General features: G+C 49.1%; 2 protein-coding genes across 2 annotated transcripts in view; one reads left to right on the top strand and one right to left on the bottom strand.

Annotated features, from left to right (window-relative positions):
- Positions 1–17,003, top strand: part of CA6 (carbonic anhydrase 6) — a 28,705-nt gene extending 11,702 nt beyond the window's left edge. The window contains 6 exon segments of the mRNA XM_055104228.1: positions 1,416–1,508; positions 5,104–5,173; positions 10,178–10,335; positions 13,391–13,505; positions 16,908–16,917; positions 16,919–17,003. Of these exon segments, the coding sequence (XP_054960203.1) occupies positions 1,416–1,508; positions 5,104–5,173; positions 10,178–10,335; positions 13,391–13,505; positions 16,908–16,917; positions 16,919–17,003 (531 nt within the window).
- A 28,300-nt stretch (positions 17,004–45,303) lies between these two features.
- SLC2A7 (solute carrier family 2 member 7) lies at positions 45,304–70,293 on the bottom strand. Its single transcript, XM_003822122.6, has 12 exons — positions 68,669–70,293; positions 67,351–67,449; positions 65,270–65,430; positions 61,571–61,695; positions 60,575–60,727; positions 57,456–57,581; positions 57,020–57,207; positions 55,864–55,974; positions 52,490–52,591; positions 49,647–49,722; positions 47,089–47,216; positions 45,304–45,852 (listed from the first exon to the last, which is right to left on the bottom strand). Exons 1-12 carry the CDS (start codon positions 68,717–68,719, stop codon positions 45,631–45,633), a joined length of 1,542 nt encoding a protein of 513 aa, XP_003822170.4. The 5' UTR covers positions 68,720–70,293; the 3' UTR covers positions 45,304–45,630.
- Positions 70,294–70,751: the final 458 nt, after the last annotated feature.

The following is a 70,751-nucleotide window of genomic DNA, read 5'->3' as shown; positions in this document are numbered from 1 at the left end:
GCCACCATGCCCTACTAAGTTTTGTATTTTTAGTAGAGACGGGGTTTCACCATTTTGGCCAGGCTGGTCTCGAACTCTTGACTTCAGGTGATCCACCCGCCTTGGCCTCCCAAAGTGCTGGGATTATAGGCGTGAGCCACAGTGCCCGGCCGTCACTTTTCTTATTAAAATAGCCAAGGCCGGGTGCACTGGCTCACACCTGTAATTCCACCACTTTGGGAGGCCAAGGCAGGGGAATTGCTTGAGCCCAGGAGTTGTAGATCAGCCTGGGCAATGTAGCGAGATCTTGTGTCTGCAAAAAAAAAAAAAAAAAAATTAGCCAGGAGTGGTGGTACACGCCTATAGTTCCAGCTTCTGAGGAGGCTGAGGTGGGAGGATCACTTGAGGCCAGGAGGCTGAGGCTGCAGTAAGTCCTGATCATGCCGCTGCACTCCGGTCTGAGTAACAAAACAAACAAACAAAAACAGCCAAAAGACTGTGCAATGGTAGCAGTTAAGTCATCCTGAAGTTGAGTTTATTTTTTATTCACTCAGCAACTATTGACAGATCACCACTTTGTGACAGGGGTTCAGGCAAGGTCCTGCCCTCACAGGACTCAGGTTGGCAGGAATTCACAGCCCACAGGGTGTGGCAAGCCCTCCTTTGTTTCAGCTGGATTTCTATGTGTTAGATTTTCTTTTTTTTGTTTCTTGAGACAGAGTTTTGCTCTTTTGCCCAGGCTGGAGTGAAGTGGCATGATCTTGGCTCACTGCAACCTCCGTTCCCTGGGTTCGAATGATTCTCCTGCCTCAGCCACCCGAGAAGCTGGGATTACAGGCACCTGCCACCATGGCCGGCTAATTTTTGTACTTTTAGTAGAGACGGGGTTTCGCCATGTTGGCCAGGCTGGTCTCAAACTCCTGACCTCAAGTGATCCACCCGCCTCGGCCTCCCAAAGTGCTGGGATTACAGGCATGAGCCACTGTGCCTGGACTGTGTTAGATTTTCTGAGTTCCCTCTTTTGCCAGAATCCATCCATAGGATGACTACGCATTAACAGTGGTTGCCTGGGACAAGGGGCGCAAGCTCACTCTCCCTGCAAAGCCCCCAGACACTCCAGGAGAACCCAGCGTCCTCATGTGATCCCTTCAGACTCTGCCAGCTTGTCTGCCTGGAGGGAGGTGTGGTCGGGAAATGGCCTCGAACTGCCATCTTCCAGAATCCCACTCTTGCTCTTTGCATTCTTGGGGAAGTTTCTGCTCTTGATAGATAGGAATTGCAGCCCAGATGGAGAGAGATGGAGGTCCAAGTTGCTTGTGTGGAACAGTCTGAGGCCTCAGACGGAGCACCTTTCTTCCTCTTCCTCCTTCCCTGGAAATCTTAAGCATTTGAATTTCTATGAACTGCCCTTGACCCACTCTACCTTGCTCTTACAGATTCACGTTGTTCACTACAATTCTAAATACAAGAGCTATGATATAGCCCAAGATGCGCCGGATGGTTTGGCTGTACTGGCAGCCTTCGTTGAGGTAAGCAGAAACTACCCATGTGTGTCTGTATTTGAAGTTATAGGTTGATGTCCAAACAAGGTGTGAAGTCTAGTTAAACAGTCTTCTTTATTATCACTCTTCATCTTTTCCTGAGCTCACAGTTCTTGGAAACATTGACTCGATGGAAGATCACTGTGCTCCTTCTGTGCTGTCAATCTCCGGACCTTGGTTAACGTGGACAAGCTGACTTAAAAGAGCTGGAATCCCAGAGGGGTTGCGTAGACACAAATTGTTCGAAGGGCAAGGGGAAACCTGCAACTCAATCAGACAAGGGCAACACCTCTGCATTTCCTTTTTTTTTTTTTTTTTTTTTGAGACGAAGTTTCACTCTTGTCACCCAGGTTGGAGTGCAGTGGCACAATCTCGGCTCACTGCAATCTCCACCTCCCAGGTTCAAATGATTCTCCTGCCTCAGCCTCCCAAGTAGCTGGGATTACAGGCGCCTGCCACCACGTCTGGCTAATTTTTGTATTTTTAGTAGAGACGGGTTTCACTATGTTGACCAGGCTGGTTGTGAACTCCTGACCTCAGGTGATCCCCCCACCTTGGCCTCCCAAAGTGCTGGGATTACAGGCATGAGCCACCGGGCCCAATCAACACCTCTGCATTTCTAAGAAAGTCTAGATGGCGGGGCCGGGCGTGGTGGCTCACATCTGTAATCCTAGCACTTTGGGAGGCCAAGGTGGATGGATCGCTTGAGGTCAGGAGTTCAAGACCAGGCTGACCAACATGGCAAGACCCCATCTCTACTACAAATACAAAAATTAGCTGGGCATGGTGGCGGGCACCTGTAATTCCAGCTACTTGGGAGGCTGAGGCAGGAGAATCACTTGAATCCGGGAGGCGGAGGTTGCAGTGAGCCGAGATCGGTCTACTGCACTCCAGCGTGGGCAATAAAGCTAGATTCCATCTCAAAAAAAAAAAAAAAAAAGTTGGGCGTGATGGCTCATGCCTGTAATCCCAGCACTTTGGGAGGCTGAGGCAGATGGATCACCTGAGGTCAGGAATTCAAGACCAGCCTGACCAACATGGGGAAACCCCATCTCTACTAAAAATACAAAAGTAGCCAGGCGTGGTGACGCACGCCTGTAATCCCAGCTACTTAGGAGGCTGAGGCAGGAGAACTACTCAAACCCAAGAGGCAGAGGCTGCAGTGAGCCAAGATAATGCCACTACACCCCAGCCTGGATGACAGAGCAAGACTCTGTCTCAAAAAAAAAAAAAAAAAAAAAAAAAAGTCGGGCATGCAAAGAAATAGGAAAATGTAATCCATATTTAGGAGGAAAAAATAACTCAAAACAATCTATAGAAACTGACCTGAGTGGACCCAGAGTGATTAAGCAGACAGGACTTTAAAACAACTATCAATGCTGTGGCTGGGAGAAAAATAAAAAAAAAAACCTATCATAAATGTTTGAAGAATGAAAGGAAACTATGTTCAAAGAATTGAAGGAAAATATGATGACAATGACTCAAAAAAGGGATCTCAATGGAGAAATAGAAACTTTAAAGATGCACCAAATGGAAAGTCTAGAGTTGAAAAGTACAATAAACAAAATGGAAAAAGAATCACTAGATGGGCCCAAAGCAGATCTGAGGCAGCAGAAGAAAAAAAGAATCAGTGCATTTGAAGATAGAGCAATGAAATTATCCAATCTGAAATACAGAGAAAAAAGACAGAAGAAAAATGAACAGCCTTGCAGACTCATGGGGACAAAATCAAGTATAGCAACACACACACACACACACACACACACACACACACACACATATAATGGGAGTCCCAGAAGGAGAGGAGAGAGAGAAAGTGGAAGAAAAACACGAAACAAAACAAAACAAAACAATGGCCCAAAAGCCTCAAACCTGAGGAAAAACATAAATTTATCAATCCAAGAAACTAAAAAAACCCCAAGTCTGATAAATAAACCCCAAGTCTAGATACATCAAAAATCAAACTGCTGAAAGCAGCAAGAGAAAAGGGATTTATTATATGTAGGGGAATGACAGTACAATTAATGGCTGACTTTTCAAGTCATCAGAACACAGTGGAATGACTGTCAATCAAGAATTCTATATCCAACAAACCACCCTTCAAAAATGAAGGTGAAACAAAGACATTCCCAGATATACGAAAACCAGTATAATTGCTAGCCGGTCTATCTTACTAGTCATATATAAGGATGCTTTTCTGGCTGAAAGAAAATGATACTGGACGGTAACTCCGATACACAGAAAGAAGTGAAGAGTACTGGAAATGGAGAATAGAAAAGACTACATACATATATTTTTTGTGTTTTCTTCTTTTAATTTCTTTTTAAAAACCATCAAGATTATTTAAAGCAATGACTATACCACTGGCTTATAATATATGTAGATGTGATGCATATGACAAAAATAGAAGAAAGGATGAGGATGAAATAGAGCTCTTTTGAAGCAAAGTTGCTATATTTTACTGAAATTAAGTTAATATTAACCTGACATAGATTGTGATTGAGTTGTATATGGTAATCATTTGAGCAACCACTAAGAAAATAACTAAAAATGATTAAATGGTAAATGAGAAGTATTTGCTTAACACAAAAGAAGTCAGTAAAGGTGGACCAATGCAACAAAAAAGGCACGAGACATCTAGAAAACAAATAGCAAATGCAGTCATAAAGCCAAGAAAGCCAAATTTATGCACAGTGAAAGAGATCAACACCACTTGACTGAAAAGAGCCATTGAAAATAGACCTTTTTCACCCAAAGCAACTTTTCTGACTGTTAAAGTCAATACTCATTCAGAAAGAGTGACCTGGTGTTGGGGGAATTGTAGTCGTTCTGCCTTGGACATCTGGCTCTCTGTCGGAAGTCCTGAGGCTGAAGAAGGGAACTTGTGAGATCAAGCCCTCCTCATCACAAAGAATCTGACTGTGGCTGACACTGCCCAAAACAAGTGCACAGACCAGGTGCGGTGGCTCACGCCTGTAATCCCAGCACTTTGGGAGGCCGAGGTGGGCCGATCACCTGAGGTCAGGAGTTCGAGACCCGCCTGGCCAACATGGTGAAACCCCGTCTCTACTAAAAATACAAAAAAATTAGCCAGGCGTGGTGGTGGGCACCTGTAATCCCAGCTACTCGGGAGGCTGAGGCAGGAGAATTGCTTGAACCCTGGAGGCAGAGGTTGCAGTGAGCCGAGATCGTGCCACTGCACTCCAGCCTGGGGAAGAGAGCAAGACTCTTAAAAAAAAAAAAAAACAACTCACAAACAAACAAACAAAAACAAGCACACAGGGGACTTTTTTAGAGTAAGAGTTGGCCATTTCTGAGGGCATCACCAATGACCGACAAGCTTCTTTCCCTGGAAGCTGCCAAAATACTTCAGATAATGCCTTTCTGGAAGGACTCATGAACCTGCGTGTTTGGTAGCAAAGAACAGCCAGACTGTCTCTGCCAAAACACAAGACGGCACAGGCTGCCTCTCCTTACTCTCTAGGCTCGGCCCAATCTGCTAGAAAGCTGAGTGGCTGGATTAGTAGCGATGGTGCTGGGGCCTCTTCTTCACTTATGCTCAGTGCTCTGTGTTTCTCTACAGGTGAAGAATTACCCTGAAAACACTTATTACAGCAACTTCATTTCTCATCTGGCCAACATCAAGTACCCAGGTAAGGGAAGCCAACTGTGGCTGCAGGAGGGAAGGGGAATGAGTGCGAGTGTGAGTGTGAGGTGGGCCCAGGGGGCAGGGGATTGATGCTGGTGGGGAGGGTGGCCCGTGGGCCCTGCCAAGGGAGTCCACCCCTCCCTGTGCCAGGTTACTTGTTCCAGTGATTTCTGCTGTTGGCTTAGGCAGCAAACCTCTCTGAGAAGCCTGTGCATAAATTCGATGTGTCATTTCCCATGATTGGAACTTCTGGCTGGAGTTGCACTAAGTAGGCATATCCTTGCTTCGATGACTGTCACCTCAGCTGGCAGTGACAGTCCTGGCAGCTAGAGAGATGTCCACCTGGCTCCAAGCTGAGATGAATGTCAAGAGGGAAGCCCTCGTCATACCACTTGGACATCCAGACACTCGGGGTGTTCTTCCGCCCCCTCTCCTCCAGAGGGCGGCGTTCTTGTAAGAGCCATTTCCCACCCAGGGTCAACCCTTGACTTTTGAACTATAACCACAACAGCTCTGCATCCTCGACTTCACATGTCCCATTCCGGCCACACCTCCCAGCCTCCCAGTCCTCTGACTTCAGCACCCAGCCCCTCCTGCAATTCACCTGACCGGAGTCCTCCAAACCTGGGGCTTCCACATTCTCGCTCCTAGTGACGCCTGTGTCCTTTCATCTCTCTCCCAGCTTAGATTCCACCCCGACACTCTCAAGTCTCCCTCAACACTCCCATGCAAACACCCTCTAGCCCTCACCCCTCCACCCCTCCACAAACTCACCTGGCAAAGCTCCAGACCAACTCTGGAGTTTTTTTAGTTATTTTCTTAGTGGTTGGCTGGCAGCCAAACAGCTGAATGCAACTGGACAGAAATCCATAGACATCTAACTGGTATTATTATCGTTATTATTTTTGAGACATGGTCTTGGTCTGTCGCATAGGCTGGGGTGCAATGGCGCGATCATGGCTCAGTGCAGCCTCGACCTCTGGGGCTCAGTTGATCCTCCCACCTCAGCCTCCTGAGTAGCTGGGACTACAGGTGCACCACCATGCTTGGCTGGTTTTTTGTATTTTTAGTAGAGACAGGGTCTCACCATGTTCTCAGGCTGGTCTTGAACTCCTGGGCTCAAGTGATCTGCCTGCCTCAACTTCCCAAAATTTTGGGATTATAGGCATGAGCCACCACACCTGGCCAACTGGTATTATTTTTTATTCGTAGCTACAAATATGAACAGTGCCCAGAAATCCTAAAGTATCACGCTGGGCATTTTCTTTCTGACCTCCCAAATTCTTGTCACATGCTTTCTCCTCTCTCCTGAAGCCCCTGTGCCTGGGCTCCAGCAATTCCCCTGGAGCTGATGCTCCCACTCCCACTCCATTGAGAAGACAGAAGCCACAGGCCAGAAACACTCCGCTCCTTAACCCACGTGCATCTGGACCAAATTCCACATCCCCTCTTCAGCTGCAACGCATGACAAATCCCTGCTCTTGTCAACACCACCCCTCCCATGTGGGGCCCAACCCCACTCCTCTCCCATGCTCAGGGCCTCCTTTCCTGCTATGCTCTCCCTGGTCTTCTGCATCGTTGATTTCTCTCTCTCTCTCTCTTTTTTCTTTTTGGAGATGGAGTCTTGCTCTGTCACCAGGCTGGAGTGCAGTGGCATGATCTCAGCTCACTACAACCTCCGCCTCCCGGGTTCAAGTGATTCCCCTGCCTCAGCCCCCTGAGTAGCTGGAATTACAGGTACACACCACCATGCCTGGCCAATTTTTTGTATTTTAGTAGAGACAGGGTTTCACCATGTTGGCCAGGATGGTCTCGATCTCCTGACCTTGTGATCTACCCGCCTCGGCCTCCCAAAGTGTTGGGATTACACGCATGAGCCACTGTGCCCGGTCTGCATCGTTGATGTCTTACTCTTTATTAAAGCCTCCTGCTCAGCACACACATCTGCCCTAACTCCTCCCACCTCCAAACACAAGCAAACAAACGTTATCTCCTGACCTTACCATTCCCCAGCTTCCCCCAGTTCTCTGGCTCCCCTTGAAAAGGTCATAGAATAGTCCTGTTCTCCGTTCTCACCCACCCCACCCTGAGCTGGCCCCAATGCTCCACGAAGCCGGAGTGACGGTCAGATCTATGGGCCACTCTTCTTCTCTTGTCTTAGTTTACCTTCAAAGGGTGGTCTGGCACGCCCCAGCTCTGCCCTCTCACTCTCTTTCTGGCTCCTGCCCTAAATGTTGGGTGGAGTCAGGCTCTGTCTCATCTCAGTGACTCCACGCAGTCCCACAGCCTGAATTAAAACTTACCACTTAAGGCTGGGTGCAGTGGCTCACACCTGTAATTCCCGCACTTTGGGAGGCGGAGGCGGGCTGATCACCTGAGGTCAGGAGTTTGAGACCAGCGTGGCCAACATGGTTGAACCCCGTCTCTACTAAAAATACAAAAATTAGCCAGGCATGGTGGCGCACGCCTGTAATCCCAGCTACTCAGGAGGCTAAGGCAGGAGAATCGCTTAAACCCGGGAGGTGGAGGTTGCAGTGAGCTGAGATTGTGTCGCTGCACTCCAGCCTGGACGACAGAGCGCGACAACATCTCAAACAACGACAACAACAACAAACTTACCCCTTAAACCATTTTAAATGTACAGTTCAGTAGCATTAAGAACATTCACAGTGTGATGCAACCATCACCCCCCTCCATTGCCGGAACTGTTTTTCATCTTCCTAAACTGAAACTCTGTACCCATTCAACAGTTACTCCCCATCTCCCCTTCCAGCTTCTGGTAACCACAGTTTCTGTCTCTAAGAATTTGACTATTCTGGGTACCTCATATAAGTAGAATCAAATAGTATTTGTCTTTGTTTTTGGTCTGGATTATTTCACTTAGCATAATGTCTTTTAGGTTTGCCTACATTGTAGCATGTTATCAGAATTTCATTCCTTTTAAAGGCTGAAGTGGCTGGGCGAGGTGACTCACGCCTGTAATTCCAGTACTTTGGGAGGCCAAGGCTGGCAGAGCACTTGAGGTCAGGAGTTTGAGATCAGCCTGGCCAACATGGTGAAACCCCGTCCCTACTAAAAATACAAAATTAGCCAGGTGTTATGGAGGGTGCCCGTATTCTCAACTACTCAGGAGGCTGAGGCGGGAGAATCGCTTGAACCCGGGAGGCAGAGGTTGCAGTGAGCTGAGATTGTGCTACTGCACTCCAGTCTGGGTGACAGAGTGAGACTCTGCTTCAAAAAAAAAAAAAAAAGGCTGAAGTATATTCCATTGTGTGGATATATGATATTTTGTGTATCCATTTATCTACTGGTGAACATTTTGGTGGCTTCTACCTTTTGGCTATTGTGAGGTAACGCTGCTATGAATATAGGTGTACAAGTATCTCTTTGAGTCCCTGCTTTCATTTCTTTTGGGTAGATAGGAGTAGAATTGCTGGGTAACATAGTAATCTATGTTTTTTTAATTCTAATTTTTTTTGTTTTTTGAGACAGAGTCTCGCTGGGGCGGGAGTGCAGTGCCTCGATCTCGGCTCACTGCAACCTCCGCCTCCCGAGTTCAAGCGCTTCTCCTGCCTCAGCCTCCCGAGTAGCTGGGATTACAGGCACCTGCCACCATGCCCAGCTAATTTTTGTATTTTTAGTAGAGACGGGGTTTCATCATGTTGGCCAGGCTGGTCTCAAACTCCTGACCTCAGGTGATCCACCCACCTCGGCCTCCCAAAGTGCCGGGATTACAGGTGTGAGCCACCATACCTGGCCATATGTTTATTTTTTGAGGAACTATTATACCATTTTCCATGGTGGCTGCATCATGATTCTGGAATTCTTGACTTTCACTTAAATATATTAGAGTTACAAAAATAAATCTCTACCACAGAGCCCTTTTGGAGGTTATATCTTGAAATCTTCCAATAATAATCAAACTTAGAACTCTTTTGCCTACTCATGGGCTTATGCACTCTGAGACATTGTGGCCTTGGTTGAACAGGCCTATCTACGTATGTATCAAAACTATGTTCTCTGCCTTTAAGAAGCGCAGAAGTGCTCAGGGAAAGTGAAGCAAAATCCAACTCAATCCTGTGTTGCCTTGAGAGTCTTGTGCTGAGCTCAGGGGCTCAGTGTTGTTGACATGAATGAAACGAGGACCTCTCTAGAGCAGGAGCAGGTGTGGCTGCTGCAGGAGTTTTGCAGGCCTGGTGGAAGTGGCCCCTCCCTATGCCCCACCTGTGGCTGGGCTTGGTTTCCAGCGGTCGTGGCAGGAAGAGCTCAGGACCAAATGTCTGTACCTGGACCCTGGCTTGGTTCTGATTCTGCATTTATTATTTAAAAAAAATTTAAAAAAAGAAGCTTATTGTAGAGACGGGGCCTCCCTGTGTTGCCCAGGCTGGTCTTGAACTCTTGGCCCCAAGCAATCCTCCCGCCTTGGCCTCCCAGAGTGTTGAGATTACAAGTGTGAGCCACTGCGCCCGGCCTGATTCTGCATTTACAACTGCTGTCTACCCACTTCTCAATGAGCCCAAACGAAGGCATTTTGGTCTTTCTTCGAGTGCACTTACCCAGAAGTCTCCAGGGGCCATATTTATTTCTTTCATTGATCATAAAATGTGTCCTCTGCCTAGCCATGATAATGGTGACCGCAGCAGTTACACTTAGGAGTACTTCCCTATGTAGTGGTTCAATGCCAGTCGCTTTCCAGATGTTATTCCTTCTTACCCTCACAACAATCCTGCTGATTATTCCCTTTCTACAGATGAGAAAATGGCCGCAGGGTGAGCACCCGGCCAAGAGCACTCAGCCAGGAGCAGGTGTCTGAGTGCTTCTATCCCCAAAGTCTCTCCTCTCAATCCCTTCCAGGAAGAAGTAAACTGGGAAATTGTTTCCTAATCATCAGCTTCTATGTTCTGCTGAACTCAAGAGATTGGAACCTGGTGAGGCCTGGGCCTGAGCTGTCCTCCCAAGGGGCAGCGGTGGTCCCTGACATTCTGTTACCTTCTGTCTTCTTGGTCAGGACAAAGAACAACCCTGACTGGCCTTGACATTCAGGACATGCTGCCCAGGAACCTCCAGCACTACTACACCTACCATGGCTCACTCACCACGCCTCCCTGCACTGAGAACGTCCACTGGTTTGTGCTGGCGGATTTTGTCAAGCTCTCCAGGACACAGGTAATGTATGGTATCACTTTGCCGAAGTCTTCCCATTCAATTGCCTGGTTAACAAGGGTTCTCCCCAGCATCTCAACGAACGTCAACAACTAAGGGGTCGTACAGTATTTTCTGTGTGCAGGGCTACTGTGCCTTGTCTAGCCAACCTTTTTTTTTTTTTTTTTTTTTTTTTTGTGAGACAGAGTCTCGCTCTGTCACCTGGGCTGGAGTGCAGTGGCGTGATCTCAGCTCACTGCAACCTCCGCCTCCCGGGTTCAAGCAATTCTCCTGCCTCAGCCTCCCGAGTAGCTGGGACTCCAGGCGTGTGCCACCACGCCCGGCTAGTTTTTATTTTTAGTAGGGACAGGGTTTTACCATGTTGCCCAGGCAGGTCTCAAACTCCCGGGTTCAAGCAGTCTGCCTGTCTCAGCCTCCCAAAGTGCTGGGATTACAGGTGTGAGCCACTGCACCCGGCCATCTCCTTTTCTTAAACTTTTCATTTCCTTAGAAAAAGGTGGAAAAGACCCCTGCTCAAGGACACCCACACCCCAAAATGTTGCCAGTCAGGCTAGAAGTGCCCCCAGACACCTGACAAAATCAAATGGTAAATTATCTCTGGGAAAATGACCTTAAATCCAGACCTAGAAGAATTTTCACAAATAAAGTTACTTGAAATTAGCTCAATTAAGAAAAAAAAATACAAAACATATGAGAAAAAAAGACATTATAAATGAGAACCAGCAGAATCAGACCTACAAAGACTTCAGTTAGTGGAATTATCAGACAATTAATATGACATAAGAATGTTTAACATGTATGAAGAAATAAAAGGTTTAAATATGAGAAAAGAGCAAAAAAGTATAAAAATGGACATCCAGACTTGGGACAAAAACTCAAATAGAATTTCTAGAAATGGAAAAATAGTATCAAAAATTAATAATCCAGGCCAGTTGCGGTGTCTCACGCCTGTAATCCCAGTACTTTGGGAGGTCAAAGTGGGTGGATCACCTGAGGTCAGGAGTTTGAGATCAGCCTGGCCAACATGGTGGAACCCCGTCTCTACTAAAAGTACAAAAAATTAGCCAGTCGTGGTGGTGGGGCGCCTGTAATCCCAGCTACCCCAGAGGCTGAGGTGGAACAATCACTTGAACCTGGGACGTGGAGGTTGCAGTGAGCCAAGATTGCACTGCTGCACTCCAGCCTGGGCAACAGAACAAGACCCTGTCTCAAAAAAAAAAAAAAAAAGTTTGCCAGGCATGGTGGCTCACGCCTGTAATCCCAGCACTTTGGGAGGCCAAAGCGGGTGGATCATGAGATCAGGGGTTCGAGACCAGCCTGGCCAACATGGTGAAACCCCGTCTCTACTAAAGATACAAAAAATTAGCCGGGCATAGTGGTGCGAGCCTATAATCCCAGCCACTCAGGAGGCTGAGGCAGGAGAATCGCTTGAACCCAGGAGGCGGACGTTGCAGTGAGCTGAGATCATGCCATTGCACCCCAGCCTGGGCAACAGGGCAAGACTCCATCTCAAAAAAACAAAAACAAAAACCCAATGAATGGGTTTAATACGTGTTAGATACAGTTTGAGAGAGAATTAGTAAATTGGAGACAGCCAATAACATTATCTAGAATGCAGCACAGAGAAAAAGAGATGGAACTATGAAAAGAAGTGAAGAGACATTGTGTACTGGAAAGGTCTAGTAAATGTCTAATCAAAATTCTAGAAGGAGAAGAGAGGCAGAGTAGGGAAGAGGCATGATTTGACAAAATATTGGCTGACAATTTTCAGGAAGAGATACCAAGTCATATATTCAAGAATGCCAATTAGTTTCTCTCTCTGTCTCTCTCTCTCTCTGGGTGTATAGATATATGTGTGTGTGTATACACAACATCCTGCACTAAACGCATCACATTGAAATCATCAAAGACAAAGAAACACTTTAAAAATTAGCCAGAAAGAAAAGACAGATTATCATGAAAAGAGTATTATTAGACAGAGAGTTGATTTAACAGCCACAGTGAAAGTCAGAAGGGAGTGGAAACATAATTTCAAAGTGCCAGGGGAAAAAAAATAGCCAATATAGAATTGTATGTGCAGCAAAGATGCCTTTCAAGGATATAGACAAAATACAGACATTTTCAGGTCAGGTGAGGTGGTTCATACCTGTAATTTCAGCACTATGGGAGGCTGAGTGGGCGAATGGCCTGAGGAGTTGAGACCAGCCTGGCCCACATGGTGAAACCCCATCTCTACTAAAAATATAAAAATTATCTGGGCGTGTGGGTGGGTGCCTGTAGTCCCAGCTAGTCAGGAGGCTGAGGCAGGAGAGAATAACTTGAACCCGGGAGGTGGAGGTTGCAGTGAGCCGCGATCGCATCACTGCACTCCAGCCTGGCGACAGAGCGAGACTCCGGTCTCAAAAAAAAAAAAAAAAAAGAGGAAAACCTGACATTTTCAGAAAAACAAAAATTGAGTTTGCCACTTGATATATTTCTGCTTCTTCTTTCTCTCCTTTCTACTATTGGACAAATACTCATATAAAAAGCTGGAAAGAGAGCTTGTGTGCAGATACCTGTTGGAAGAATGCATGGATAGATTAGTTCTGGAATAATGCCTGAGACACAGCACCCAGAACCTCCCCTGGACTTGAGATCTTCTTACAGTCACTTCATCAGGGTTATATAAATCCAAGCTCTAGCCCAGTTCTTAATTCTTTTTTATTTTTTATTTTTTTTGAGACAGAGTTTCGCTCTGTCTCCCAGGCTGGTGTGCGGTTGCGTGATACTGGCTTACTTCAGCCTCTGCCTCCCAGGTTCAAGCAATTCTCCTGCCTCAGCCTCCTGCGTAGCTGGGATTACAGGTGCACACAACCATGATCAGCTAATTTTTAGTAGAGAAGGGGTTTCACCATGTTGGCCAGGCTGGTCTCCAACTCCTGAGCTCAAATGATCTGCCCGCCCCAGCCTTCCAAAATGTTGGGATTACAGGCGTGAGCCACTGCGCCCGGCCAACTGTTATTTCTTTTAAATTACCCAGTGACTCTTCCCCTCCGTAATGCACTCACGTTGCCCCCAGGTTTGGAAGCTGGAGAATTCCTTACTGGATCACCGCAACAAGACCATCCACAACGACTACCGCAGGACCCAGCCCCTGAACCACAGAGTGGTGGAATCCAACTTCCCGAATCAGGGTGAGTGAGACCGACTCTTGATCATGCTCTGCAGTTTAGCTCCTGTTTTGCTCCTTCCTCTAGGTGGACCCATCTCTTCTGGCGATAGTAAGGGAAGGAGAGTCATTTCAGTAGCAAGAGGCTCAGGTGGGCCAAGCTGCACAGGGCTTGGGCAGAGGGTGATGACTTTTTCCCAGTCCAGGCAGGGATGCCAGTGAGTAGAACACACGAGACAATCAGGAGCGACAGCTACGTGATTTATTACCTACCTAGTCTTGGCTAGAGAGAGCAGGAGAAGCAAGAAGACCGCAACATCCGGAAGCTCTCACAAGAGGGTAGGTTCAAGTTAACCTTTTTTTTTCTTTTTTTTGAGACAGAGTCTCACTCTGTCACCCAGGCTGGAGTGCAGTGGTGCAATCTCGTCTCACTACAACCTCGGCTTCCCGGGTTCAAGCAATTCTCCTGCCTCAACCTCCCCAGTAGCTGGGACTACAGGCACCTACCACCACGCCCGGCTAATTTTTTTTTTTTTTTTTAACTGAAATGGGGCTTTGCCATATTGGCCAGGCTGGTCCCAAACTCCTGACCTCAAGTGATCTGCCCACCTCGGCCTCCCAAAGTGCTGGGATTACAGGCGGGAGCCACTGTGCCTGGCCAAGTTAACCTTATTAACTCCACCCAGATTATTTCCTGCACATCTTGATCATAGTCTGTGTTATGAACCCACCCCCAACGCCTCCTATACATTCTCTCAAAGTGGAGTTAACTAGACCACATATTGTTCCCTGCATCTGCCTGGGGCGCAGGCCCCAGACCCCAGCGTGCTGGAAGCAGGTGCGGGCAGGCCAGCCTCCACTGCATCCTCCAGTTCCTTGGATCAGGCTCCAACGGTGTCCTTGGCTCACCTCGTTTCTGTGTTGGCAAGAGTGTAAATATTTCACAGCCTCCTCATCTTTATTTTGTCTGCTTTCTGTAAAGTTGTGGTGAATCCATTGTCTTTACAGCCTATTCTGTTAACCATTCCTGATACCTTTATATTTTCCAATACAGTAGAATCAGTATCCTATCAATATTGTGTACTCAATATTAGCCCACTTTTTTTTTCTTTTTTGAGACAAGGTCTCAGTCTGTTGCCCAGACTGGAGCTCAGTGGCACAATCACGGCTCACTGCAGCCTCAACCATCCAGGCTCAAGTGATCCTCCCACCTCAGCCTCCCCAGTAGCAGAGACTGCAGGCACACACCACCACACCCAGCTAATTTTTTTTGTATTTTTTGTAGAGATGGACTCTTACTATGTTGCTCAGACTGGTCTCAAACTCCTGGCCACAAGCAATCCTCCCCCTCAGCCTCCCAAAGTGCTGGGATTATAGGCACGAGCCACCTCGTTCGGCCTTATCCCATCTTTATATGTACCTTTTAAAACTTAAATTTCCTCCGGGTGTGGTGGCTCACGCCTGTAATCCCAGCACTTTGAGAGGCTGAGGCGGGCAGATCACGATGTCAGGAGATCGAGACCATCTTGGCTAACATGGTGAAACCCCGCCTCTACTAAATATACAAAAAATTAGCCAGGCGAGGTGGCGGGCACCTGTAGTCCCAGCTACTGGGGAGGCTGAGACTGGGGAGGCTGAGTAGCTGGGCGTGAACCCGGGAGGCGGAGCTTGCAGTGAGCCGAGATTGTGCCACTGCACTCCAGCCTGGGCGACAGAGAGAGACTCTGTTTCAAAACACCAAAACAAACAAACAAACAAAAAAATTAAATTTCCACCTCCCCAACCCGAATAAGGCCTATTTGTGATTTTCTCCCCACCTTTCCTTCCTGGTTCACTTACTGAATTAACAGAGGATATAGGTGTTTTCTATATTGTTTCCTCCAATACAATTCACTTCTCCAATACAATACTAACAGAGGAAAAAAACTGACATCAGTTACAGTAATCATTTCCCCATATTATACCATATACAACATTAATAGCAAGAATCCCTTTTTCCAAAAGTGACATCGTCTTTAACAGGTCCAATTGCAAGCAGGCTGACCAAAAGGAGCTTAGACTCATGGGTCTGTCTCCTAATTCTTTTGGAGTCTCTCACTCTGTTGCCCAGGCTGGAGTGCAGTGGTGCAATCTCACGGGCTCACTGCAACCTCCGCCTCCCAGATTCAAGCAATTCTCCTGCCTCAGCCTCCCAAGTAGCTGGGATTACAGGCACGCGCCCCCACGTCAGGCTAATTTTTGTATTTTTAGTAGAGACGGGATTTCACCATGTTGGTTAGGCTGGTCTTGAACTCCTGACCTCAGGTGATCCGCCTGCCCGGCCTCCCAAAGTGCTGGGATTACAGGTGTGAGTCACTGTGCCCGGCCTGTCTCCTAGGTCTAAATGTTGCCATGTTTCCCCTGCTTTCCCTAAAACAATTTTACGCTATTCTTGCAATCGTCACTAACAGACTGCGTATCGTTCTATATGCCACATCTGAAATGCTTTTTCCACTAGAGCGTCACTCTAGCATCTCCTCACGAGGGGGTCAGATGTTCTAGGTACCGGCCCCAGACTGAGGTATTCCATGCTGTGATTTGTCTGTAGGTCCACTAAGAATCGCTGTTTAGGATCGATTACTTCAACTCCCAGTTCAGCGTCAGAGGGCTTCCTTACCCCCAGGGAACCCGAATTGTGGCCTCCCTTTGCTGATTATAGAACAGACAACTGGGCATCATCTTGGCCCACCTTCCCTCAGGCCTGGATTTTTCTTTCTTTCTTTCTTTCTTTTCTTTCTTCTTTCTTTCTTTCTTTTTCTTCCTTTCTGTCTGTCTGTCTGTCTTTCTTTCTCCCTCCCTCCCTCTTTCTTCTTTCTTCCTTTCTCTCTTTCTTCCTTCCTCTTTCTCTCTCTCTTTCTTTCTTCCTTTCTCTCTTTCTTTCTTTTTTTGACAGAGTCTTGCTCTGTTGACCAGACTGGAGTGCAATGGCGCAATCTTGGCTCACTGCAGCCATGACCTCCAGGGCTCAAGCAGTCCTCCTACCTCGACCTCCCAAGTAGCTGGGAGTAGCATGTACCACCACACCCAGCTAATTTTTGTATTGTTTTGTAGAGACGGGCTTTGGCCATGTGGCCCAGGCTGGTCTCGAACTCCTGAGCTCAAGCAATCCACCCACTTCAGCCTCCCAAAGTGCTGGGATTACAGGCATGAGCCATCGCGCCTGGCCAGGCCCAGATTTCTATGTAGCAGTGATTGGCTGTGGTCAACCCAGCTGCGTGACTCATGGTATTTCACTGTTCTGTAGAGAACTGTATCCCAGCGGGATTGATATGATTAACCCACCCGCAAGGAGTGAATTGAGAAACCAAGGTCAGTTACAAAAACAAGACGATGGCCAAATAGGCACCTCTTGCAATTTATTTACTAGAAAACGCCTATATCCCCTCAGGCAAGGGCCACGGGGCATCGCGGGAGAAGCCAAAATCCAAGAGTACAGCCCACCTCAACATGCCACCCCTTGGCTCTGGGCAGCTTAGAAGCCTGAGTTCAAACACAGTGAAGATGAGTAAAGGCAATGCACTGGGCACGTGGAGAGCATTCTAAGGAATCAAAAGACTTCCCAAAAATACGATGCGGGTATGGTGTCTGGCCGTCCCCCTTCTCTGTTTTTGTGAGGACTGTACAAGGTTTAACCATTTCCGACTAACTCTTCTTTTTACAGAATATACTCTAGGCTCTGAATTCCAGTTTTACCTACGTAAGATTGAGGAAATTCTTGACTACTTAAGAAGAGCATTGAACTGAGGAAAGCTAAGAGGAAGATTCAATATTAACTAGCTTGAAGCCTGACCTAGCCAGAAGAGGTGGCTGTCCGCTGCAGCCACACCCTACCTTGTCTAAGAAACCATGTGTGTCTGGAACACGCTGCTCCCCCTGGGGCAGCTGTTGGGTTTCTGATTAAAAGAGGGGAAACGATCATCCTGGACAGGAAGTGAGATGGCTTCAGTTCATGAGAAGGGATCTGAGTTAGACATCACCAGTGGAAATTGATTGGAATAGAAACTTAAAGGAAATGGAACCCTAACTATTCTCCCATCAAATCATATATGTTGACCTGTCTGAATTATAAACCAGCCTGAGCTTTCCTTTAGCATTAGATGTAATAAAATAACTTTGGAAATTTGTCATTTAAAAATTTCTTTCCTATTCCTTTGTATTACTTCAAATATCCCTTCTTTGTTCTGCCCGCCCCCCACTCCTCCCCCCACTCCTCCCCCTACTTCCCCCCACCACCACACACAGGTGAAGAGATAGAGATCAAAGTGGGAGGGATTTCCAAGACTAAGATTAATAAAAAGGAGAGAGGTGTTTTTTGTTGTTGTTGCTTATTTTTTTGAGATGGAGTCTCACTCTGTTGCCAGGCTGGAGTGCAGTGGCACAATCTTGGCTCACTGCAACCTCCACCTCTTGGGTTCAAGCAATTCTCCTCCCTCAGCCTCCCCGAGTAGCTGGGACTACAGGTGCGCACCACCATGCCCAGCTAATTTTTTGTATTTTTAGTAGAGACGGGGTTTCACCATGTTGCTCAGGATGGTCTCGATCTCTTGACCTTGTGATCCGCCCGCCTTGGCCTCCCAAAGTGCTGGGATTACAGGCGTGAGCCACCGCGCCAGGCCTTTTTTTTTCCTTTGAGACAGAGCCTCGCTTTGTTGCTCAGGCTGGAATCCGGTGGTACAATCTTACTGCAACCTCTGCCTTCTGGGTTCAAGCAATTATTCTGCCTCAGCCTCCCAAGTAGTTGGGATTACAGGTGTGCACCACCACGCCCAGCTAATTCTTGTATTTTTAGTAGAGATGGGGTTTTGCCATGTTGGCCAGGCTGGTCTCAAACTCCTGATCTCAGGTGATTCTCCTGCCTCGGCCTCCCAAAGTGTTGGGATTACGGGCGTGAGCCACCACCCCTGGCCTAGGAAGAGATTCTTACACTGAGAATTTGTCAGTGGGGAAGTTTGGAGCAGTGGCTGTGAATCAAAGAAAAAACAGGAGACGAGAAAGAAGAAGGGCTCCCAGGACAGAAGGAAAGAAGAGAGGGGACCTCACTGCAAACCCCCTTGTTGGTCAAATGGTGCCTGGGCCTTGTTACCAGACCCAGATTCAGGCATCCCATTAGTTATGTGGGATGATAACATGACCTCACAGGGCTCATAGGGCTGTGGCTTCATTAAATAACACTGAGAAGTACCCAGAAGAGTGACCCATATTTTTTTATCATTAAATAACAATGAGAAGTACCCAGAAGAGTGACCCATATTTTTTATTTTTATTTTTATTTTTATGTTTTTTGAGACAGGGTCTTGCTCTGTGGCCTAGGCTGGAGTGCAGTGGTGATCCTAGCTTCATGGCAGCCTCAACCTCCTGGGCTCAAGTGATCTTCCTACCTTGGTCTCCCAAGGTGCTGGAATTATAGGCATGAGCCACCACACCTGGCTGCTACCAATTTTCTTGGTCACTTATGCATTCCCTTCATCGATGCCCCTTCCTTCCCATGCCTTAGCTTCCTCCTCACCTCTGATTGAGCTCACTCTGGCTCTTCTGAATTCCTTCTGCTCTTGTTACCACCATTGTTTTTCCATGTCATTATTTGTCATATCCTAAGCACTTCCACCACACGTGACTGCCCTCAGCCCCGAAGGCCACCTTCAGTGAACTTGCATTATCCCCAGTTTACAGAAAGCAAACCAAGACGTCGACTTGCCCAAGATCTCCTAGGTGGCAGATGAGAAGCCAGGATTTGAACCCAAGTCTTTTGTATCCACATTCTTTTAACCATAGGAAGCCTCCCTTTCATTTTCTCAACAAGCTTTCTTATGCACCTGCTCTGAGCCTGACAAAACACTAGGTGCTGGGGGTTCAGGGATGGGTGAGAACAGCTCCCACACTCCTACAGCTCGGGTCTGGTGAGCAGAGCGGACACTAAAATAAGTAATCGCCATATCGCCCTATGGTGGAGGGAGCGCCTGTGTTTAAAATCCAAGTGCTTGGCCTGGGTTTTGAAGGCTGAGAAAGAGTTCACCTGGGAAACCAAGTCAGAGAGGGGCGGGGGTATTGTAACCCGAGAGTGTGGCATGTGCTGATGGGAAGACACCCGGGGAAGTGGAAGCAATTTGGTGTGGTCAGAGGACCAAGTTCAAGGATGCTGGCACGGAAAGCGGGGGTGTGGCCAGGGCAGGTCAGGCCGTCACTGGTATCTTCTGTGCCACTAAAGGGTTTCGGATTTTACCCTGTAGGTGACGGCAGCGACTGCAGGGTTTCCACAGGGGAATGACACGGTGCGATTCATTCTTTCCACCAGATATGCGTGTCTATAATGAGTGAGAGACGCAACAGTGGGCGGTACGGCCAAAGAGCTTACTTACATTCCTGTGGGAAGGCAGACAAGGAAATGAAGATGGAGATGGGATTACACTTGCCTGTGCCCAGGGATCAGCCCTCCCACCCCTGAAAGTCTATCCTTAAGAGAGGCTTGTGGCCGGGCCCGGTGGCTCACGCCTGTAATCCCAGCACTTTGGGAGGCCGAGGTGGGTGGATCATGAGGTCAGAAGATCGAGGCCATCCTGGCCAACATGGTGAAACCCCGTCTCTACTAAAAATACAAAAAAATTAGCTGGGTGTGGTGGCGTGCACCTGTAATCCCAGCTACTCGGGAGACTGAGGCAGGAGAATCGCTTGAACCCGGGAGGCGGAGGTTGCAGTGAGCCGAGATCGTGCCACTGCACTCCAGCCTGGCGACAGAGCAAGACTCCATCTCAAAAAAGAAAGAAAGAAAGAAAGAAAGAAAGAAACTTGCAAAAAAGCCATTCATGCTGACCTTTTTAACAGCAAAATATAGGAAAAAACACAAACGTCCATCAGTTGGGGATTGGTTGACTAAACCAGGGCTATTCACACAACAGAGAACTGCATAGGGAATAATCTCTAGGCTACATTTGTTTCTTTTTTTTGAGATGGAGTCTCTGTCACCCAGGCTGGAGTGCAGTGGTGCGATCTCAGCTCACTGCAACCTCTGCCTCCCAGGCTCAAGTGATTCTTCTGTCTCAGCCTCCTGAGTAGCTGGGATTACAGGTGCATGCCACTAACGCCCTGGTTAATTTTTGTAATTTTAGTAGAGATGGGTTTTGCCATGTTGGCCAGGCTGATCTCGAACTCCTGACCTCAGATCATCTGCCCGCTTTGGCCTCCCAAAGTGCTGGGATTACAGGCATGAGCCACTGCGCTTGGCCTGTAGGCTACGTTTTTAAGCCTGAAAAAAGCAATTTTACAGATGGCACAAGAAGAGTTAGAAATATGAATATAGTTAAGTATTTGTTTATGTTTTGAAGCACAAACAGGGAAAAAGAAACCAAAAATAAATTAAAATGGTTTCCTAGGCCAGGCGTGGTGGCTCACGCCTGTAATCCCAGCACTTTGGGAGGCCGAGGGGGGCGGATCACGAGGTCAGGAGATCGAGACCATCTTGGCTAACACGGTGAAACCCTGTCTCTACTAAAAATACAAAAAATTAGGCGGGCATAGTGGCGGGCGTCTGTAGTCCCAGCTACTAGGAAGGCTGAGGCAGGAGAATGGCGTGAACCCGGGAGGCGGAGCTTGCAGTGAGCCAAGATCGCGCCACTGCACTCCAGCCTGGGCGAAAGAGCAAGTCTCTGTCTCAAAAAACAACAACAACAACAACAACAACAACAAAAAGGTTTCCTAAAAAGAGAAGGCAGGGGAAGGGTGCTGAGGGTGGCGTGGGAAGGTGGAGTTTTCTGGATGTGCCCTGTTTGGTAGTTTTGACTTTGGAACATTAGGCTTTATGTAATTGCAAAGCAAAATTAAGTAAGTAAGGAAAAAAGCATTCCTGAAACATAAAACGCGAGTTATGTTTCAACATAAAAATATAGCAGAACAATTGAACAATTATACATAGGGCCGGTGGCATGAACACTGAAGGATTTTTTCATGTTATTTTAGACACAGTATTTTTCATCTACATACCTGCTGCAGTATATCCTAAGGACAAGAAGAAGTACCAAGGAATCTTAAACAGTACTTAGGAATCCTCTTAAAAATTATATTGGTATTGTTATTTTGAAATTGTGTGTGTGTGCAATTACTATCCTCTACTACTATATGTGCACAAATAATTATGTTAATGTCCTCACTAACAAGATTTTCAGCATAAAAAACAGAGATCCAAATTTAAAAATTAGGCTGGGCTTCCTGGCTGACACCTTTAATCACAGCACTTTGGGAGGCTGAGGTGGGAGGATCACTGGAGCCCAGGAGTTCAAGACCAGCCTGGGTAACACTGCAAGACCTTGTCTCTACAAAAAATAAAATTTCGCCAGGCATGGTGGTCCATGCCTGTGGTCCCAGCTACTCAGGAGGCTGAGGTGGGAGGATTGCTTGAGCCAGGGAGGTGAAGGCTGCCGTGAGCCATGGTTGTATCACTGCACTCCAGCCTGGGTGACAAAGCAAGACCCTGTCTCAAAAAAAAAAAAAAAAAAAAATTAACAAAGCTAGATAAAAACTCTGTAATCATAAATTTAGAAATATCAGTATAAATTTATAAATTCTTTTTTTTTTTTTTTAGGAACAGGATCTTGTTATGTTGCCCACGCTGGAGTGCAGTGGCTATTCACAGGCATGATCCCATTACCGATCAGCACAGGAGTTTTGACCTGATCCATTTCTGACCTGGGCTGGTTCACCCCTCCTTAGGCAACCTGGTTGTCCCCTGCTCCAGGGAGGTCACCATACTGATGTCAGACTTAGTGTGGACACCTGATTGGCACAGTGCACTGCAGCCCAGAACTCCTGGGCTTAAGCTATCCTCCTGCCTCAGCCTTCCAGCTACCTGGGACTACAGGCACGCACCACTGCACTTGGCAATAAATTCTTTTTCTCTTTCTAAAAACATGTATTTCCTAGGTCTGTTCACTGAAACGTCTTACCAACAAAAACAACCTACAAGCAATTAACACCTTATAACCAGATAATGGCTCCCTTTTTTTTTTTGAGACGGACTTTTGCTCTGTTGCCCAGGCTGGAGTGCAGTGGCACGATCTCAGCTCACTGCAATTCTCCACCTCTTGGGTTCAAGTGATTTCTCCTGCCTCACCCTTCCAAGTAGCTGGGGTCACAGGCGCGCGCCACCACACCCGGCTAATTTTTGTATTTTTAGTAGAGACGGGGTTTCGCCATGTTGGTAAGGCTGGTCTTGAACTCCTGACCTCAAATCATCCACCTGCCTCGGCCTCCCAAAGTGCTGGGATTGCAGGCGTAAGCCACTGTGCCTGGCCCAGATAGTGGCTTCCAAATATCATTTTTCACTATGAGGAATCAGAGAACCTTGGAGAAATGACTGATTCCAGATGCGGAACAAGAATATAGAAGATGGGCTGGGCACAGTGGCTCACTCCTGTAATCCCAGCACTTTGGGAGGCAGGGTTGGGAGGATCATTTAAGGCCAGGAGTTTGAGATCAGCCTGTGCAACAGAGCAAGACTCCTGTCTATTAAAAAAAAAAAAAAAGAATATTTAAGAAGAACGTGGGATATCTTTTTAGGCCAGAAAACAAGAAATTTAACTAAGTACTGGATTTATGTCAAAAAGACACTGGGGCCATCTTGAAGGGGCTCCTGGGTCAACTTAAGCATTCAAAAGAACAATATCATAAAAAGAATCATAACTGCAATGGATTGAAAATTGAAACACTGAATATATAGAAATATATGAGTTCATTATGGTCCTAAAAATAAGTGAAAGAAAACGCACTGGTCTTCTTTGGAGGTTGCTAGGGAAACCATTTATTTTTCTGTAAATTGGCAAATAGAAAGAAAGGGTCAAATATATGTCCCGCCTTCCCTGTGCACACTGTAGCTGAGAGATCCTATGGTTGGTTGCATCAGTTTCCTGAGGCTGCTGTAATAAATAACCACAAACGACATGGTTTAAAATATCAGAAATTTGTTTTCTCACAGTTCTGGACACCAGAAATTTGAGATCAGGGTGTTGGCAGGACCAAGCTGCCCTCAAAGATGCTGGGGGGCTTCTTCCTTGCCTCTTCCAGCTTCCAGCGGTCACGGGCATTCCTTGGCTTGTGGCTGCATCACTCCGTCTCTGCTTCCATCCTCACATGGTCTTCCCTTTTTCTCTCTGTCTTTGTCCGTCTGCTTTTCTCTTATAAGGTCATTTGTCATTGGACTTAAGGTCCATTTGAATAATCCAGAACTTCATCTCAAAATTCTTTACTTGATTATATCTGCAAAGATCCTTTTCTTTTTTCCTTCCTTCCTTCCTCCTTTGCCCTTCCCTTTCTGTCCCTCCCTCCCTCCCTTCTTTCTTCCTTTCCTTTCCTCTCCTTTCCCTTTCTTTCTCCTTCTTTCTTCCTTCTCTTCCCTTCCCTTCCCTTTCCCCTTCCCCTTCCCCTTCCCCTTCTCCTTCCTTCCTTCCTTCCCTCCCTCCTTCCTCCTGCTTTCTCAGTTCTTTTTTCTTTCTTTCAAGATGGGGTCTCCCTCTGTTGCCCAGGCTGGAGTACAGTGACACAAGCGTAGCTCACTGCATCCTCAACCTCTCAACCTCCCAGGCTCAAGTGATCCTCCCGAATCAGCCTCCCAAGTGGCTGGGACTACAGGCACGCTCAACCACACCCAGCTAATTAAAACAATTTTTTTTATAGTGACAGAGTTTCACCTTATTGCCCAGGCTGGTCTGGAACTCCTGAGCTCAAGCGATTTGCCCTCCTTGGCCTCCCAAGAGCTGGGAGTACAGGCATGAGCCACCCCACCCAGCCCCCTTTTTCCAAATAAGGTCACATTCACAGGTTCTGGGGGGACACTCTTTTGGGGTGGCCACTGTTCTACCCTATAGAGTTGGTGAGAATGAGTTCTTCTTGGAGGAATTCCAGTTAGTATATTCAGAAGGAGTCATTTTACAACGTCAATGAAATGATGGACCCCGGTAATGATCATGATTGGTTTCCAACACCATTAGATGGGAGATTGATGGGATCTTTACACTATATTGCATTCTATTCTATTCTATCCTATCCTATTCTGTGGATCAGGCCGACAACCTTTGGAAACACTGAGCAGTGTTAACATCACTGAACACGAAATAAGAGTACACTGTGCTTCTGGAAACTCAGGCCACAGAAGAATGTGTAATTCGCCATGAAGAAGTAAGCCCCATGAGGAAGATGGGATTTTTGTTTTCTTTTTCACGATAAACTCCAACCACCTGAAAAGACTATCTGGTACGTAAGATGCTCAGTGAAAATGTGCTGAATGAATGAATTAGCATTCATATAAAGAAATGCTAAAAATCAATAAGAAAACAACTAACAACCCAAGAGAAAAATTATAAGGAGGGGGGAACTGACAATTTACAGGAGGAGAAATAGGAATGATCAATAGTAATTAAGGCAATGAAAATGAAAACCACAATGAGATATCATTTCACAGCCTCGGATTGGCAAAAACTTTAAGGTCTGATGCTACAAAGTGCAACTGAGGATGTGAAGCAATCTTCATCCAGGGCTGGGAGCGTGAACAGGTGCAACCGCTCTAAAAGCAGTTTGGTAAGACCTCATAAAGTCGAACAGGGGCATCTCCTAGGACCCAGAAATTCCACTTCTAGGTATTTACTTTACAGAGACTTGCATGAATGCATAAGGAACAAACATGCTCATCGCAGCATTACTTATAATGGAAAAATATAGGAAACAACCTAAAAGTTTGTCAATAGGTGAATGTAAAATAATGATGTTTTAGAGATCATATCATGCAGTGGTAAAGACAAATGAACTAGAAAATGAAAATTAGAAATATGAGCATGAGGCTGGGCACGGTGGTTCACGCCTGTAATCCCAGCACCAAAGTGGGAGGCCGAGGCGGGTGGATCATGAGGTCAAGAGATCGAGACCATCCTGGCCAACATGGTGATACCCCGTCTCTACTAAAAATACAAAAATTAGCTGGGCGTGGCGCCACGTGCCTGTAGTCCCAGCCACTCAGGAGCCTGAGGCAGGAGAATCACCTGAACCCGGGAGGCGGAGGTTGCAGTGAGCCGAGATCGTGCCACTGCACTCCAGCCTGGTGACAGTGCAAGACTCCGTCTCAAAAAAAAAAAAAAAAAAAAAGAAAGAAATATGAGCATGATAGAAATGTACAAACATGGCCAGGCATGGTAGCTCATGCCTGTAATCCCAGTACTTTGGGAGGCCAAGCTGGGCCGATCTCTTGAGCTCATGAGTTTGAGATCAGCCTGGGCAACATGGAGAAACCCTACCTCTACAAAAAATACAAAAATTAGCTAGGCATGGTGGAGTGCGCCTGTAGTCCCAGCTACTCAGGAGGCTGAGGTGGGAGGACAGCTTGAGCTGGGAGGCAGAGGTTGCTGTGAGCCAAAATCGCACCACACTGCACTCCAACCTGGGCAATAAAGCCAGACCTTGCCTCAGAAAACAAAACGAAAAAACAAAAAACAAAAAAAGAAAGTTACAAACATGTTGAGCAACAAAAGCAAGTCCAGGAAAAATAGCGCAGTATTTATAAAAAGTTGAATAACAAAATAATGATGTACATACACAGTTAGGTGCCAAATCACAATGTTTTAGTCAGTGATGGGTAGTGTAGTCGACGGTGGGCCCAGAAGATGGTGACACTGTATTTTCACTGTGCCTTTTCCATGTTCAGATACGTTTAGATACAGTAATACTTAGCATTGTGTTACAGCTGCTTACAGCTTTCAGTAGAGTAACATGCTGTGAAGCTTTGTAACCCAGGAGCAGTTACACTGCTCCACAGTGTGGCCACACCACAGAGCCTAGTGTGGGTAGGCTATGCCATGTGGGACTGTGCAAGTACACCCTACGGTGTTCACACAATGACTCATGACACGTTTCTTAGCACATATCCCTATTGTTTACTGACACATGACTGTATAATGTCAAGGAGACACAACACATAGTAAAGGTAATTAATAAGAAAAACACCGAGCAGGGGGAAGTGGCTCACGCCTGTAATCCCAGCACTTTGGGAGGCCAAGGTGGGAGGATCACTTCAGCCCAGGAGTTCAAGACCAGCCTGGGCAACTTGGTGAGACTCTGTACCAAAAATACAAAAATTAGCTGGCTGTGGTGGCAGGCACCTGTAGTCCCAGCTACTTGGGAGACTGAGGTAGGAGAATCACTTGAGCCTGGAAGGTTGAGGCTGCAGTGAGCCGAGATCACACTTCTGCCTGGGCTACATAGTGAGACCCAGTCTCCAAAAAAGAAAGAAAGAAAGAAAAGAAAGGAAAGAAAGAAAGGGCGGGGGGGAGAGAGAGAGAAGGAAGGAAGGTAGAAAGGAAGAAAGAAGAAAGGAAGGAAGAAAAGAAAGAAAAGGAAGGAAGGAGAAACAAAGAGAGAAAGCAAGCAAGCAAGCAAAGAAAGAAAGACATGAAATTAAGTGTAGTGGTGACATCCATTATGATGAGGGTTGGAAGAGAACTCAGTCTTTAACTCTGTCTGTAGTGACTTACTGCGGAAGGTGGGTGGTGATACATGGGTATTCATTACTCTTTATTACCTTTATTACTATTTATCCCTTTAAAATAAAAATCTGATTATATCATTTTCCTACTTCAAAACTTCCGGTGTTTCCCATTACAATTTTTTTTTTTAAAATTAATCTTTTATTCAATGTTGTAATATAGGTAGTATTAAAAAGTGTGCTATAATCTCTCTTTTTTTTTTTTTTTCTGAGACTGAGTCTCACTCTGTTGCCCAGGCTGGAGTGCAGTGGTGTGATCTTGGCTCACTGCAACTTCCACCTCCCAGGTTCAAGCCATTCTTGTGTGTCAGCCTCCCGAGTAGCTGGGATTCCAGGCATGCACCACCACGCCTGGCTAATTTTTGTATTTTTAGTAGAGACGGGGTTTCATCATGTTGGCCAGGCTGGTCTCGAACTCCTGACCTCAGGTGATCCACCTGCCTCGGCTTCCCAAAGTGCTGGGATTAGAGGCGTGAGCCACCACGCTTGGCCCCCATTACACCTTGAAGGAATTCCGAAGCCCTAGCTGTGGTCTGCCTCCCTGGCCCTGGCCACTTTCTGGGCATCATCTGTCTCTGCCCTCCCTTTTCTCACCGAGCTCTGGTTGCAGCGTTCCTCAGAGACACCAAATGTGTTCCGGCCACAGGGCCTTTGCACATGCCGTTCTCTGCACTGAACATGGGGCACGGATCTCTCCTCCTCCTTGCTGTGCTTCTTCACTCACCTCACAAAGGCCCCCAGGCCATCTTCTGTTTTACCCCAGGGATGACAATGAGCTTGAGAGGATGGCTTCTTTACCCTTGTGCCCTGATATGTGAGCCCAGAGCTCAGCCAACTGCTCCCACTGTGCTCCTATTCAGGGAGGGCTCGCCTATGGAAGCAGCTGCACAGTGGCTCTAGAAAGAATATGTCCTGCAGGAGGGAAGGGCTGCCCTCTGGGTGGAATCATGGTGGTCTCCAGAAATCTCCTCCACTGGATTCCTGGGCTGGAGGAGCCACGTGCTCCCTGCAGCCACCTAGGGCCACCGGGAGATTCTGGTCTGAGGCAGGAGTGCAGTTGCAAATGCAGAAAGCGAGGCTGGGGTGTCTGGGATGAGGCAGGCCGGAACTGGGCTCAGCACTGAGCTAGCTCTTGGGATGTTTTATTTACCAGGGTCATTCACATTTATGTTGTCCTTCAAAAGATCCTGAAAGTTCTTGGGCATGGTGGCTCATGCCTGTAATCCTAGCACTTTAGGAGGCCATGACAGGAGGACTGCTTGAGCCCAGGAGTTCAAGACCACCTTGGGCAACATAACGAGACCTTGTCTTTACAATAATGAACATAAAAATAAATTTAAATAAACATTCCCGAAAATTCCCATGGATCTCAGCCTATCTTGAGTCTCTCAGCAACACCATGAGCGGGGAACTCCGATTGCCAAGGTACAGGTAGAGAAACTGGGGCCCAGCTTTCATTAGCAACAGAGCCAGGATTTGAACTCAGGTCTCAGACTCTAAGCCGGTCATCTTTCCATCATTCTATGACTCTTCCCTTTGCGTTGAAGGAGGGGGACCCAGGCAACACTCCCATATGACTAATGGATCCAGAAAAATCATTACTTTCAGAACCTACAAAAAAACTTTGAGGACAAAAAGCGTGGGTTTCTGAAGCACCTTCAGCCCTCAGCAATCCCAGCACTTTAGGAGCAGTGAGCAAGCTGTCATCTTCCCTGCGCTTCTCGCAGACCTGGAAGCACAATTGTTCCAACAGTGACAGTTTACAGGGTGTTCATTGGCACTCACTGTGGTTCTCACGGAGGAATGAAGGGCTTGGCGCTCAGCCTGGGAGAGTCTGCTTTCTGGAAAGGCAAATATGAGCCAGGAAGCTGCTGGTTGGACTGAATCATGCAATGAGAATTTCCTAGGGCTGGGCATGGTGGCTCATGCTCATAATCCCAGCACTTTGGGAGGCCGAGGCAGTAGGACTGCTTGAGCCCAGGAGTTTGAGACCAGCCTGGGCAACATAGCAAGACCCTGTCTCTACAAAAAATAAACAATTAGCTGGGCATGGTGCTGCACACCTGTGGTCCCAGCTACTCCGGAGGCTGGGGTGGGAGGATTGCTTGAGCCCTGGAGGCAGAGGTTGCAGTGAGCTGAGATTGCACCACTGCACTCCAGCCTGGGCGACAGAGCAAGACCCTGCCACAAACAAACAAACAAAGAGTTTCCTGAGGCCCTACTGTGGCAGACACCCCTCCTGTAGGTCAGGGTTGGGCGGGAGGCAGGTGATCCCTGTTGCTGCCATGTGAGTCCCTCCAGGTGTGCCTGCTGGGGGTGGGTCCCACCTGGGGCAGCAAAAAGGGTGAGTCAAGGGGGACGAGCAGATATCTCCCAGATGCAGAGGTTCAAACAGGATCGGAGAGAGGTGGGGAGGCCAGGGCAGGTGGAGCAACAGGAAGTGAGCGAAGGGCAATTTTTTTTTTTTTTTTTTTTTTTTTGAGGTAGGATCTCACTCTGCCTCCCTTGCTGGGGTGCAGTGGTGTCATCACAGCTCACTGCCGCCCCGACCTCCTGTGCTCAAGCAATCCCCCTGCCTCAGCCTCCCGAGCAGCTGGGACCACAGGTGCACACCACCACGCCTGGCTAATTTTTGTATTTTTCATAAAGACAGGATCTTGCTGTGTTGCCCAAGCTGGTCTGGAACTCCTGGGCTCAAGGATTCCTCCCACCTCGGCCTCCCAAAGTGCTGGGATTATAGGCATGAGCCACCATGCCTGGACCTGAATTTAGTTTAAAAACTAAAACTAAGGAGCTGGGCATGGTGGCTCACCCCTGTAACCACAGCACTTTGGGAGGCTGAGGTGGGTGGATAACGTTAGGTCAGGAGTTTGAGACCAGACTGGCCAACATGGTGAAGCCCCATCTCCACTAAAAATACAAGAATCAGCTGGGCGTGGTAGCGCGTGCCTCTAATCCCAGCTACTCAGGAGGCTGAGGCAGGAGAATTGCTTGAACCCAGGAGTGGAGGCTGCAGTGAGCTGAGATCGTCCCACTGTACTCCAGCCTGGGCGACAGAGCGAGACTCTGACTCAAAAAACAAACAAACAACAACAACAACAAAACTAAAACTAAAAACAAATCCAAGAAGAAATAAAAGGCCTTCCCGTGTTATTACTTTTGGGCTAACATTCACTTTATAAACTACATTATTGAGGCCAATTTTGTTTTCCACAAACCTCCTAGAAGCTGGAGAGCACGGGTGGGCCCCCAGCCACAACGGGGCATCCTCTCCCAGGGACAGCAGAAAGAATCGTGTTCTTTAAACAGCCACAAAACCACGTTGTCAGTGGGAAGGAAGTCACTGAGCAACTGCTCCCGAGGGGCAGAAGCTGGGAAGACCCTAGTGGGGCCTGGGATCTTGATGTTCCAATATTGGTTCCTGTAAATTCATGTTGCTCAGTACAAGTTTTGAGAAACAAAACATCCTTCCTTAGACACAGCCCGTTAGCTGTTACATGGTGCTGGCCGTGGGTGTTCCTCTCACCAGTGCCAGAAATTCTCTGAAAGACCTTCTGTGTTGGTGCCATTTTGTAAACAAAAACAAAAAAACCCCCAAAACCTAAAGCAAGGAAGGTTCTTGAACAGATTGGAGGGGCCAAGCAGAACCAGCAGCCCCGACAGAGGAGGTGCTGCCCTCCAGTGGCGTCTGTGAGGACAGCAGGGGCTGTGCCCAGGAGACCTCAGAAATCATCCAGTCCACCCCCTCCCATTTTTAATATTGGTAAACTGAGGTACAGAAGATCTATAGAGGTCTCCAGGTAAGTTAATAGCATATCAAGGACAAAGGGCAGATTGCGTGTCCCTGCACTGTTCCAGTGGGATGTGGGGGGCTCTGGACATGGGGATGTTGGTCCCTGTTTCCTCTATGCACTGCTTAAGGAATTTCCAAGCACCCTCACACCTGAATAATGGGGGTCCCCCACCCCACCCACAGCTGAAGGGACAGTGGGCCAGCAGTCACTCAGGTGCCCCCTCTCAGGCCTCAGTAAGTGATATCTGAATGCCAAGGCCGTGCAGAGGGGACCACGATTGGCACCTGGTCACCCTAAAACTCACACAAGTGTATGCTGGGGAGCAGGTGCTAAGCCCTTCGCAGGAAAGCCGCTGTCCAGGGAGAAGGATGCAGGGCTGGAGAGAAGCAGAGGAGGACCTCTGGGCTTCCGAGGGGGGTCAGCGTGGCGGGGGTGGTGGACGATGACCTGCTGACAACCGCCGGACCGGGCTGTTCTTCCTGCCCTTGACTTACACAGAAAGTCCCTGCAGGCCTTGGTTGCATTTCTGCTCTTCACAAATACACAGTCTCCAACTAAGACAGCACGCCTTTGATTTTGTTGGAGCCTCAGGGACAGGCTTTGCTATCTCCACGTCCTGACAATGACGCTGGGACGAGACAGTATACCCTGACACAGCCTCTCAGTGGGATGCTGGGACCCAGCTCCAATTCCTGTGCTCTCATCGAGCCCTCGGACCCCTGGAGCTGGCCTATGGGACACGTCAGCAAGAGGTGGAGGGCGGGGTGCATTTTCCAGGTGGCTCCAAGCAGTCTCAGCTCCACCAAGGCAGGACCCAGGGCTGAGTTTGAGGGTGTCAGGACCCCAGCATCTTCCAAACATGGGGCGAATGCCCCCACAGTCTCTGTGTCAGAGCTTCCCACCCTCCCCTGACAGCATAATGAGCTCCTGTGGGTGGAGGCTGACAGAGGCCCCAGACGCACCGGGCTCGGGGGTGCTGCTCATGCATTGACCTCTCTTTGAGAGGGGCCCTGAGAGACGCCTGCTTGTGTACGTCTTAGAGGCAAAGATCCAGATGGTCGGGCACGGTGGCTCACACCTGTAATCCTTGGGAGGCCAAGGCAGGTGGATCGCCTGAGCTCAGGAGTTTGAGACCAGCCTGGCCAACATGGTGAAACCCCGTTTCTACTAAAATACAAAAATTAGCTGGGCGTGGTGGCAGGTGCCTATAATCCCAGCTACTCAGGAGGCCGAGGCAGGAGAATCACTTTCACCTTGGAGGCTGAGGTTGCAGTGAGCTATCACACCACTACACTCCAGCCTGGGTGACAGAACAAGACTCTGTCTCCAAAAAACAGGAAAAATCCTTTTTGGCTTATAAGCTTCTCTTTGAAAATAAAAACACTACAGGGAAAGTTAATTGATGAAGCATTATCACTTAATTAAATCAGTGTGAATTAAACAACAGATAGCAAGTAGTTTCATTGTGATGCCTTTCTTTTGGGTTTCAGATGGTGGATTTGATAAGGAGGAAAGGAGTATTAGAGGCAGCTGACTGAGGGAGGCCTGAGGCTGTTGGTTGAGTCACTGTTTCATCTGGGGTAGGCCGGGACTTCCATGTGAAACTAAGTGTTTGCAGAGCCCAGTGGGCCGTGTGGCTGCATCTGAGAACTGCTGGGAGCTGTGGATTTGCTGGGGAATCAGCCCAGCTGTCCCCGGGAGGATGGTGGGGGCGGAGGAGGGACACAGAGGAGTGTCCCTCCATGTAGGCAATGACATGGGATGTCAAGGTCAGCCAGCTCAGGGACTGTGCTCCCTGGGGAGAGGAAGGGCTGGCTCTGGGACCTCTGGGCTCCCTGGGGAGAGGCAGGACTGGCTCTGCGACCTCTGGGAGCCTGAGTGCAATGGTCAACGTGTGGGCCCCCCATCACAGGAAGAGGGAGCCATACTGGGGATTTCTAAGTACCAGCAAGGGTCTCCAGGGCTCTGTAGGCAATTTTTTTTCTTTTTTTTTTGAGACAGAGTTTGGCTCTGTCACCCAGGCTGGGGTAAAATGGCACGATCTCGGCTCATTGCAACCTCCGCCTCCCAGGCTCAATCACTTCAGCCTCCAGAGTAGCCGGGACTACAGGCACAGCCCAGGCACCATGCCCAGCTAATTTTTGTATTTTTTGTAGAGACAGGGTTTCACCATGTTACCCAGGCTGGTCTCGAACTCCTGACCTCAAGTTGATCCTCCTGCCTCGGCCTCCCAAAGTGTTGGGATGACAGGCATAAGCCACGATGCCCAGCCTGTAGGCACTATTAATGAAATAAAAATAGAATGTAAAACCTCAAATCATCAGATATAAAAATTAAGCAAAGTTAATCAATATAACAAAAGAAAAGAAAAATTCAAAAATAGCAAGAACATATAAGAAACAAAGCATACAATAAGATGCAGAAGAACAAACATCAATTGTAAGACATAAGAATGGATTAAACTCTGCTATTCAAGGGCAAATATTCTCAGATGGGATCAAAGAATAAAAAACTAAGACATAGCTAAAACATAAGACAAGCTGGGTGTGGTGGCTCATGCCTGTAATCCCAGCACTTTAGGAGGCTGAGGCAGGAGGATCTGTTGAGGCCAGTAGTTTAAGACCAGCCTGGGCAACATAGTGAGACCCTGTCTCTACAAAAAATGGTAGTGTGTGCCTGTAATCCCAGCTACTCAGGAGGCTGAGGCAGGAGGATGGCTTGAGCATAGGAGTTGGAGGCTGCAGTGAGTCATGACTGTACCACTCCACTCCAGCCTGGGTGGCAGAGTGAGACCCAGTCTCCAAAACAACTACTACAACAATACAAAGCAAAAATAAAAAAGATAAGACAACAGAGAGGTTAATGCAAATGCAACTGTCACCCAGGCTAGAGTGCAGTGGCACGATCTCAGCTCACGGCAACCTCCACCTCCTGGGTTCAACCAATTCTCCTGCTCAGCCTCCCGAGTAGCTGGAACTACAGGTGCACGCTACCATGTCTGGCTAATTTTTGTATTTTTAGTAGAGAAGGGGTTTCACCATGTTGGCCGTGCTGGCCTCGAACTCCTGACCTCAAGTGATCCACTCGCTTCGGCCTCCCAAGGTGCTGGGATTACAGGCGTGAGCCCCTGTGTCCAGCCAACATAAATATTAATGCAGAACCCGAGGCTAAGAGCATTAAAGACAGGTTGAAAGAGCAGAAGTAGCACCTTTGGGATGTGGAGATTTGATCAAGATGGCATTTCAATGGCGCTGAGGATGCCAAGAACACCCAAATCCTAACCTGGGACACCCTTTTCTCCCGGATCTCTGTGAGACACAGCGGCTGCTCTTCATCTCCTCCAGTTCTCAGTCCATGTGTTTTGAGTGGGATGTGTCAGCGTGCTACAACCTGTTGGCTACAAGGATTGTTTTCCGGGATAGATGTGATCAAGGAGCCCAATCAGGTCCCACCCCAGAATGTGGGGGAACTCAACCACAACATGCACAAAACTAAATGCCTGGTTTCCCCAAAAAGCCTGGTATTTTCCTTGTGACCCCAGATTCAGTAAGTGTTACCACCATCCATCCGATGAAGGATGTAAAAACCAGCAAACATTTGTAACCTCTCCCTCCCCATCACCCACTCTCCAGTCCATTATTAAGCCCCATTGATCTCACTTCCTAAACGTCTCTCAATTGTAGTCTCAACAATCTCTAGTGACCTCCATTTTTCCACTATCCCTCTGTAGTCAAGCCACCAGTATCTCTTCCCTGGTCTATGGAAGTGGCCTGCTAACTCGTCTCCTTACTTCCACACTTGCTTCTCTCTACATTTGTCTATTCCAGCCCATTATCCAAGCTGGGGTCACAGCCATTTTTTTTTTTTTTTTTTTTTTGAGGCAGGTCTTGCCCTGTTGCCCAGGCTAATGTGCAGTGGCGTGAACTGCACTCAACCTCCTGGGCTCAGGCGATCCTCCCACCTTAGCCTCCTGGGTAGCTGGGACTACAGGCACATGCCACCACACCCAACTAATTTTAATATTTTTTTTGTAGAGATGGGGGTCTTGCTATGTTGCCCAGGCTAGTCTCAAACTCCTGGGCTCAAGCAGTCCTCCTGCCTTGGCCTCTGAAAGTGCAGGGATTACAGGCATGAGTCACAGCACCTGGCCTGCTCTTTCTTTCTTTCTCTTTCTTTCTTTCTTTCTCTTTCTTTCTTTCTTTCCTTCTTCCTTTTCTCTTTCTTTCTTTCTTTTTTGTGCTCATTAACCATCCCCACCTTCCTGCTGCTTTGTTCTCTAATGAACTATTTTATTCAAGACCTTTGTTTTCAGAGACAGAAAATCCAGAACACACAAGTTTTAGCAACACAGGGAACCCATTGTTTCACCTACCAGAAGAATCCAGGGGAGGCCTGGCTTCCAGTATAGCCAGAGCCCAGGATCCAGAGTGTGGCATCAGAAGTGTGGTCATCCTGTCTCGGCTTTGCACATCCTGTCTGTGGGCCTTGCCCTCAGGTGACCAATCCCCTGAGTGGGTCTCAGAAGCTCCAGGATTCCAGCCTTGCAGCCCAGCCACCCAGGAGGACTGGCATAGAGATGCCCTCCCTGAAGTGGGACCCTGAAGAGAGTACCGTGGGTAAAAGATTAGGAAAGAAGCCCACCTAATAAAGGGAGATGGCAAGGAAACCTGACATCAGGTTGCAGATCTGGGTAAAGGATGCTCCTGATAAAGACATACCTGAGACTGGGCAATTTACAAAAGAAAGAGGTTTAATTTGACTCACAGTTCCATGTGGCTGGGGAAGCCCCACAATCATGGTGGAAGGCAAGGAGGAGCAAGGCACGTCTTATATGGATGTCAGCAGGCAAAGAGAGAGAGCTTGTGCAGGGGAACTCCTCTTTTGAAAACCATCAGGTCTCATGAGACGTATTCACTATTATGAGACTAGCTTGGGAAAGACCTGCCTCCATGATTCAATTACCTCCACCAGGTCCCTCCCACAACGTGTGGGAATTCAAGACGAGATTTGGGTGGGGACACAGCCTAACCATATCAGGGGAGAAAGGTAGCCTTTGAGCATTTGTAAGCACCAGCTTGTCCTTCCCTGGCTTTAGGGTTTGAATCCACATGGCTGCAATTTAAAAAGGGCATAAAAACAAACAAACAAACCCTAAACTAAAACCTCAGTGGCACCTCCTGGTGTCTGACAGAAGCAATCACAGAAACATTTCGGGCCACTGTAGATATTTGAATATGGTGGGGCTATTAGATGATATTAAGGAATTATTTTAAATTTTGGTATGTGAAATAAAAGTATTCTATAAAAACATGACTTTATTTATTTATTTAGATACAGAGTCTCGCTCTGTCGCTCAGGCTGGAATGCAGTGGCACGATCTTGGCTCACTCTAACCTCCGCCTCCCAGGTTCAAGCGATTCCCCTGCCTCAGCCTCCTGAGTAGCTGGGACTACAGGTGTGCATCACCATGCCCGGCTACTTTTTTTTTATTTTATTAGAGACAGGGTTTCACCATGTTGGCCAGGATGGTCTCAATCTTCTGACCTTGTGATCCACCTGCCTCGGCCTCCCAAAGTACTGGGATTACAGGCATGAGCCACAGCACCCGGCCACCCAGAGAATGTTCTCTTTATTCAAGGGTACAACTTATGGCAAATTAATTGTTGACCAAGTTATCTGCAAGAAGAGGTCCTATGACTCCTGCATTAATAGATACTGAATTTTCAATCAGCACTATTTTTTTCTATGCCTGAAAATGGAATTGCTCTGGCATTTTGAGTGACTTTTCACTAGCGGGCCTTCCAGTCACTCCTGCAAGCTGTCTAACCTGGCACACCATGCCCAAGTGTAACCGTGAATCCGAATGAGTGGGCTGACCTAAGGGAATGCCACCAGGCCTCACCCTGAGCCCAGGCTCACGCTTTGCCCTCCTGGGAACCTTGGCCTGTGCATCTTTCCTTATCTGTGGAGTCACGTCTTTGGAGCACCTGAGCTTAGGAAGAATGATTAGTGAATCTGTGTAAGCCAAGCAAAGTTCAAAGACCTGCCCAGTCTTCATTTCCAAACAATCTCGTATCTATGAGACAGTGGCCGGCAGCGTGACTCAGCCTGACCCCAGCCTCAGTAACAAACTCTGAGAAGGACACGCGGGGAGAGGCTGCAGCGCTTAGAACTTGCAGCCATGGTCACCTGACCCCGGAATGAAACCCGATAAACAAGCATTTACTGAACACCCATTGGAAGTGCTTACAAGGCACTAAGCTAAGCACCGTCAAGAATCTTGATCTCAAAGGCTGCACCACCTCTGTGGCAGGTGACGGAAGGGAATGCTTTTCCCAGGCAACTGCCTAGGAAAGAAATCCCAGAGACATTTAGGGACTGGTTTAAGGTCATGATGACTGTGGCCAAGCAGAGACTAGAGTTCAGATCTCCTGATTTTCTTTTCTTTTTCTTTTTCTTTGTTTTGTTTTGTTTTGTTTTGAGATGGAGTCTTGCTCCATCACCCAGGCTGGAGTGCAGTAGCACGATCTTGGCTCACTGCAGCCTCTGCCTCCTGGGTTCAAGCGATTCTCCCACCTCAGCCTCCCAAGTAGCTGGGATTACAGGGGCTCAACACCACGCCCAGCTATTTTTTACATTTTTAGTAGAGATGGGGTTTCACCATGTTGCCCAGGCTGGTCTCGAACTTCTGACCTCAGGTGATTGACCTGCCTCAGCCTCCCAAAGTGCTGGGATTACACGTGTGAGCCACCACGCCCGGCCAGAACTCCTGATTTTCAAGGTCACACGTCTTCCCACCAGGTGCACAAACGCCAAAAGACAGTGTTGCTTACTAGCATATATTTTAAAAATATTGGCCAGGTGTGGTGGCTCACACCTGTAATCCCAGCACTTTGGGAGGCCGTCGCGGGTGGATCACGAGGTCAGGAGATCGAGACCATCCTGGCTAACACCGTGAAACCCCGTCTCTACTAAAAACACAAAAAATTAGCCAGGCATGGTGGCGGGCGCCTGTAGTCCCAGCTACTTGGGAGGCTGAGGAAGGAGAATGGTGTGAACCCGGGAGGCGGAACTTGCAGTGAACCGAGATCGCGCCACTGCACTCCAGCCTGGGCGACAGAGCGAGACTCTGCCTCAAAAAAGAAAAAAATGGCCAGGCACGGTGGCCTACTCCTGTAATCCCAGCACTTTGGGATGCCAAGGTGGGCAGATCACAAGGTCAGGAGTTCGAGACCAGCCTGGCCAACATGGTGAAACCTTGTCTCTACTAAAAATACAAAAATTAGCCAGGCACGGTGGCAGGTGCCTGTAATCCCAGCTACTCGGGAGGCTGAGGCAGGAGAATCGCTTGAAACCGGAAGGCGGAGGTTGCAGTGAGCTGAGATTGTGCCACTGCACTCCAGCATGGGCAAAAAGAGTGAAAGTCTGTCTCAAAAAAAATTTTCTTTATTTAATTAATTTATTTATTTTTTAGACACACAGTCTTGCTTTGTGGCCCAGGCTGGAGTGCAGGGGTGTGATCATAGCTCACTGCTGCCTCAAATTCCTGAGATCAAGGGATCCTTCAGCCTCAGCCTCCCAAGTAGCTGGGACTACAGGCACATGCTATGACACTCTCCCAATTTTTAGATTATTTGCAGAGACAAGGTCTCAACATCTCAGCCAGGTGGGTTTTGAAGTCCCAGGCTCAAGTGATCTGCCCGCCTTGGCCTCCCAAAGTGCTGGGGTTACAGGCATGAGCCACCATGCCCAGCCTAGAAAACATTTTTATAGTTTTTTCTCTTATTTAAACTGTACATGTGATATTTTGACATATATACACGTTCGTGAAATTATCACCTCAGCATGATAATAAACATTTCATTGCCCCCAAAAGTTTCCCCAGCGAAACACTGATTTGTTTTCTGTTACTGAAGATTAGTTTGCATTTTCTGGAAATTTATACAACTGAAATAATATAGTAGGCACTTTCGGAGGGTCTTTCTCCTTTCCCTCGGCAGAAGTCCTTTGAGATTCATGCAGATTGCAGAGCGTGTCAATAGTTCGTGTCTTTTTATTGCTGAATACAATTCTACTGTGTGGCTAGGCCACTGTTTGCTTACCCATTCACCTTGATGTACTTTGGTGGTGCTTCCAATTCTTTGGCTATTCTAAATGAAGCTGCTATGAACATTTGTGTGCATGTCTTTGTTTAGACATCTGCTTTGGTTTCTTTGGGTTAATACCTAGGATTGGAATGGCTGTGTCATGTGGTAGATGTACATTTAACTGTTTAGCAGGCTGGCAAGCTGCTTTTGGAAGTGGTTGGACCATTTTACGTATCTACCAGCCGTGGACCCGCGTTCCAGTTGCCCCTCATCTTTATCAAAACTTGTAGTCAGTATTTTAAATTTTAGGCATCCTAACAAGATGTGCAGTGGTGTCTCATTGTGGTTTTAATTTACATAATTACATAATTACTAATAATGTTGAGCATTTTTTTTTTTGAGATGGAGTTTCGCTCTTGTTGCTGGAGGGCAATGGCACGATCTTGGCTCACTGCAACCTCTGCCTTCTGGGTTCAAGCAATTCTCCTGCCTCAGCCTCCCAAGTAGCTGGGATTACAGGTGTGTGCCACCACGCCCGGCTAATTTTGTATTTTTTTAGTAGAGACAGGGTTTCACCATGTTGGTCAGACTGGTCTTGAACTCCTGATCTCAAGTGATCCACCCGCCTTGGACTCCCAAAGTGCTGGGATTACAGGTGTGAGCCGCTGCACCCGGCCAATGTTGAGGATCTTTTCATGTGCTTATTTACCATCACGTATCTTCTTTGGTGAAGTGCCCATTCAAATCTTTTGCCCAGTAGCCAAGTGCAGAGGCTCACCCCCTGCAATCCCAGTGTGACTCGAGAGGCTGAGACGGGAGGATCACTTGAGGCCAGGAGTTTGAGGCTGCAGTGAGCCATGATTGTGCCACTGCACTCCAGACTGGATAACAGAGCGAGACCCTGTTTCTTAAACAAACAAACAAACAAACAAACAAAACACAATCTTTCGCCCATTAAAAAAATTGAATTGTTTTCTTATTACTGGGTTTTGAGAATTTATTTATTTATTTTTTTGAGACGGACTTTTGCTCTTGTTGCCCAGGCTGGAGTGCAATGGCACAATCTCGGTTCACTGCAACCTTCGCCTCCTGGGTTCAAGCGATTCTCCTACATCAGCCTCCCGAGTAGCTGGAATCACAGGTGCCTGCCACCAAGCCGGCTAATTTTTGTATTTTTAGTAGAGACGGGGTTTCACCATGTTGACCAGGCTAGTCTCGAACTCCTGACCTGGTGATCTGCCTGCCTCGGCCTCCCAAAGTGCTAGGTTTACAGGTGTGAGCCACGGCGCCCGGCCAGCTTTGAGACTTTCTTATGCATTGTACATTTGTACATCTAGACACTAGTGCTTTCTCAGATATGTGATTTGCAATTTTTTTGTGCTTGTCTGTGGCTTGTCTTTTCATTCTTATAACAACCTTTCAAATAGAAAATTTTATTAATTTTGTTGAAGTCCAATTTATCAATTTTTTCTTTTATGGATTGTGCTTTTAGTGTGTTGTGTAACCTAAGCTCACAAAGATTTATCTCCTATTTAGAAGTTTTATAATTTAAGGTTTTAATTTGGGTCTCTGCTCCAGTTTGTGTTCATTTGTATATACGATGTGAGGTAGGAATCAGAGTTGATTTTTTTGCATGTGACATAACTGCTCCAGCACATTTGTTGGATATGCTGTCCTTTCACCACTCAATTGCTTCTGTTGGAAAATCAGTTATCTGAGGCCAGGCGTGGTGGCTCACACCTGTAATCCCAGCACTTTGGGAGGCCGAGGTAGGTGGATCACTTGAGGTCAGGAGTTCAAGACCATCCTGGCTTACATGGTGAAACCCTGTCTCTACTAAAAATACAAAAAATTAGCCTGGTGTGGTGGCGGGCACCTGCAATCCCAGTTATTCAGGAGGCTGAGGCAGAAGAATTGCTTGAACCCAGGAGGTGGAGGTTGCAGTGAGCTGAGATCACACCACTGCACTCTAGCCTGGGCGACAGAGCAAGACTCCATCTCAAAATAAATAAATAAATAATAAAATCAGTTGTCTGTATAGGTGTGCGTCTATTTCTGGTTTCTTCCTGGCGTTCCATTAACTATTCACTATTATTGCGTTAATACAACAAACGGTTTTGATTACTTCAGCTTTACAATAAGCCTTGAGGTCAAGTTAATATTATTCCCCCAAATTCAACGTGCTCAAAGTTGTTTTGGTTATTCTAGTTTCTTTGCATTTCCATATAAATAACAGAATCAGTTTGTCAATTTCTAACCCCATTCTCCACCACCTCCCCACCCCCTGCCAAAAACAGCCTGCTGGAATTTTGATGGAAATTGTTTTTAACTGGAATAGATCAATTTGGGGAGGATTAAGCCAATCTTGCATTCCTGAGATAAACCCTACTTGGTTAAGATATATTATTATCCTTATAATATATTATTGGAGTCTGCTTGCTAAAATATGGTTACTAATTTTTGTATCTATGCTCATGAGTGATATTGGGTTGTAGTTTTCTTGTCATGTCTTCAGTGCCGTTTTGGTACCAGAGTAATTATGGCTTCATAGAATGAATTGAGAAGTGTTCCTTCCTTTTTAATTTTCTGGTAGAATTTGTGTTAAATGAGTATTATGTCCCTTTAAATGTTTGGTAGAATTTACCAGTGAAGCCATATGGGCCCGAAGTTTTCTTCCCTTCTGGGAAGGTTTTTTAAATTACACATTCAATTTCTTTAATTGACTTAAGACTATTCAGGTTATCTATTTCTTTTTTGTTTTTTTGCCCGGCTAATTTTTGTATTTTTAATAGAGACAGGGTTTCACCATGTTAGCCAGGCTGGTCTCGAACTCCTGACCTCAAGTGATCCCCAAAGTGCTGTGATTACAGGCATGAGCCACTGCACCCAGCCCAGGTTATCTATTTCTTACTGAGCAAGCTTTGGTCCTCTGTGTTTTTCAAGGAGTTCGTCCATTTCATCTAGGTTGTCAAATTTATTGGCATTCCAGTGTTCGTAACACCCCCTTACTATCCTGTCCCCTGGCTGTATTCTACTGGGCAGAAGCCAGTTAGCTTTGTCCAGGCTCAGAACCTATTTCTCCACTCACACCAACTACAAAGACCACCAGATCATTTTCTATTTTACTCCAGAGTGCAGCAACTGTATTTGGGTGGCCCTGGGCTCACTCAGCCCACACTCTGGTGATGGTTTCTTCACTGATTTGCTCTCATACCACTAACTGGGTTACTATGAGACCTGGAGACTCCCTTCTGTGGACCACAGGAAAGGCTGTGGGAACAGACCTCCAGCAGGGTGTGTGACCCAGGAGGGAGGCATTCTCATTCGGGGGAGGAATCACATGGACTCCTGGAATTCCTGGATGAAGACACCTGGGCTGCCTCGGCCACAGGACCTGCTGGAGCCACACCTTGGACCTGCTGGGGACTCAGTCGTTGGTGCAGGGCTCTGTACAGATCCAGACAGAGAATGGGCCCAATGGAGACTCTGGGATGAGCGTGCAAGGGACGCAGCTGTCAGATCTATTTCTAATAGCAGCCATGAAGATGAACCCTGACCTTTGTGAAATGCTTCGTACTTACCAAGCATTTCCACCCGATTTATGTGAGGCAAAGATTATCAGCCTCAATTTAGAGACATGCAAAGTAAAACTAAAAGACCTTAAGTAACTTAAGGACTGAATTGGTGAAAAATGCGAGACCCAAAGAGAGATATTGAGGTGGGTTTAAACTATCTCTGCAAATTTTTTTGACACTCCTCTATTCAAAAGGGGCCAGGTGCGGGGGCTGACTCCTGTAATCTTCAGTGCTTTGGGAGGCCGAGGCAGATGGATCACCTGAGGTTGGGAGTTCAAAACCAGCCTGGCCAACATGGTAAAAGCCCATCTCTACTAAAAATACAAAAATTAGCTGGGTGTGGTGGTGCGCACCTGTAATCCCAGCTACTTGGGAGGCTGAGGCAGCTGAATCACTTGAATCTGGGAGGCAGAGGTTGCAGTGAGCCGAGATTGTGCCACTGCACTCCAGCCTGGGCAACAGAGCAAGACTCTGTCTCAAAATAAATAAATAAATAAAAATAAAATAAAAGGGGTGGTCTAATTCTCAACACAACCATCCCCCCCGCCACTATTGTGGGCCGGAGTGACTGACTAGCATCTAGCAAACAGCATGTGACTTTCCTGGTGTGTGTGTGTGTGTGTGTGTGTGTGACTCTGTCTCCCCCTGCCCCATCACCCCCAGGAATCCAGCGCCCCAGGTGTGAGGAGCCCAGGCTGAGTGTCAGTTTCACTGCCCTCCAGCACCAGCGATCAGAAGCGGAAGAAGCCTCTAGACAGCTCTGCTCCTGGGCCTCCGAGTCTTCCAGCTGAAGCCCCAGATGTCAAAGGGCAGAGAGAAGCCATTCCCACCGAGTCCTATCTGAATTCCTGACCCACAGGAACCAGGAGACACAATAGCTGTCATTGTTTTAAGCCACTAAGTTTGGACACTACAGGGCAACAGGTAAACCTATAATTAATATGCAAAGTGACAAGCATGCCAATGGAAAAAGATGCACGGTGATTCCAGGGCCCAGAGGTGAGAGGACCTCCCGCTGGACAGGACAGGAGAGGTTCTTCAGGCTCATTCGAGCTGGGTTTTGAAGGCTGGGTAGGGCTGTGATCGTTTGGAGGAAAGGCACATGAAAGCACGCCAGGGAGAAAGGCACAGAGGACTGGAAGTACTTGGGGTGGTGGCAGGAAACCCACGTTATGACAATACGGTTCCAGCCTTATCATCTCGAGTGATAGAGTCAGCCTAGGATTCCAGCAGGGAGTGACATGGTCAGGCCAGAATGCAGGTGCTATTTTTTTTTTTTTTCCGACAGGGTCTCACTCTGTCACCCAGGCTGGAATGCAGTGGCGTTATCATGGCTCATTGCAACCTCTGCCTCTCGGGCTCAAGCGATTTTCCTGCCTCAGCCTCCCAAGCAGCTGGGACTATAGGTGCACATGACCGCACTGGCCAATTTTTGTATTTTCAGTAGAGACGGGGTTTCATTGTGTTGCCCAGGCTGGTCTCGAACTCCTGAGCTCAGGTGATCTACTCGCTTCAGCCTCCCAAAGTGCTGGGTTTACAGGTGTGAGTCACCACGCCCGGCCCTGCACCTTGTTTTCAAGGAAGATATCAACTTCCCCATTGGAGGGAGAGGAGGAGAGAGAGTGGACTGGGAATGATCTTACTCCCTTGCTTGTGGCCCCTGTTGTGGGGGGAAGAATGAGGGATCAGACTGCTACTGTGTCTATGTAGAAAGAAGTAGACAGAAGAAACTCCATTTTGTTCTGTACTAAGAAAAATTCTTCTGCCTTGAGATGCTGTTAATCTGTAACCCTAGCCCCAACCCTGTGCTCGCAGAAACATGTGCTGTGTTGACTCAAGGTTTAATGGCTTAGGGCTGTGCAGGATGCGCCTTGTTAAAAATGTGTTTGCAGGCAGTGTGCTTGGTAAAAGTCATCGCCATTCTCCATTGTCGAGTACCCAGGGACACAATGCACTGCGGAAGGCCACAGGGACCTCTGCCCAAGAAAGCCTGGGTATTGTCTAAGGTTTCCCCCCACTGAGATGGCCTGAGATATGGCCTCGTGGGAGGGGAAAGACTTGACCGTCCCCCAGCCCGACACCTGTAAAGGGTCTGTGCCGAGGAGGATTAGCGAAAGAGCAAGGCCTCTTTGCAATTGAGATAAGAGGAAGGCATCTGTCTCCTGCTCGTCCCTGGGAACGGAATGTCTCGGTATAAAACCCGAGCGTACGTTCTGTTTACTGAGATAGGAGAAAACTGCCTTATGACTGGAGGTGAGACATGCTGGCGGCAATACTGCTCTTTACTACACTGAGATGTTTGTGTAAAGTCAAACATAACTCTGGCCTATGTGCACATCAAGGCACAGCACCTTTCCTTAAACTTATTTATGACACAGAGCCTTTGCTCACGTTTTCCTGCTGACCCTCTCTCCACCATTACTCTATAGTCCTGCCACATCCCCCTCACCAAGACAGTAGAGATAGTGATCAATAAATACTGAGGGAACTCAGAGACCAGTACTGGCGAGGGTCCTCCGTATGCTGAGCGCCAGTCCCCTGGGCCCACTGTTCTTTCTCTATACTTTGTCTCTGTGTCTTATTTCTTTTTTCAGTCTCTCATCCCACCTGACAAGAAATACCCACAGGTGTCGAGGGGCTGGTCCCCTTCACCCTGTGATCGACAGGACAGAGCTGGGCACGCAGGCTGGGATTCACGGTGCAACCTGCAGCCACGGGGTGGAGAAAGGAAGCCACGTCGCCAGGAAGGCAATGGCATTCAGAGCCTTGGACTCCTTAATTGATGCAATGACGGCAGCTCGGGTCTCCATAGCAATTGTGGAACTTGAAAAGTTTTACTTTAAAAAAGTGCATCTATACATCATTTAAATTTTGGTGCCAATGTAGAATCGGAAAATCGAGTCTTAACCAATCAAAATTCACGTGCCTGCCCCTTCCTCCAGGTCATTCCTCAATGGCTAGCCTTGGAACTTCTCAGCTAAATATGCATTGTTGTGGGTATTTAATAATATCCATAATTAAATTAAATGGGGGCAACGACAAAAGCCTCCGTGCTATTATCCTCCCCAGAGCCTGGGGCCGGGAGGCCCATTGTCATAGAAGGAAGCCTTCAATATGGGCTCCCGTCCTTCATGCAGGGCCACTAAAAGGAAGTTTCCTTGGCAGGAGAGGCTGTGGGAGGCCCAGCATCAATGGTTTCTTCTTTCTTCTCCTCTGGAAGCTTCACCCTGTTTCTCTTGGCAAAAATGCGGTTTATCTCCACAAATGTTTTGCCCTTGGTCTCCGGAATAACCACGTAGATGTAAATCGCAGTGAGGAGGCAGATTCCGGCAAAGATGATGAAACTGTAGGCACCGATGGCCTCCTAGACCAGGAGACGAGAAAGACAGGAGGGGGCAGAGAAAGGCAACAGTGCTGATTCAGCTGAGCACGTTGGCTCATGCCTGTAATCCCAGCACTTTGGGAGGCCAAGACAGGTGGATCACCTGAGGTCAGGAGTTTGAGACCAACCTGGCCAACATGATGAAACCCTGTCTCTATTAAAAATACAAAAATTAGCTGAGCATGGTGGTGTACACCTGTAATCCCAGCTACTTGGGAGTCTGAGGCAGGAGAATCGCTTGAACCCAGGAGGTAGAGGTTGCAGTGAGCCAAGATCGCGTTACTGCACTCCAGCCTGGGCAACAGAGCGTGACTGTCTCAAAAAAACAAAAACAAAAACAAAAACCCCAAAACAAACAACAAATAACCAATGCTGGTCGAGGCCTTTGTGAGTCCATAAAGGAGTTGCTTGGCAGCCAGTTTTGTTTAACTCCTGGAGGAATGATATAGCTAGAAAACTGTGATCACTAAAGATTGTTTGCAGGAAAAAGAAAAAAAAGCTAGAAATTGGATTCCCCCTCACCCTATTATCAAAAAGAATCTGGTTGGGTGCTGTGGCTCACACCTATAATCCCAGCACTTTCGAAGTTTGAGACCAGCCTGGGCAATATAGCAAGACCCCATCCCTAAAATAAATAAATAAATAAATAGCCATGTGTGGTGGCCCATGCCTGTGGTCCCAGCGACTTGGGAGGCTGAGGTGGGAGGATCACTTAAGCCTGGGAGGTCAAGGCTGCTATGAGCTGTGGTTGCACCACTGCATTCCAGCCTGGGTGACAGAGCAAGGCCCTGTCTAAAAAAAAAAAAAAAAAAAAGACTGCTTAACCTTTTGACAGTAGGGGTTTATGGCCTCTGTGCCCTGAAGGTGCTGAGAGCGCAGAGTTTGTGGCCTATCTTGTCTTCGGAACAGAGGAAGGAAGCGGTGGGGGATCTGCACCCTGGCTCTGGCTTTGTTTGCTGGCGCCTTTGAGCTCCGCGGACCAGAGCCCCTAAGCAATAGCCCTTTACAATGTCAGCAGGGGATCACCCTTCAGTAACTGGGAAACCGGTGTCTTCAAGGGTTTGGAGGCAGTGGGGCCACGTGTGTCTGTGGACCCTTGGATGTGTCTGAGAGCCTGTCCCCACCTTGCTGGATTCACAGATGTGCTTAGCGGAAGGGGAATACATCTTACTCCCTGGAGGCCCGGTGGAGCGGGTTGGGGAAGGGGCCCTCACTCACCTGGATGGATGGGAACAGGAAGCCTATGATGAAGTTGGTGAGCCAGTGCACTGCCCCGTCCACCATGAAAGCTGCCCGCCGGGAGGACTGCAGGAAGATCTCGGTCCTCACCACCGAGGGGACGGGACCTGGAGGGCAGAGCAGGATGGGTGGGGCAGAGAAGGACCCAGGTGTCCCCCAGAGCTGGCGGGACGCGGCCCACTCTAGCCTCTGACCTAGGACGCTCAAGAGTACCAGCTGGGATTGGGGACTGGAAAGGAACCCTGCCTTTACCCACAAAACCAGGGCGTGATCAGAGCAGGAGCTGCAAAGATCCACTTTGCAAAGCCTGGTTGGAGAGCCTGGAATTGAATTTCCATTGCTGCTTCTTCAAGGCCAATGACGCTCCACGAAGGTTTGCAGAAAGTAAATGGATGGGAAGCTTCGTGGGAGCAGCGGGAGTGAGTGGGCTCCAGCTCACAGGCAGCAGAGCTTTCTGAAAGAGCTTCCTTTGCGCTGGCGTCACTCTGACTTGAGACCGCCCGCGCTTGGGAAGTGCCGCCCTCCTATGGCGGATCTGGGTATGGCAGCGCCTGAGGGCTACACCTTCTCTTGGACAATTGTTTTTCATTATCGCCTCCTAAAGAAGCCTTGTCTAAAATGTCTAAAGCCATTTTTGTTCCCTAATCGCCACTCCCACGAAATTTTAATACTGTGCGTCTGTTTAGGTCCTGCATATATAGATATCTGTAGCTTTACACAAAGAAAGAGGAAGATTCTGTCCCTCCTCCTCCAAGCTTCCCAACCCCGCTTTGGTGGTGAAATGGCCTCATTGAAAAGGTCCGGTCTCACAGATCACTGGAGGTCAGGAGTTCGAGACCGGCCTGGCCAACATGATGAAACCCCATCTCTACTAAAAATATAAAAATTAGTCCGGCATGGTGGCGTGTGCCTGTAGTCCCAGCTACTCAGGAGGCTGAAGCAGGATAATCTGTTGAACTCAGGAGATGGAGGTTGCGCTCCAGCCTGGGCAACAGAGTGAGACTCCAACTCAAAAAAAAAAAAAAAAAAAGAAGGAAAAAAAGAAAAGGCCCGATCTCCCTCTCTGGATGGACATGGAGAAGAATTCAAAGCCCCTGAATGAAGCTGGGATGTCAAGTGCAAACTCCTGCAGCCCAGTGACTTGGGGCCCGGGCCCCTTCTCCAGGGCCCTGCCCCCAAAGTGGACGCCGGCAGGGATGTCATCTGTCCTGCCTTCCTCCTGTCCACCACAACAACAGCAGCCAATAGTCCTTAGGTCTAAGTTGAATGTCAGATCAGCCCATGCTCTGACCTCGCGTCTGCCGGCACACCTGATCACCCCGTTCTTGGAGAAGCACCGTGGCTTGCTCCAGGTGACACACAGGCAGTGGGGGCAGAACGGCTTGGAACCCGGCCAGGTCTACACACACTAGCACTTTTCCTTCGAGGTTCTGCTGCCTCCACGTTTGAGGTACACTGGGAAAGCGTCCTGCTGTAAATCCCCACCGCCCCCCCCCCTTTATTTTTTAGACAGAGTCTTGCTCTCTTGTCCAGCCTGGAGTGCAGTGGTGGATCTTGGCTTACTGCAACCTCTGGGTTCAAGTGATTCTCCTACCTCAGCCTCCCGAGTAGCTAGGACTACAGGCGCCCGCCAACACACCTGGCTAATTTTTGCATTTTTAGTAGAAACGGAGTTTCACCTTGTTGGCTAGGCTGGTCTCGAACTTCTGACCTTAAGTGAACAGCCTGCCTCCACCTCTCAAAATGTTGGGATTACAGGCATGAGCCACCATGCCAGGCCTAAATCCCACTTCTTAAATACCCTTAAATACAAGTATGTGGTCTCATTCATGTGCCTGACACAGCACAGTGTAAACAGGTATTCCGTCAATGGATGTTGAATGAATTAATACCTTCATTTTGGTTTATGGACAGTGCTTTCAAAATGAACATTCTTCAGGGAATGTTGTTAGAGTCTTCACAGTCAGGGGTGTCTTTTCGCAGGCAGGGAGAAGGAGGTTCAATTCTCAGGACACACTGGGGAAGGAGTCTGGAGTCTCAGAGGCTGCCCAACAGGTGGGCCCAGGTGGAGGCCCGAAGCCACTGGCAACAGGACATTGGGGACAGTGTAATAAGGGACTGTAGCTGGCAGTCAGCAGGGATAGAAGGCAGTTGAGCCTTGGGTGTGCTGTGGGCTTGGAGGCTCAAGTGAGTGTCTGGAGGGTGTGGATGTAAACCAAGGTGCCCCAGGAGTGTCTGACTGGCATAAGCTCCCTCTCTGCAAAAGCTCATGTCCTTGTTGGGTGCCAGACCTGAGTCTGGGCCCCCCTGGGAGCCACAGATGATCAGTGGGGCGCTGGCCTGGCTGGCGCTGGTTGAATGAATGCACATGGCCTGGAGTGCCATCAAGGCTGAGAACTAAGAACGTGTGGGATCTGCGTGAGCACGGGGACCAAGGATGTCCATTCACTTAGCAAATATGTGTCGAGCACCGACTGTGTGTCAGGCCCAGGAATGGACCAGGATGGCCGGGGCGAGGGAGGCGTGCAGGTACTCACTGGGCCCAATGGAATGTCCCACGATGTAGGCAAAGACACAGATGATGCCGAGGTAGGACAGCTCGGGGACCCTGTTCTGTGGGGAGAGGCAGGGCTGTCTGGGCTGAGGCCAGGAGCCCCACGTGCGGGGGGGGGGGTCCACCTGCGGGTCCCACCTTCCTGCCCCAGGGAGGAGCTGCACCTAGATGACTGGGCACCTCCAGGGACCTTGCGGGCTCTGTGGGCAAGAGAGGAAGGCCAGTGAGAACCAGGCCTTGTAGCCTCCCACAGGGCTCCCTCCAGCCTCACCTGATGAGCCTCGTGGAGAACGAGGGGCATCTACCTTTGAGTTATTTTCCTGCCAGGTGCCATTCTCTGCACTTTACAAATCACAAATATTAACTCATCTGATCTTTGTGATACTCCTCTGCCCTCTGAGTGACTCTATGATTCTTTCTTTTTTTTTTTTTTTTTTTTGAGACAGAGTCTTGCTCTGTCGCCCAGGCTGAAGTGCAGTGGCACAGTCTTGGCTCACTGCAGCCTCCGCCTCCCGGGTTCAAGATTCCCCTGCCTCCGCCTCCTGTAGCTGGGACTAGAGGCGTGCGCCACCACGCCCGGCCTATATGTTTGTTTCAGTTCCACAATTGTGGAAGCAGAGCACAGAGGGCCCTGAATACAGACTATGAGGAACCTTAGTCCCTCAGGGATCAAGCAATGGCTGAAGTCACCCAGTCAACATGAGTGAGCTGAGGTCCGGACTTTCTCTGCCATTCTCTGGAGACTCCTAGGACCCCCGGACCCGTGGAGCTGGCAGACCACCATCTCTGCTCCCAACTGCCGAGAGAACAGCCAATGCAAAACCGGGTCAACGGACTTCAGCCAAACTAACCGGGTGCCCCCAGATGAACTTCCCAGGGAACCCTGTAGTCACAGTTATGAGACGGCCTCAAGGGACAAGTTGGCAGCAGAGCTGGATGGCGAGGTGGGAGGGGAGGCACTGGGAGCTTCCAAGCAGAGAAGCAACAAGATCTGATTCATTTTCAACAAAAAGAGAAGGCAGGAGGGTTGGGGCCATTCAACACTTCAAGCAAAAGCGAGGCTGGCTGGGTTGGTGGGGCTGCCCTGGACCCGGTGTGAAGCGAGCAGCTGCTGCTGCATTTTCAGGCAGAGCCCCTGGTTGGACAGAAGGAGTGAAAGAGCCACCGGGGATGCCCCTAGGTTTCAGAAGTGTCACTGGCGGTGGTCTCTGCAGGTGGTGCTCAGTCGTGCTCACCTCTTTTCACTTCCTAGAATCCCTAAAGGTTCTACTAAGAACTTATATTGATTTTTTTTTTTTTTTAGACAGAATCTCGCTCTGTCACCCAGGCTGGAGCAGTGCTGTGATCTTGGCTCACTGCAACCTCTGCCTCCTGAGTTCAAGTGATTCTCCTGCTTCAGCCTCCTGAGTAACTGGGATTACAGGCACACGCCACCACACCCGACTAAATTTTGTATTTTTAATAGAGACGGGGTTTCACCACGTGGTCAGGCTGCTCTAGAACTCCTGACCTCAGGTGATCCACCCGCTTTGGCTTCCCAAAGTGCTGGGATTACAGGTGTGAGCCACTGCGTCTGGCTGAGAACTTATACTGGTTTTAAAATTAAAGAAGAAAGTTCTTTCCGAGGGAAACTTTAATTGATTTATGAGCGTCACTAACACTGTTCGTCGCCAGGCCTTGCTTTCCCCGCAGGCCCTGGCCTCCTGGTCATTCCCTGAATCCCCCAGCTCTTTCCCACATGGAGCTCTCTGCACTCTCTGGTGGTTAAGGACAAGTCATTGCAGAGAGGGCAGCTTGGAAAAGAAGGAAAAGAGCCAAGATCTTGGCTCTACATGACAGAATGAGCTCCTCACACATTCTTGTACTCATGTGCAATTGCGTTGCTGATATATTTTCCATTTGAAAGGGCTCAGGACAGTGCTGCCGTTCCTGCGCAAGCAACAGCAGAGAGGCTGCCTCGGAGACACAGAATGCTGGTTGCTTTTTAGAGATTTTATATCATGACACACCATGTATTTTCATCACTTCCGTAGAACGTGGATAATACATACAGGCTGAGAACACTGCAAATTAAAATGATGTACTTCTTGTTTGGGTGGTCTGCTGTGTTTTAGTCTTACTGAAATATGATCCGTAGTTTTGTTTTGTTTTTTCTTTTTTGAGACAGGGTCTCACTGTCTCCCAGGCTGGAGTACAATGGTGCGATCATGGCTCACTGCAGCCTTGACCTCCCAGGCTCAGGTGATCCTCCCACCTCAGCTTCCTGAGTAGCTGGGACTACAGGTGCACACCACCACACCCAGAAAACGTTTTGTATTTTTTGTAGAGATGGGGTCTCACCATGTTGCTCAGACTGGTCTTGAGCTCCTGGGCTCAATGGATCCTCCTGCCTTGGCCTCCCAAAGTGCTAGGATTACAGGAGTGAGCCACTGTGCTCAGCCTCCTTCTACCTCTTGAATGGGGTGACTTCTGGTCTTTCCTTAACCCACACCTGTTCACCGCGCATAGATGTTTTCTAATGCGGTGGCATCCTTGCATTTACGCATTGAAGCACATATTTTATTGCAAACTGTCCTCCTCGTTTCTCTTTCCCATGACAGCTGGACCATCTATCCGGTTACTTATTTGCATGTGCAGGTGTAGGTAAATGAAGCCACCTGTGACATTCACTTCAGGATGGGGCATTGCAAAGTACTTTTCCAGGCGGGATGCATGCCATCCGTGGGACTCAGAACCAACCACTTGGTGCAGCAGGCCCGGTTCAGTCAGGGAACCTCCCATCCTCCCCATGACTCCCCACCCAGGGGGCAGGAAATGAAGTCAGACCTGGAATAGGAGCACCACCGTCAGCACCAGGCAGGCAGAGCCGCAGATGCCGTAGCCGGCCAGCAGGAGGTGCCGCCGTCCCAGCCGCTCCACAAGGACAGCCTGGAGGGGAAGGGGGGTGGTGAGGAGCCGCCTTGGCCTGGCGCCCACGATTCTTGGGCCGAGCCTCCACTTCCTTTTGTGGGCCCCTCTTAGGCGCCCCTTTCTTTCTTTTGTCTTTCTTTCTTTTTTTTTTAAACAGAGTTTTGCTCTTGCTGCCCAGGCAGGAGTGCAGTGGTGCGATCACAGCTCACTGCAACCTCTGCCTCCCAGGTTCAAGTGATTCTCCTACCTCAGCTCCCAAGTAGCTGGGATTACAGGCACCTGCCACCATGCGCGGCTCAGTTTTGTATTTCTCGTAGAGACGAGGTTTCACCATGTTGGCCAGGCTGGTCTCGAACTCCTGGCCTCAAGTGATCCTCCTGCCTCGGCCTCCCAAAGTGCTGGGATTACAGGCGTGAGCCACCGTGCCTCACCTTTTAGGTGCCCCTTTCTTACCCCTGCTGCCTGCATGTGGGATGCAGGCCACTGATTTGACATGGGTCAGACATTCATGCTCTTCACCACCATCCTTCCTTGTTCTGGTCATTTCCAGACCTCCTGGATCTTGGCTCCCTGCACCCCTGCTACCCACTGGAATAACAACATTTTCTAGTTTCTGTATTTGATGGTTTGACATCTTGGGACCTTGATGGCCCTGGAGGGACTGCCCTTCCCACCCTACTGATAGCAAACAAACCGCTCTCTGGGAATGAGTGCCTCTTTCATCTGCAAACCAACAATGCAGGCCCACACCCCACGTCTTCCTTTGCTGAGCTTTCACACGCAAGGCCAGCATCACCTGCCCTAACACCCTGGGGGCCAGGGGCCAGAGAGCTGGTACAGCCCCTGTGGCCCCGAGCCTGAGGAAATTATTCATACCAGCTACTCCTAAACCTGCTCACTCTGCCTGACCCATTCCTTTCTGTGGGAACCACGGTAAAGGTTCATCCTCACACTTCCCCTTCATGCCTCTGCTTCCTGACCAACCCTGGGGCTTCCCCGCAGGCCCGGCATGGCGTGGACTGCACCCTCCTCATGGGATCTGTGAGGAACAAACTGTCTTTCCAGCAGTAGCCACCTCCTGATCTGTTGGCCTCACCATACCTGAATAAGAATAAAACCTACATTTAAAAATAGCCCCTGGGCTGGGCACAGTGGCTCACACCTGTAATCTCAGCGCTTTGGGAGGCCGAGACAGGAGGATTGATTGAGCTCAGGAGTTCGAAACCAGCCGGGTCAACATAGTGAGACCCTGTCTCTATGTTTAAAAAATAAATAAATAAAAAGAATAAGAATAAAAATAGCCCCCTCCTATTCTCTGGGGCTCCACTCGACATTGAGGCCATCTGGAATCTGGGCTCACATCATGGGGGGCCCCTCATCTCCCCACTTTTCCACCTGATGGACTGACCCCTCCACTCAGCCAGCTCCTTCTCCAACGTCCAAGCCCAGGCCACACTCCCTGTGACCAGCATTCTTTCGACTTCTTCCTTCCTTTTCTTCTTCTTCTTCTTTTTTTTTTTTGGTGGAGTCTCACTCTGTCACCCAGGCTGGAGTGCTGTGGTGCAACCCTGGCTCACTGCAACCTCCGCCTCCCGGGTACAAGCAATTCTCCTGCCTCAGTCTCCCGAGTAGCTGGGATTACAGGCATGTGCTATCACGCCCGGCTAATTTTTGTATTTTCAGTACAGATGGGGTTTCACCATGTTGGCCAGGCTGGTCTTGAACTCCTGATGTCAGGTGATCCACCTGCCTCAACCTCCCAAAGTGCAGGAATTACAGGCATGAGCCACCACACCCAGCTCCTTTTCTACTTCTAATACCATTTCCATTCTACTCCATCCCTAATGGCTGACCAGAGCCGGCCCTGTACAGCCCCTTGACTCATGTTAGCTGACTCATGTCCTCCCAACATCCCAACAGACAGACTATCACTGCCATTCAGGAGGGCCAGATGGGAGCGAAGTGCACCCCAAAAATCAGGGAAATACTATCAATTTCCTGCTGTATGCCTGGTTCCCAGATGCTGTTCCTCCAGGGAGAGGGAAAGGGTATTTTTCTGGCTTGGGTTGCTCCAGGTAGGATGATGGGGAAGCAGGTCCTAGTTATGGTCATTTATCCCCAAGAAGGAGGACTCTGAGGATAAAGGATGGATCCTGCCCCAGGGGAAAACTGGGGATGGGGCCACAGAAATCCAGCAGGAGGAAGGGGTTGAGACTTCAGCCTGGGGACCTCTGTCCTCTTCCCTTAATTTTCCTGTCAGCCTCTCCCGCTGTTTTCCTTAACTTCTCCCTCCCTGCCCTTCTAAACCTTCTGAGAGTTTATTGGAACTTAAACTAGCTCTGGGGAAAATACAAATAATAGATAACTTTCTTGAAAATGTTTACCATCACTGGCAACTCAAGAAATAGGAATCAAAAGAATCAGAAGATAACTTGAAAATGGTCTAGGGAAAGGAATGCCGTGATCATCTGACCCTTTTTCATGCAACATACACATCAAAGCGTAAGTAGCTCAGACTTTAAATACTAAACTCTGAAATCATGAATCTGCACCAGCAAAAAGGGGTACCTGCATTTGAATACCATGTACTGCAGTCACCATAATGATTTTTACAAAGGAAGAAACTTGGATCTGAAGGTTTTTCTTTGTTGTTGTTGTTGTTGTTGTTTTTGAGACAGAGTCTCGCTCTTGTCACCCAGGCTGGAGTGCAGTGGTGCCATCTCCCTGCTCACTGCAATCTCCACCTCCCAAGTTCAAGTGATTCTCCTGCCTCGGCCTCCCAAGTAGCTGACATTACAGGTGCCCACCACCATGCCCAGCTCATTTTTGTATTTTTTAATAGAGATGGGGTTTCACCATGTTGACCAGGCTGGTCTCAAACTCCTGACCTCAAGTGATCCACCCGCCTCAGTCTCCCCAAGTGCTGGGATTACAAGTGTGTGCCACCACACCTGGCTAATTTTTTTGTATTTTTAGTAGAGACTGGGTTTCATCATGTTGGCCAGGCTGGTCTCAAACTCCCTGACCTCAAGTGATCTGCTCGCCTTGGCCTTCCGAAGTGCTGGGATTACAAGTGTGAGCCGCCGCGCCCGGCCGGCTCTGCAGGAATTTTGAGTTTTCTGGTCAAAGTCATGCAGGTAGTTAGTATGTGTGCATCCTAAAGTCCATGTCCCTTAAATGACCCCAGGACCAGGGCCACCAGCACTCAGTTCACTCTGTGGGGCTCCTGTCTGCCTGGCGGCACCTGGCCAGAGACCTTCCAGCAGGAAGGACGCCTCCTGCTCACTCACCGAGGTGATGGTCATCACTATGTTGACGACGCCAGAGCCCACCGTTACATATTGGGAGTGAGCGGCCTCCACGCCCGCAGATGTGTAGATGGTGTCCGCATAGTAGTTGATCTAAACAAAAACACAGGGCTGTCAGGAGAGGCCGGAAGACCCAGGACGCTGGCTTAACTTTCTCAACTCAAGCCACACACAGTTCTGCAAGCCTGGGTTGGGGACCCTGGGACAGGAAGAGGGTAGCAGGTGGTGGGAAAAAGAGGCCTGACCTGGAGTTGGGACACCAGGGTGGAGCCCGGCGCTGCCCTGGAATCCAGGGTCGCAGCTCCTCCCTCTCTGGGTCTCAGGTTTGGCGTCTATAAAACGGGAGTCAGACCATACGACCTCCGAGAGCACTTTTCCCTCCATCATTCAGTTACTCTAAGAGCTCAGATCCCAAAGAATGACTTCTTACCTCTCACTCTGGGCCAAGCCAACCGCAAGTTGAGTCTGTCTTCTGGCCCCATGCCAAGGACATTGGCACAAACAGCCCTTTGAAAGGCCACGTGTGCTATTCCACATCTGGTGGCTCCCACCTGGGCCATCCACCCTCCCACGATCACTGGTTAAACATCCATGAATCCCTGAGGCCAAGGCCACCTCTTCCCGACACGCCACTGGAGCAAATGGGTCACCCACCCAATCTCCAGTGTTTTAGCTTCTGTCAGATCTCCACCCTTCCCTCACACCATGGTTAGATACAGTTACAGCCAAAGAGCCACGGTCGCAGAAAGCGATGCCACAAACATCACAGACAAGTGGGCCCAAGATGGGCTCCTGACGCAGGCTGGGCCTACCAACCCAGGCCTGGTGACCTGAGCTTGGACCCAGGAGACCTCAGCTCATCTCAGTCTAGCTGGTCTCTTGTATAGAAGGGAAAGGACTATTGGCAGGAGGCATTCCTTCTGGGGACTGGGAAACAGAGAAAAATGAAGCTGGCATGTGGGGAGAGGCAGAGCAGGGAGGCAGAGAGGAGTGAGGTTTCTTCCTGACATCTGGCTCTGCCTGGACTGATCCTGGCCCCACTGCCAGGCCAGGCCTCTGTGGGTGGAACTGTGTGTTGCTATCCGTGAAGCCTGGGTCTGCTTCATCTGTCTCCCTGCCTGGCCACCGTCCTACGTACCGCATTGATGCCCGACAGCTGCTGGCCGGCCATGAGCACGATGATGGAGAGGAGCTGCCAGCGCAGGGACCGCAGGGCACAGAGGTGCAGCACGGACAGGTGGCCCTCGGCGCGCTCGGCCCGGGCCTCCGCACGCATGTCCTCCAGCTCAGCCTCCATGTCCGTGTGGCCTCTCAGCCTCCTCAGAGCTGCAGAAAGCAGAACCACCCGCTCAGAGGGCCGTCTCCCTGCAGGCTGGGCCCCAAGCCCCCATGCTGGCCCTGAGCTCACCATTCCCTGACCTGACCTTGGTTGTACCCCAATTGCCACCCCCCCACCCCGTTCAGCTCCCAGCTCTCACCCCTGACCCATGGCGACCCTGACTGCGGCCCTGACCGTGTCTCTGCCTGGCCCCCGGGGTGGGCAGGGCCTGGGAGAGTAGCCGGCAACTTCATACCTTGTCGCGCTGTGGCTTCATCTCCTTTCTGAATCAGGGAGTAGCGGGGGCTTTCGGGGAAGAAGGGCAGGGTCAGCAGCTGCAGCAGGGCGGGCACCCCTGTGAGTGCCAGAAGCACCGGCCAGCCTGCAAGGAGCCAAGGACTCAGGATCCCGGGGCCTGGGCACCCCCTGGCCCACCTACCACTGTGCTCAGAAGGTCACGCTCCTATGTGTGAACCAAGGACTGTGGGGACTTCATTCTCACCAGGGTACTCCTACAAATGGTTTCCACGTTCAGAACGGAGGGAATCATTAGAGTTATACAAATTTACACGTCATTAATTATTTTGCAGGAAGAACACCGTTTCTCTAAAGAATAGGCAATGATTTAAACACTTGAACCCCGGAGAAAATGAGCTCAGTCTTGTTCCTACTTTTATAGCAGGAAAGGGGATAATCTCTGCTTCATTAGGGCCATGGTAGGGCAGGGCCTGGACCCTGCGCTGGGTCTGAGTGAGCTCCTTCTGGATGGCTTGGCCTAAGGAGGGGAACTGAGATTCCACTAAGAGAACAGGGTCTCCATCTGCCTCCCACCCCTGCTGGTATGGTGGGAAGTGGACAAGTTCTTTTTTTTTTTTTTTTTTTTTGAGACAGAGTCTAGCTCTATCAGCCAAGCTGAAGTGCAATGGTGCGATCATAGCCCACTGCAACCTCAATCTCCCAGGCTCATGTGATCCTCCCACCACAGCTTCCTGAGTGGCTGGAACTACATGCGTGCATTACTGCACCTGGCTCATTTTTTTTTTTTTTTAATTTTTAGTAGAGACAGAGTCTTGCTATGTTGCCCAGGCTGGTCGTGAACTCTTGGGCTCAAATGATCCTCCTGCCTTGTCCTCCCAAAATGCTGGGCATGAGCCACTGCACCCAGCTGACAAGTTCTTTAACGTCTCTGAGCCTCAGGCAAGAAGTGGCGAGGGCTGAATGAGGCACAGGTGCTAAGCGTCATGCACGGTGGCTTCCCCAGCTGATGTCTCTCTAATTGACGATTTAATACTCAGCCGCTCTGGGAGTTTAGGAATCATTACTGTTAATGATCTTTCACGGAGCACCCTCCAGATTCTGAGTCTCTGAACCTCTTCAGGGTACTGTGGGGACCACAAAGACATAAATCCACCCATTAAGGAATATGTGCAGAATTTGGGTCATTCAGAAATGTCTATAAAAAACCCCGGCCGGGCATAGTGGCTCATGCCTGTAATCCCTTCACTTTGGGAGGCGGAGGCAGGAGGATTACTTGAGCCCAGGACTCACAGATCAGCCTGGACAACATGGTGAGACCCTTGTCTCTATAACAAAAATAGAAAAAAAGAGCTGGGCATGGTGGTGTGTGACTGTAGTCCCAGCAACTTGGGAAGCTGAGGCGGGAGGATCGCTTGAGCCTGGGAAGTCAAGGCTGCAGTGAGCTATGATCGCACCACTGCACTCCAGCCTGGGTGACACAGTGAGACCAGGAAGGAAGGAAGGAAGGAAGGGAGGGAGGGAGGGAAGAAGAGAGAGAGGAAGGAAGGAAGGAAGGAAAGGAGAGAGGAAGGAAGGAAGGAAAACAAAAAGGAAAGAAGGGAAAGAGAAAAAGAGAGAAAGAAAGAAGGAGAAACCCCACTGGGTTCTTGGGCTTTTATTGCTGGCTGCATTCATTCAGGCCCACCTGGTGGTCCATCCTCTTATCCTCTTTCCCTCCACCCTCCATGAGTGTCTCTCACTTTCTCCTGTTGGGGCTTTAAAACAATACCCCAAAATGAAGGCCTCAGCAGCGCCCTCAGAAGCAAAAGTTTTTCTCTGACCTTCTCCTGTCCCCCTGTCTCAGTCCCACTCCCCCCGAGGCTAACCCTAGAAACTAGCATCCCTAGTCAGGATTCCTGGGCAGGTCATACAAACCGGATCCCCTTTCCCCAAAACCAGTTCCATAAAACCTAAAAATATTCTAGGTAAAAACTGGCCATACGGGTGAATCACCTGAGGTCAGGAGTTCGAGACCATCCTGGCCAACATGGAGAAATCCTATCTTTACTAAAAATACAAAATTAGCTGGGCATGGTGGCGCTCGCTTGTAATCCCAGCTACTCAGGAGGCTGAGGCAGGAGAACTGCTTGAACCCGGGAAGCGGAAGTTGCAGTGAGCTGAGATCGCGCCATTGCACTCCAGCCTGGGTGACAGGGTGAGACCTTGCCTCAAAACAACAACAACAAAACAACAACAACAACAACAACACTGGCCAGAAGGAAAATCTCTGACCGATGCTGTTGGCTGTAGGTCATAAAAGGCCCCCATTCTGCAGAGGGTCCTGCCCCACACCCAGAAGGAAGGAAGGCTGCACAGAGGCCAAGAAGGACCTACACAGACAGGCCTTGCGGGGTCTCCCCACTCAGTCCATTTACGTCGGATCAGACCCTTTTTGTCCAATGCTATTTCTACTCGGCTGTCCGTACTCTGTTGAGCCTGGACTAAAACGGACAATTTCCCCTCTATCTCTGGCTCTTCACTCCGAAGGCTCTGCGAATCTGGTTAAATATGTTTGCATGCCTTTTCTATTCATCAATCGGCTTCGTGTCAGTGATTTTTCAGCGGACCTTCAGAGGGCCACACTCCTCTCTCCTAAATCTCCACCACGACCCCCACTCACTCTCAGGCAATGGCCTTGCCTCCTAATTCACTGGGAAGATAGAGGCCGCCAGAAGAAAACAGCCACCCAGTGACAGAGACGGTGGCTGTGAACCTGCTTGCCCTGCATCGACTTCCCTCTGTACTGGACCATTCCTATGGCAGCCAAATTATGCTGACATTTTTCATGGCTTGAAAGAAACCTCTTCTCCCGACCTCACTTCCCCGACTTCTCTCCTTCCCTTTATAGCAAAACCCCTACCTGCCTCTGAGCCCCTGATTCCCATTCCTAAGCACGATTTGTCGCCATCACTCACCAAAATGGCCCCGACCACGTCACCCATCCCTTTGCCCACCACACTGCCCAACACCTGACCCTAAAATCATCTCTCGGGCCTCATCTGACTCGATCCGTCAGTAACACCTGGCACAGCCGAACGAGAGACTGGACCTAGCGTGACCTCTGCGGCTGCCGGTTACCTGCCGGGTTGCCCAAGATGGCCTGGAGGCTGAAGATCTGTGCTAGGAAGACTCCAACGATGACGAAAACCTCGGTCATTGTTCCCACCATGCCTCTCAGTTTCTTGGGGGCCAGTTCTCCCAGGTACATGGGAAGGGCGCTGTAGGAGATGCCTGGTTTGGGCACAGCAGAAATCAGGGCAGGCAAACCGCAAACACAGAATCTGAGATGCAATTCAATTCTGTTTCCTAATCCCGGGGCTTCTCCATGCTGTCAGCCCGTCCGTGGAGATGGAGCTCAGCCAACCTCAACTGTTTAGTTTGGACTTATACCAAAATCCCTCCAGAATCCTCAGCCCCCACGGGGGAGTCACCAGGATGTGATAAGGAGACCTTTTCCTTTCTAGCCGCCGGGCTGGGCCGCTTGTTACAGGGGAGGAGCCTAGGCCTCCGTGTGTCCCTGGGACTTAACGATAAAACTTTTGCTTTGGTCTATTTTCTGATTTTTCTAAAGCACAGATTGCTTGTCTAACTTTTATTAATAGAAGAAATTACTGTAGTTAAGAAACTACTGAGTTTAAATTGTCCATCTTCCTTGGACGATACCTTGTAAAACCTTATTGGTTATTTGTACTTCAAGGTGAAAGTGTGTTTCTAAAGATCCATAAATAAAGGGAAGGGGCTAGTAAGCGTGAGGCTTGGCCAGGTACAGTGGCTCATACCTGTAATCCCAGGACTTTGGGAGGCCGAGACAGGAGGATCACTTGAGCCCAGGAGTTTGAGATCAGCCTGGGCAACAGAGTGAGGCTCTGTCTCTAAAAAAAGATTAATTAATTAATTAATTAATTAAGAAAAACAAGCATGAGGCTTGCAAGGGCCTGGGGATGCAGATGGGAGGATGTCTTGAAATGAGAAGAGGCAGACAGAGCCAGGCAGACACCTCATCTGCTCCTGCTTCCAGCCTTGGCCAAAGAGACCCTTCCCCCAAGGCTGAGCCGGAACCTGGGCCCCAGGTACCTGCACAGACTCCCAGCACCACTCGGGAAAAGATGATCAGCTCAAAAGCCTTGGCCACTTTGCTGACTCCCATCAGGATGGCGGGGATGATGGCAAAGATGTTGTTGATCAGCAGGGTCCCCTTTCTGCAAAGACAGTGAGCCCAGAGGGCAGGGGTGCGTGGAGGCCGCGGAAGCCCTCCCAACACCAGCTCCTATTCTGCGGGCAGTCATTACAGAGGCGTGGGGCATGTGCCCGAGAAAGAGCTGAAGCAGGGGGCTGTGGACTGAATGGTGTCCCCCAAATTCCTATGTTGAAGGCCTTAACCCCAGTGTGATGGGATCAGGAGGAAGGACCTCTGGGAGGTGAATAGGTCATGTGGGGCCCTCACAATGGGATAGGAAGAGACATACAAGAAACCACTCTCTTTTTCTGCCCTGTGAAGACACAGCCAGGCTGGGCATGGTGGATCAAGCCTATAAACCCAGCACTTTGGGAGGCTGAGGTGGGCGGATCACTTGAGGTCTGGAGTTCGAGACCAGCCTGGCCAACATGGTGAAATCCCATCTCTACTAAAGAAACAAAAGTCAGCCAGGCGTGGTGGCACATGCCTGTAATCTCAGCTACTCGGGAGGCTGAGGCAGGAGAATCACTTGAATCTGGGAGGCAGAGGTTGCAGTGAGCCGAGATCGTGCCACTGCACTCCATCCAGAGCCACAGAGCAAGACTCCAACTCAAAAAAAGAAAAAGAAAAAGAAAAAAGACACAGCCAGAAGAAAGCTGTCTGCAAGCCAGGAGGAAGGCCCTCACCAGGAAACAGATCTGCTGGTACCTTGATCTTGAATTTCTATCCTGCAGAACTGTGAGAAGATAAATGTCTGTTGTTTAAGTCTGTGGTTGTAGCAGCCTGAGCTGATTAAGACAGATGGGAAGAAGGGGCGAATGGGCAGACGTCCCAGGAAGGAAGACTTGGGGTCAGTGGGGGTAGAAGCTGGGGAGGGGAGCATTCTAACGATCGGAGCTGCCTGCAAAGGGGAGGGCAGGAACAAAGGATGGGCTGTCCCAGGAGGTAGAGAGCTTCCCATCACTGGTGGTATTCAAGCTGTCGCTGGTGGTTTCTAGACTAGACACGATGACTGTCAGGAACGTTGAACAGGGAATTCCTACAATCAGTGGGGTGCAGAATGGGACTACATGATTTCTAAGATCCCTTCCAAGGCTGAAAAACCACAAGCCTGAGAAGGAGAGGGAGTGCCTGAAAAACAGCGCTATGCCAGGTGCGTCCTGCTGCCTTCATGATCCACTCATCTGCTTGACTCTGTGCTCTAGGTCCCCTGCCAACTTGCAGCAATGGCTCCTGTGCCCCCCCCCCACCCCCCCACCTTTGGCTTGGGTTTTGCACAGGAGAAGAATGGGCAGTGGACCAGAAAGAGGGCAGAGAGCTCCCGAGCTGTGGGGTTGCTGGCTGGTGCATCCTGATATTCCTTTTTTTTTTTTTTTGAGATGGAGTCTTGCTCTGTCGCCCAGGCTAGAGTGCAATGGTGGGATCTCGGCTCACTGAAACCTCCGTGATATGGTTTGGCTGTGTCCTCACCCAAATCTCATCTTAAATTCCCACATGTGTGGGAGGGACCTGGTGGCAGGTCTTTCCAGTGCTGTTCTCGTGATAGTGAATAAGTCTCACCAGGTCTGATGGTTTTATAAGGAAGAGTGTTTCTGCACAAGCTCTCTCTTTGCCTGCTGCCATTCATGGAAGATGTAACTTGCCCCTCCTTTGCCTTCCGCCATGATTGTGAGGCCTCCCCAGCCACGTGGAACTGTGAGTCCGTTAAACCTCTTTCTTTTGTAAATTGCCTAGTCTCGGGTATGTCTTTATCAGCAGCGTGAAAATGGACTAATACACTCCGCCTCCCGGGTTCAAGCAATTCTCTTGCCTCAGCCTCCCAAGTAGCTGGGATTACAGGCATGCGCCACCATGTCCAGCTAATTTTTGTATTTTTAGTAGAGACGGAGTTTCACCATGTTGGCCTGGCTGGTCTCGAACTCTTAGCCTGAAGTGATTGGCTCACCTCAGCCTCCCAAAATGCTGGGATTACTGGCGCGAGCCCCCGTGCCCAGCCTGGTATTCATTTTTTATTTCTTCTCTCTCCACCTCCAGGTGGAGGTGCTCCCTCCTCACACCCCTACAGGTCTGGGGGTGATGAAGCTGTCAGCAGCCCCAGGACTACCTTTGTGATTGTCTTACACTTTGCACACATCTTTGAGGACCGCTGGGACCTTGAGTGAGTGCACTGAGTGAGGAAGCCAGGAAGGCGAGGTTCTGGTGCCAAGAGCAGGGAGTGGGTGGTGAGGACTCTATGAAAATATCCCAGGTCGGCAACACTGAGGACTGGCCAGGGAGTCCACAGACAAGCAGGCTGATGTTCTCAGGCTACTTTTCTCTCCCTGGGGCTGCCACAGCCTTCAGGAGCAGCCACCACAGCACAGACCCTGATGGGGGAGGGTCAGCCAGCCAGGAGGCTCAAAAAGACTAAGCAGCTCGGACACGTTCCCACCCTTCTCTGGACTCCCAGCCCTTCCTGATGACTAGGAGGGGCGGCTGGGGCTGTCAGGACCCCACTGGGCAAGGCTGGCACCACCACATTCCTGGACTCAGGCTCTTCATCTGGAAAATGGGTTCAGACAAGGAAGTGGAGGCCAAGACTGGGCTTCCAGAACAGTCCAAACACTCTCGGTCTAGCTGAGAACATCACAGTCTGGATGACCAAAAAAAAAAGCTTGAATTATGGTACAGTTACATTAGAGTGAATAGTTTCTTCTTTCCAGCACATAATGTATGGCAAATTAATTGTCGATCAAGTATATGCAAGAAGAGGTCCTATGACTCCTGCATTAATAGATACTGAATTTTCAATCAGCACTATTTTTTTCTATGCCTGAAAATGGAATTGCTCTGGTTTTTTGAGTGACTTTTCACTAGAGGGCCTTCCAGTCACTCCTGCAAGCTGTCTAACCTGGCACACCATGCCCAAGTGTAACCGTGAATCCGAATGAGTGGGCTGACCTAAGGGAATGCCACCAGGCCTCACCCTGAGCCCAGGCTCACGCTTTGCCCTCCTGGGAACCTTGGCCTGTGCATCTTTCCTTATCTGTGGAGTCACGTCTTTGGAGCACCTGGGCTTAGGAAGAATGATTAGTGAATCTGTGTAAGCCAAGCAAAGTTCAAAGACCTGCCCAGTCTTCATTTCCAAACAATCTCGTATCTATGAGACAGTGGCCGGCAGCGTGACTCAGCCTGACCCCAGCCTCAGTAACAAACTCTGAGAAGGACACGCGGGGAGAGGCTGCAGCGCTTAGAACTTGGAGCCATGGTCACCTGACCCCGGAATGAAACCCGATAAACAAGCATTTACTGAACACCCACTGGAAGTGCTTACAAGGCACTAAGCTAAGCACCGTCAAGAACCTTGATCTCAAAGGCTGCACCACCTCTGTGGGTGACGGAAGGGAATGCTTTTCCCATGCAACTGCCTAGGAAAGAAATCCCAGAGACATTTAGGGACTGGTTTAAGGTCATGATGACTGTGGCCAAGTGGAGACTAAACTTCAGATCTCCTGATTTTCAGGGTCACACGTCTCCCCACCAGGTGCACAAATGCCCAGAGACAGTGTGGCTTACTAGCATGAATTTTAAGTGGGAGCAGTGCACCTTCTGTTTACCTGCCACAGCTATCAACCAGCAGGCCCACGAGCAATGACCCCAACAGGCCGCCCAGAGGAAACATGGAGACGGTGCAAGACCATAGAAGCAGCATGAGCTTCCCGTCCATGAATGTTGCGTGTCGCTCAAAGTAGGTTTCGTTGTAAAATGACTTGAAGACCTGGAAAACATTGCCCCATCCACAGCTAAGAATATTGGGCGGTTCATGAGAAATGAGAAAGTGTTCTCAGTGGCCACTTGTCATTGTACAGAGAGGTTTTTCTGCTAACACCTATAAGACACAGTTAAACCCACTGATTCCCTACTATTACCTGAGAATCAAAAAATCTACTATATGATGGGTTGAAATGAGAAACTAGGCTGAACAAAAAGATTGTTACAAATTCACTGTTAAAAAATTTACTTTTGGCCGGTTGCGAAAAAATTTACTTTTGGCCAGACGCAGTGGCTCACGCCTGTAATCCCAGCACTTTGGGAGGTTGAGGCGGGCAGATCATGAAGTCAGGAGATCGAGACCACCCTGGCTAACACAGTGAAACCCTGTTTCTACCAAAAATACAAAAAATTAGCTGGGCGTGGTGGCGGGCGCCTGTAGTCCCAGCTACTCAGGAGGCTGAGGCAGGAGAATGGCGTGAACCTGGGAGGTGGAGCTTGCAGTGAGCCGAGATTGCGGCACTGCACTCCAGCCTGGGCAACAGAGCGAGACTCCGTCTCAAAAAAAAAAAATTTACTTTTGGCTGGGAATGGTGGCTCACACCTGTAATCCTAGCACTTTGGGAGGCCGAGGCGGGAGGATTGCTTGAGGCCAAGGGTTCAAGAGCAACCTGGCCAACATAGGGAGACCCTGTCTCTATTAAAAAAAAGAGAAAAGAAAAGAAAAAAAAATTTTACTTTTGAGAGACTTACGACTTACTCTGCCAGAGGCACCATAGGAAATATTCTTCTTCTTTTTTTTTTTTTTTTTTTTGAGATGAAGTCTCACTCTGTCACCCAGGCTGGAGTGCAGTGGCATGATCTTGGCTCACTGCAACCTCTGACTCCCAGGTTCAAGTGATTCTCCTGTCTCAGCCTCCCGAGTAGCTGGAATTACAGATACCCGCCACCATGCCCGGATAATTTTTGGATTTTTAGTAGAGATGAGGTTTCACCATGTTGGCCAGGCTGGTCTTGAACTCCTGATTTCAGGTGATCAGGTGATCCACCCACCTCAGCCTCCCAAAGTGCTGGGATTGCAGGCGTGAGCCACCACTCCCAGCCCAGGAAATATTTTTACTAATTGTGTGACTTCAGGCAAGTTACAGAACCTCCAGAAACCTTAATTTCCTCATCAGTTATGGAAACAAGATGTACCTTATAAAGAATGTGTTAGCATTAAATGTGATTAAGTGATGGTACATTGCTTGACTCGGAGGTTCCATCCATGGTAATAACTGTAAGTACACTAATATATGTATATATACGTAATACACACACAAATGTAATACAGTGTATGTAGACATCCTAATATATGTATACAAGCATAAGCATATACGTATACCAAGGTCAAGCCTGTGGTCAGTTCTCAGTCCTCATCTGAGCTCATCAGCACAGGCTGTCCCTCCCTCCTTGACTCTCATCCTTTACTAGGTTTTGGGGACATTCTGCCCTCAGGTTCTTCCACACCTGCAAGGGCCCCTTCTCTTTTTCCTTTTTTCCCCTTTGCCCCAATCCCTAAATGCCACAGAGTTCAATCTTTGATCCCATCCTCTTTCCAATCAACAAGGGGCCTACCCAAGGTGAGAGCAGTGGGACCTGAGGCCCAAAAAGACTGGGCCGGAAAACGGAACTGGTCCCCCAGCATCCCAATGTGCCTGGAAAGGACGACACTCCAGGGGGAAACACCTCCTGCCACGCCCTGCTCTCCAGGGGTGGGCATCCAGGGTACTAGGGCAAGCTGGCTGCTCCCAAAGGCAAGATGGTGCCTCCTACAGGCAAGATGGCAGCCTCCACGGAGGAAGATGGCGGCTACCTTCCACCCGCGACCCCGGTCAGCTGCTGCCCGGCCCACCTGGTGCCCACCTTGTGCCCACCTTGTGCCCACCTTGTGCGGCGTGTTGACCACAGAGAGGTTGTAGCCGTACTGGAAGGCTGAGCCAAAGGCCGCGCTCAGTGTCGCCAGCAACAGCGTCGGCTGGAGCCGCTGTAGGAGACAAGTCCAAGGTCGGGACGCTGTGGGCTTGGGCCTCGGGAAGTGGAGTGGCTGGGCCTCTACCTCCCTCCAGCCTGGGCTGGAAGTGGGGGATGGAGGATCCCAGGCCGTGCCCCCAGAAAAGAGGAGGAGGTGGCGCAGGGCTGGGGCTTTTGGGGGCTGAGGTCTCTGCACGCATTCATTCCCTCCTTGAGGATGTATCTGAGCATCTCCTACGTGCCTGGCCCTGTACTAGGCCCTGGAGGCCAAGTGTGAAGTAGGGGATGCTTTAGGAAAAAGGCCCAGCAAAGCACTGCTTTAAGAAGCTCACTTTCTAGTGAGGGGAGCCCACCCCGTCCAAGAAAGACAAAGATGATTATTCCAAATAGCTAGAATGCTGTGAGGACAATAAAATAGGGTGATGAGTGGGGTAGCAGCCTGTGAGGAATGAGAGACTGTGTTCAGTAGGGTGGGCAGGGCAGGGAAGGCCTCTCTGAGCAGGTGCCCTTTGAGCTGGGACCAGAATGGATGAGAGGGAGCAGCTGTGTAAGCATCGGGGGGAAGAGCATCCCAGACAGAGGGACTCATTGCTTGCCTCTGCCTCTAGAACAGGCCCTTAGAAAAATCCCGGCAGTCACCTGTGCTCAGGGCCAGGCTTTCCATGGTTGCCACAACACCCAGGGCAGCTTGGAGGGGAACTGGCCTGAGGGCCAAAGTCTGAGGAGCAGGTGGGCAGGGTCTCTGACCATGTCCTAGAGCCAAGGCCCTGGTGCACGCCCCCTCCCCACTGCCCCCTCCACCCCTCACTCCTGTGCCACATGTCCTCACCCCAACCCTCACACTTAGCTGCCTGGCTGCCCACAGCCCGTAGCTCTGCACATCCAGGAACAACCAGACAGAAGGGCAGGATTCGGGCATTCTTCAGAGGCCATCTCCCCTCGATCTTTAAGGATAGGGGAAGCAGAGGGGAGCAGGGGTGGAAGGGAGAGAGGCATCTCCAGCACCATCCGCTCTCCCAGCATTCGCTCAGCCACCCTGGCCCATGTCTGAGCCATGAGGTTTGAGCATAGCTGCTTCTCCACATGGCTCTCCCAGGCCTGGTTATCCTGAAGAAAAAGAAAGCACGCTACCCGCTCCTTGCTAAAAGCATTTCAGGGCCTTCACCTCCCTCCACAGGTCTGCACAGCTGGTGGGAGAGGGACAGTGACAGGTTCCTAGTCTTGGCACTTACCCCCTCCCTGGATGGAATGGGTGGAGGGGTTCCCGCCTCTTTGTTCTCCATCCTTGTTCAGGTGGGAGAACAGGTGTGCTCTACCTCCCAAGTGACACCTGCTCTGCGCCAGCCACCTAAAGACCGGCTGTTTCTCCCCTGGGCCTACCTGGCTTTATGATCCTTTTGCTCTCTGGACCCTGCTGACTTTCCCTAGGAGCAAATTCTCCTTGGAAATGTTGATAAGACACACATTGCCAGTGCACAAATCATACACAGCACGAATTTCATCTTTGCACCCACTAAGCCCCAAGCCGAAAGCTCCCTAGTTGCACCAAGGAGAGAGAAAAAACATTGCCTGACATTGGTCCGCAGAAACGAGGACTTTCAGAGACCCAGTGAGGCTGTGACCTGGATCTAGGATGCTTTTTCTATGTCATTTTTCCATGTATGCCTTTTTTTTTTTTTGAGACAGGGTCTTCCTTTGTTGCCCAGGCTGGAGTGCAGTGGCGCAATCTCAGCTCACTGCAACCTCCGCTTCCTGGGCTCAAGCTATTCTCCTGCCTTAGCCTCCCAAGTAGCCGGGATTACAGGCACGTGCCGCCACACCCAGTTTTTTTTTTTGTTTTTGTTTTTGTTTTTGTTTTTTTTGAGATGGAGTCTCACTCTGTCGCCCAGGCTGGAGTGCGGTGGCGCAATCTCAGCTCACTGCAAGCTCCGCCTCCCGGGTTCACGCCATTCTCCTGTCTCAGCCTCCTGAGTAGCTGGGACCACAGGTGCCCGCCACCAAGCCCGCCTAATTTTTTTTTTGTATTTTTAGTAGAGACGGGGTTTCACCGTGTTAGCCAGGATGGCCTGGATCTCCTGACTTCATGATCTGCCCGCCTCAGCCTCCCAAAGTGCTGGGATTACAGGCGTGAGCCACCGCACCCAGCCTTTTTTTTTTGTATTTTTAGTAGAGATGAGGTTTCACCATGTTGGCCAGGCTGGTCTAGAACTCCTGACCTCTAGTGATCCGCCTGCCTTGGCCTCCCAAAGTGCTGGGCTTACAGGCATGAGCCACCTCACCTGGCTTTTTTTTTTTTTTTTAACTTTTATTTTAGGTTCAGGGTATATGTGAAGGTTTGTTACATAGGTAAACTCATGCCACGGGGGTTTGTTGTACAGATTATTTCATCACCCAGGTATTAAGCCCACTTCCCAATAGTTGTTTGCTGCTCCTCTCCCTCCTCCCACCCTCCAGCTGGAAGTAGACCCCAGAGTTTGCTGTTCCTTTCTGTGTGTTCCTAGGTTCTTCATATATGCCTCCTCTTGTGCATTTGGACTAATTGTCCATTTGGGGGAAAGAACAAATTAAACACTTTCAGAAAAACACAGTTATTATTTCTAATTACACTAAATAGTGTTAAATAAGTCAATAAAATATTGGACAAAGGTGCTTATTTCAGAATCATCTCTACTAGCATTTTTTTTAAAGTAGAGAATGATTGAATAAATTAAGAGTAACTAATTGATTGGAATGCCAGACTTCTGTTTCAAAGGATAATTATGAAATGTAGGAACATGGAAACATTAATATGTTTTTTAATTAACATGACCTTTAAGAGAAGTGATCAAAGCAGAATACACATAGTATACCTGGGGAAGGCCAGGGTGCGGTGGCTCATGCCTATAAGCACAGCACAATGAGAGGCTGAGTGGGTGGAGGATTGCTTGAGCTCAGGAGTTCAAGACCAGCCAGGGCAACATGGTGAAACCTCATCTCTACCAAAAATACAAAAATCAGCTGGGCATGGTGGCATGCCCCTGTGGTCCCAGCTACTTGGGAGGCTGAGGTAGGAGGATCACTGGAAAACAGGAGGTTGAGGCTGCAGTGAGCCATGATCACACCACTGCACTCCAGCCTGGGTGATAGAGCGAGAACCTGTTTCAAAAAAAAAAAAAAAAAAAGGATACCTGGGGGAAAATGTGCTTGCCCATGGATGGTAACAGGTGGGTAAATGACAAGACTGAGAGAATGAAAGGTCCTTATTTATCTTTATCCTGCTCCTGCTCCTGACTATGTTGTAGGTATTCTCTCTCTCTCTCTTTTTTTTTGAGACAA

Source organism: Pan paniscus, chromosome 1, assembly GCF_029289425.2.
Source record: "Pan paniscus chromosome 1, NHGRI_mPanPan1-v2.0_pri, whole genome shotgun sequence".
In the NCBI taxonomy this organism is placed as follows: domain Eukaryota; kingdom Metazoa; phylum Chordata; class Mammalia; order Primates; family Hominidae; genus Pan; species Pan paniscus.
Note: the sequence above shows the minus strand (reverse complement) of the source record. Positions and strands in the feature narration are given on the sequence as shown.

Bases quoted from the DNA above. Each gene is read 5' to 3' on its own strand.
- SLC2A7 (XM_003822122.6), bottom strand. From the start codon at position 68,719: ATGGAGAACAAAGAGGCGGGAACCCCTCCACCCATTCCATCCAGGGAG. The intron at 57,582-60,574 runs GTAACCGGCAGC...GGCTCCTTGCAG, and splicing joins CATCTTGGGCAACCCGGCAG to GCTGGCCGGTGCTTCTGGCA. The intron at 45,853-47,088 runs GTGAGTGAGGGC...CTCCTGGTCTAG, and splicing joins TCCTGTTCCCATCCATCCAG to GAGGCCATCGGTGCCTACAG.